General features: G+C 39.4%; 3 protein-coding genes and 1 pseudogene across 4 annotated transcripts in view; 2 read left to right on the top strand and 2 right to left on the bottom strand.

Moving 5' to 3' along the window:
* Positions 1–6,625: 6,625 nt before the first annotated feature.
* Positions 6,626–16,974, top strand: LOC306755304 (uncharacterized protein; the record flags this gene model as incomplete). Its single annotated transcript, XM_079239636.1, has 6 exons — positions 6,626–6,759; positions 10,167–10,224; positions 10,395–10,428; positions 11,207–11,754; positions 14,106–14,243; positions 16,447–16,974. 6 exons carry the CDS (start codon positions 6,626–6,628, stop codon positions 16,972–16,974), a joined length of 1,440 nt encoding a protein of 479 aa, XP_079095762.1.
* An 8,484-nt stretch (positions 16,975–25,458) lies between these two features.
* uckl1a (uridine-cytidine kinase 1-like 1a) lies at positions 25,459–38,682 on the bottom strand (the record flags this gene model as incomplete). Its single annotated transcript, XM_079239684.1, has 14 exons — positions 38,620–38,682; positions 31,731–31,918; positions 31,413–31,519; positions 30,851–31,021; positions 30,106–30,177; positions 29,815–30,004; positions 29,662–29,723; positions 29,463–29,479; positions 29,133–29,231; positions 28,964–29,057; positions 26,306–26,368; positions 26,100–26,222; positions 25,821–25,928; positions 25,459–25,623 (listed from the first exon to the last, which is right to left on the bottom strand). Exons 1-14 carry the CDS (start codon positions 38,661–38,663, stop codon positions 25,459–25,461), a joined length of 1,503 nt encoding a protein of 500 aa, XP_079095810.1. The 5' UTR covers positions 38,664–38,682.
* A 1,282-nt stretch (positions 38,683–39,964) lies between these two features.
* On the bottom strand, positions 39,965–58,319 carry LOC306754553 (sterile alpha motif domain-containing protein 10-like; annotated as a pseudogene). Its single transcript has 5 exons — positions 58,307–58,319; positions 57,060–57,184; positions 56,397–56,578; positions 40,361–40,529; positions 39,965–40,260 (listed from the first exon to the last, which is right to left on the bottom strand). The product of its transcript is annotated as a sterile alpha motif domain-containing protein 10-like (transcript).
* A 13,431-nt stretch (positions 58,320–71,750) lies between these two features.
* Positions 71,751–72,089, top strand: part of emilin3a (elastin microfibril interfacer 3a) — a gene marked incomplete at both ends in the record, with an annotated part of 3,720 nt that continues 3,381 nt past the window's right edge. The window contains 2 exons of the mRNA XM_079239721.1: positions 71,751–71,902; positions 72,023–72,089. The exon at positions 72,023–72,089 is cut by the window's right edge and continues 53 nt beyond it. Coding sequence (XP_079095847.1) covers positions 71,751–71,902; positions 72,023–72,089 — 219 coding nt within the window. The remainder of the gene's footprint in view (positions 71,903–72,022) is intronic.

Here is a 72,089-nt window from a genome sequence, read left to right as displayed (position 1 = left end):
TAAAATTTGTAACCATATGGTAGTCTGGCTTTAGAGTCAGTTGTTGGGTTTACACCATAGACCGTAAATGAAAGATGGACGGAGCCTCCCGTGGTTAAAAGTGAAGCCTATCCAGAAGTGCATAAAACCGCAGTTCCCCCTTCATCCACTAGGGGCTGCAAAACAGAGCAAATCCCCATAGACTCCCATGTTAAAAAGACCAACTTCTCAGCAGAAAGAAACATGTTTACAGCCTGGTTCAAAAATCCATTTTAGGTTTAATAGTTCAGGTTTACCTTCATGACAACTGTGGGGGGAGTGAATTATTTTCTAACTCGCCCGTTTACAAGTAATTTAATCACGAAATTCTGCATATTTATGTGTGTGTCCTTTTTTATTGACAGGTACCCGATGTCCTGCTTCAAGCAAGAAGAACGTAGAACAACCGCGGTTTTTAGCCAGTTTACAACGTGACTTAGCTTTAGGCTGCTTACCTCCGTTAGCAGGTTAGCTCCTGTCATCTCCTGTTATCTCCGGGTTAGTTCGGTTAGCTCTTAGCTGCAGGCAGCTCGGAGTTTGCTCGATGTCAATCATCCACCTTGACGCTCACAGCCCCGCTCTCAGTTCCACCTCTTTGCCCATATTTGTATTTTCTGGACGAGACGACATCCGTTCCCTTGCCAAGATGGCGATGGTAGGAACCGCTCACCAAGCTTTAATTCAGCTTTTCAGAAACCTACGGGTGACGTCCTGGAGGCTCCGTCCATCTCTTGTATACAGTCTATGGTTTACATGGTTTACACGGGAGTTTTAATTTCTGCTTAATTCCGAATAAAAGTTAATTCCGCTTTAAACTGAGGAAAAACGACCATGTAAACACATGTAAACCTAATGCAAATTCCTATTAGGAATTAAACTTAATTCCGATGTAAGTGGCTGGTTTATTCGTATTTTAATTCCTCTGTCATGTAAACCTTAATTCTGGTCATTCTGCACATGCTCGTTACCTTGTCCTGTCCCGATGACACGCGTTGTTTTACCTCCCGTGTTCGGTGGTCTATCTTTCTTCTCCTTCTCAGTTGCTGCAGAAAGTGAAGTAGTTTGCTCGTGTTGAGCTGCTACTTCAAATTTATAATAAAAATGGCGGCGAAACTGGTACTGATGTAGTTTTTGCAAATTACGACTGAAAAGACTAGAAGGAGGGAGCCAGCTTTATACGTCAATATTTCACGTGGATCCTCTGTCCAATCAGAACCCTTCCCAACCCGCCACTCAAAAAGAGGAATTAACTAAGGATGTGTTTCATGTAAACCTTAATTCTGAATTATTATTTTCATGTAAACTTGTAGGAGAATACGTTCATTCATTATTAATTCCGAATGAACAAACATCATTATGTAACGATAGTTTGGACTACCAGTTTAGTAAACCACATCGTTGGATGACGGCTGAACTGTGGCGGGTAATTTTAGCTGTTTTCACGTGCTTGGCAGTTTTAAGCAAAGCTCGAGTCCTACTTCTTCCGTCTTGTTTTTCCCCCACGTGCCTGAAGAGAAAACAATGCACAAAAAAATAAAGTGAAATCTGTCTCGGGAACTGATTTAAACCAGCCAAGATCCAAGCTTACCATTGGAGCTTTCAGCATCCTCATAGAGTTCCTATTTTATTACTTTTCTCAAGTGAGGCCGGAGCTTTTGAAGCTGATGCTTGCGATGCTCCAGTTTCTTTCCACAAACAGGTATGGCCTCGATGTAAGCAACACCTCACAAATCTGCACCTGCGGACGTTCAGGGGAGCACTTGGTAGTGTGTAATGAGCACACTGGGTGCCACAGGCAGGAGGGAGTGGGGTCTTTGTTTAGCAGAAAGGCAGCCAGTTGAAGGCTATTTCTTCCTCTTGCTTTATGCGTTTTTGTCCAATTGGTTGGATCAGACGAAGCAGCTCTCGGGCCAGAGATTACACTGCAGTGCTGAGGCGTCACTCTGAACACCGCAGGCAGAGGCAGGGGGATAGAGGGAAAGAGTAATGGCCAAGGAGGTGTGGACGTACTAATGGACACAGGAAAAGGATAAGAAAGGAAGGGATGGAAAGGAAATTAAGGACAAGAGGCATCTATAGGAAATGTGACAGCCGCTTCTTATCATCTTTCAGTGTCTTCAAACACCTGCCACATGACTCCCACGCATGTCTTCCTCCCTCCTCTCTCTTTTCTTTTCCTCCACACCTACACCTTTCCCCTTTCTTCTCTCTCAATACTCTCTCTGTCTCCAGCGCTCAGCTCTGTTGTCAAATGAACACAGATACAATTATCCTGACACTGCTGCAGCTGTGAATTGAATCATTGTCTCATAGATGCATATTGTGCTTTAAATCCAAGCTGATCTTTTAGACTGTTCACTCAGGAAGCGCTCCGGTTAAAGTGAAGAGCGGCCGGATGTTTTAGCGGCGTTTAAAGGCAGATTACAGATTGCGACTGCTGTTTAAACGGTTTTTGATTGACAGGCTGGGAAAACATGTTCGGTGTTGCAAAGGCTTTCCAGAAACATGCTCAAAGAAGCAATTATGTTGGACGTTCGCTGCTGAAAATAGATCAGACTAATAACAATCAAAGTGACTTGAATTAGAAAACAAAGCGTTTTAGGACACCTTTAACTTGGAGGAAAGATCTAAGGCGGCGTGCAAAGAATCGCTAACAGGCCTATGTATGAAATCGTAGTGCAAATTAGATTTCACGCTGAGAACAGTTGGGCTCATTTCTGGTTGTCTACTGAGAGAAATGCAAATTACCAAACGTCTGCAAAACTTCCAACGCACAAAGCATGAAAAAACTTCTGTCCTGCTTATGCTGTGTATGATTAAACCGAAAACTGCTGGTTTTTGTTGTATTTAATACAAATACACTGAAAAATTGATCTTAGAACGGAAGAAATGTTTATGATATGCATAAATAAATTCTCCTTTGAATCCTCAGACTAGATGTTTGGTCCTCTTTGTTGTTTTTGTACTCTGAGGTGACCATGTTTGGACAAGTGTGTAGAGCTGGATGGTGACGGTTGAAGCCCAGTCTAAAAGAAAGGAGAAATAGCATATGTCAGTCCAGTATCTACTTCTGTATTGGGACTGGTTTCTGAGGGACCACCCACACACACACCAAGAGGATGATTAACCTGAAGACCTCATGGCCTGAGGAGAAAATGTATTCGTTTCCTTGAGAGATCTTGATGTTTTTTGAGTGGGACTCTGTTGGAGACAGAAGAAGAAACAGATTAGAAACTGTGAAGTTTCTTCCTCGTTGGCTTTACTTAGAGTATGGACGGCTAAGTCCGTCTTTTATGTACCTTCTCAGCTCAAACACCCCAACGGGAGACTTATTCTGATTTCTGCATGGGCCACGTCTTCCCTTATGGGTATGTGTGTGTGTGTGTGTGTGTGTGTGTGTGTGTGTGTGTGTGTTTTAATGGTTTTAGACAGCTACTTGTAGGCAGCCCTTTGATTAGGTTTAGCTTTAGCCTCTACTGACTTCAGCTGCTCTTCAAATACAGATTAAACTAGAAAAGCACTGTGAGAGCGCAGACCTCCACCAGGCATCTCTTTTCCACCCATATTGTGATTTCCAGCCCATGTTCTACATTCTTTTTATATGGATGCACTATTAGATTTATTGATAATGAATCCACAGTGTCTTAGTGAGTTTGTTGCTTGCTTATATCTTAATTTGTTTTCGTGCAGAGATGCTGTAATTTTTCCTCTTCTGGATGGTAGTATCCAGAATTTTGTCTGGATCCTGATCTAACTTTGTGGTTTTGGATAAACCTGATGGGAATGTCTCCTGGACTTTTTAACCAAGCAACCTGACCATTTATTGTGGTGTTGTGTGCATATGTACTAGAAATGGCCCTATTTCCCTACAATAAAGACTCCTTCAAAAAATTCCTGCATACAGATGGTGACATAGATCACTCCCAAAATTGAATGGAATTTAAGTCACACCAGGACCTTTAATAATAATAATTAAAAAAAAATCCAATTGTTAGTTTTTGCATGAAATTGCTAACAGACAAACAAATAGACAGATAAACACCAGCAAAAACAACCTCTGCAGCTTCCTGGGTGAAGGTAATAAAATATCTTTCACTTGATGACACACCTGGAACCTTTTTCTGGTATTTGGGTGTTAATATAGTGATTAATGTAATATAACCTTCAAACAGGTAAAGAAAGGCACCTGCTACCCAGACACATACAAGAGCTTTTCAGTAACACAGTTTTTATTCCAAACATAACAAGTACAATCACATAGAAAGCAATTAAAAGCAAATTATACTTCCTCATCTGAATGTCACTTAATCTAACTGATTGCAGGTTTTTCTCAGTCCTTGCTGAAGCAGAGATATTAGCAGTAAAGCATTTACTTTATACATACAAAAGAGGTCTGGAAAAGTTATATAATCAAAGTAAATCAGTAGATTCTTCCTGCGTGTAAGCAGTGTTGCCACAGGCCTCTGTGGTGCATGGGTCTAAATTTAAATAATTCATATAATAATTCACATTTCTAAGAAGAAGTTAAACCCTCTCTTACAAAGGATTAGTTTAAGAATCAACTTAGTCTTTAATTAGGTCTAATCATCAGTCTTGCAACCGGTTTAAGTTAATCCAGAATAACCCAGAACTGGGACTCTGCTAGCAACTCGGCTACAGAGCCTTGTCTCCGAAACTGGCTTATTATCTGCTTAATCTCAGCAATTTTATCTTTGTTTTAGATTTTTATTTTTTGTATTTTTTTTCTAGAGCCTGTGATCAACGCAGTAAATACTGTTCAACAATAATGTCTCTTAAAGGCACGTTGCGTGTTCTGCAAACGTGTCACATTCTGTAAAATAAAAGCCAGATTAGTTTGGTCAGTTCCAATAATCTAGCTATTATTATGTGTTTATAAAGGCTGCCTCATATTTCGTGTTTGTTTTAAAGCCTCATTTGTAGTTCCTGATCGCAAGCTGCAATATGGAAGTAAGCTGTGGGGGCAGTGTAGGGAACAAAAACCAATGCTCTTGGTTTAGCCACCTTGCATTGCAAGTGGTATCTACAATACCACTGCTGTTGCTTTTTACTGCCATGATCTCAAAATGAACCAATTGCTAACCTCTTGTTTTGTTGATGCCGCAGAAATTTGTCGTCTCTCTAGTGTGCCCCCTAGTGGAATCCTCTGGTTATGCAGCGTAGTACTCAAAGACATATAACAACAATTAGCTTTATGATCGACTGCCTACACATAAAAGCAAAAATGATGTATTCTGCAAAGATGGATTATTATGTTAAAAAAGAACACCTGAACACATAAATGAAGCACATATGATTTGTAGCTATTTGCATAAACTTTGACTTCTGACTTCGGATCAATAGACACTCAGGTAACAGATAATAGAGGGTGAATTCTAACCAACTTTATCATTGTAGACTTTGGCCTAAATCAGGAAACCTTGGCAAGAATATAGTCAAAACAGAAAAGTGTCTTACACTTTGGCTGCTCTTAATTTTTTTTATTGTAGTTATTTTGGTTTGAGGTTAATTTGTAGCTATTTAGGTGCTTGAAGATTATATTATTCCTGTGACTAAAGTGTATTTAAGTAATCCACAAATAAAACATGCCCCTTAAAGAAGATGCACACACTAACGGAGAGATCATTAAATAGGAAGTCCATAAATAAATAAAAAAAGGAAAAACATGCAATGGCAGATCGCAAGTTTGTTGTCAGTGATGAAGAAGAAACAAGCAGACATGAACAGACATGAAAACACGTTGCCACAGTAGACAGATGGCGTGATTTGACAGAGATTAGACTTGTTTGTGTGGTCTTTCAGTGTTGCTCTGTATTTTTATTATTCATTTGAAACATATGACACTGCCAAATATGAATCTGTCTGACAAGCAGCAAGGAACACAGAGGAGAAAGGAGAAATATTTCTGCTGCTCACTCTGTTTTCACATTTGTCTCCGTCAGAGTTTCAGGTTCCTCAGCCTGCTGGCATGTTTCAGCTTCGCTCTGACTCATTGGAGCTCCTCAGTATGTTTGTTTGTTCTTGTCAGAACGGTTCAAATGTGGTAAATTTGCATGGACCCATATGCAGCCATTGTATCTGACAAAAAGATCAGAACTAGATTTTATTTATTTATTTGTTTAAAAAAAAAAAAAAAAAGGGTTATAATTTTTACTTATTTCACACAAATCAATATTTCTATGACTACATAGACACCTGAAAATCCAGTGCTGGTGAGCAGGTGTGCGGCTGATTTCTGTGTAACTGTGACACACAAAGCTCAGTAATCCCCCAAACAAGCTAAAGCAGAAAGCGCATGCCAAAGGCACAATGTCTGTTCACTTCACTGCTCCTGTGTTGGATGGGAATTCACAATGTCCCTCTTTTGGAACTGCTGCTTCCCTTCTGCTTTCTGCACAGTGACTATTTTTCTTCTGGTTCTGCTGCTTTATTAACCTCCTTAATGTTTCATAAAGGTTGGATAATTCTGTAATTAAGCTCTTCTCTGTGTCTGCAGATCCCAGTGAGACCGTGGCACTTCCCTGCGTGCATGAGTGTAAGGGTGTGAGTGTGTGTGTGTGAGAGAGCAAGTGAGCGCCAGCGCTCCCACATGGCCTCCATGCAGGACGGGCTGAACTTCACGGCTCCTCCCTACAGCAAGGTCCTGCTGCTGGGCGCTATCGCTGCTGCCTCAGCCTTTGTTGTTACGATTCTCATTGTGGTGCTCTGCGTGGGCTGCCAGAGGTAAGAGCAATACTGTGCGCACATATTTGACCGCACACACTCCGAGCTTAAGAATGTTTACACATGCATGCACCAGTGGTGAAAGAAGCACTCAGATTCTTTCCTCCAGCAACCGTAGCCATTCAGCAATCTAAACTACTTTGTAGTAATTATTCTAAGATATATTTAGACTCGTCTGTTGCTGCACTGGTCACATTTTACTTTGTATGGAGCTACATTTAAGTTTGGGTAGTTTAGTGCAGGCCCTGCACTCTCAAAAATAGAGGTACAAGATAAGGACATTTCTGTACCTGTAGGTACATTTTAAAGAAATGTTCTCTCAAAAGTACAATACTGGTCTTTAAGAGACCAGAAGCACACCTTCAGAGTACGAAAAAGGGTTCAAAGTGACATAAAGTACAAATTTGTACCATTTCGACCATAAGGGAACCTGCAGCATTGAAAAATGTAATGTTAATGGCTGTAATGTTACAAACTGGAGCAGAGTTGAGTGATGACAGTAGTACTACTTAACAGTCATTTACTACACCAGACAATGAAGGTCAGATGCTGCAAACTAAGTGTATGGCTGGTCAGTATTTTGAGTTTTTGAAGATTACTTGTTGATTAAAGGTAAGATAATTTTGCTAAGTGGAATGGACCAGGCCTAATGCTGTGGAAAACATAAAAAACATAACTTGAAAAGGTGAGGTTGAACTTGATAAGGTACAAAAATAGACCAGAACTGAAGGGTACAGAAATGTCTCTCAAAAGAGTACACCCCCAGCGACAAGCATTTGTACCTTTTTAGGTACAAGCTGGTACCTCTATTTTTGAGTGTGTGTGATGACTGGCGATCCGTTCAGAGTGTAGTCTTCCTCTCACCTGAAAGCCACGTGGATAAGCTCCAACTCCACTCTGACCCTGCTTTGGAATAAGCAGGTATCCTGTAGCTGATAGGAGATGGATGTAATAATAGTCCAGGGTCAGGCGCCTGCAGGTAATAGACAAGAAATATCTTTGGCGTCACCAATAGTGTTTGGTATGGGACTGTATGAACAAATTGTGATCGTTTCGGTTTGAGGACCTGCTTTTTTAAGCTACAATGCTGGATCTACCTGCACAATGGCCGTCTGCATTAATGGAAATAGCTAAAAATCTAGATATTTCTGTTTCTAAACATCTAAACTTCTACTTCTTTTTAGCATTCTGGTATCAAATATTAGCTAAGAAATTATGATCATGGACTGGATGATATTTAAATTATTCCTTAGTCTTAGCAGTGAGATGATTAAATACATCTGAGGATGGGTGACTGAATTGAAAAGGAGATCCTTTGGTTTCCTTAGCGAGGCTTATATATAATCACAGTCATTATGAAAAGGACTAATGAGGGTCATGTGATGAATTTGGTTTAACCTCTCAACAGCTAACCCAAACGTTAATGGGTACAAAAATGTAATTATTTTAAGCCTTTATTTGGCCCTTTACCAACATGTAATTATATATAAATAAAATCATGCTAATAATTTGCATATATGTACAGTTTATTACAGGGTGGCAAACTCCAGTCCTTGAGAGCCACAGTCCTGCAAGTGTTTGGAATTTCCCTGGTGCCACACAACTGACTGAAAATTGGATATTTAGCCGACTTGTGCAGAGTTTCATGTCAAGCTCTGCATAAACCTGTTCATTAAAGCCTGAGGTGTCAGGTGTGTTGCAGCAGGGAAACTTCCAACACTTGCAGGACTGCAGCTCTCGGGTAGTTGCCCAGCCCTGATTTATTACTTTGAGATATGTCAGGATTATTTTAATGCAAAACGTATCCATCAGGGGGTAGAAGACAAATAGATTGCATGCAAAAGGTTTTTGTTAGCAAAGTTTTTACCATAAAATAATGCAATAGGTCTCAGAAACAGATGATATCAAATATGATAAATTAGGTATTGATGGAATAATTTGATTATAATTGGACTGAACTGAATGATCTTCCCCGAACGCCGCTGGGATAGACTCCAGCTCCCCTGTGACCCTTAACTGGATCAAGCGTTTCAGAAAATGAATGAATGAATGAATTGAATGAACTTGGACTGCGTCTGTAAAAGTGTGTTGAGAAGAATTTAGACTTTTGTTAAGTTTTTTATGGTGGGTTACATCATGTGTGCATTGCTCCTCTGCACTTGCAGCTTTCCCCGCTAGCATTTCTGTTCGTATATGCCTCGTGTTCTTGTTCATGAGGTGTTTTAGCGCCCGTTTTGGCCTCTTGTTCAACAGCGTATTGAAGCACATGGACAACAACAGCAGACCTCTATGTTCTGTTTGCGCTGCTAAATCTTTTTATTATTGGTTTTTAGTCTTTTAAGGCAAAACCTGCTTCTTGAGCAGTATTTTCCTGTTAGCAAAAACAAATTGATACACGTACCAGATAATCAATACAAGCAGAGGGTTGCCAAAAGATGCCTCTTGTTGCGGCTTCCTTTTTCCGTAAGCTGCTGAGAGGTGTTGGGTCCTATAATATCCGTGACGCGCTTCTTCCTATAGGCTCACAGAGACGTTGGACCCAAGATGAGTTATTTTCACCATCAGCTATCAGCGTTGTGGCACAAAGCAAAAACAAAAAGCGAAACGCCGTCAACAAAATTCTTGGCTACCCAAGCTGCCTCTCCCAAACCATTTGCATAAGTGAAGGTGAATCTTTTAAAACTTTGCGCCACCCACATGCACTCACACCTAACCGCGCCCACACGCACACACTTTAACACCTGACCACACCCATGAACACACGCGTACAGAGCTCCACCGTCAACATGTCTTCTATACTTCTTCATAAAACCTGATTGAACAGGCCTGAAGAGGACGAGGATGTAGTGCACACATGGGGTGTGTCATTGCAAAGTTTCATAACCCACTACAGGTCTGGCATGCACAGTACATCCATTCCTATCCTGTTTGTTTTTTCCATCTGCACCGAGATCTTGTTGTTTGACTGTAATCTTTTGTTAACATGCAAAGGGAAAAGTTTGGGTTTTGTGTGGAAAGGATGTTTAAATAGGATCTTCATCATGAATTTGCACCATGCAAATAAAGATTAATTAAATTTAATTAACAGAGGAAAGAGAGAAAAAAAGTTTTTCTTTACAGGTAAAACTCCCTCAGCTTTCTTTTTGTTGTCAAGTAGCACTAAACGATTAAAATACAACCCAATTTGTAGAGGACTTCAAACTCCATTAAACTACTTGAGTAATTGTCCTTAGCTACTCTCCAACACTGGTATGCACACATGCAAATACACCACAACGTCTTTCTCATATGTACAGTCATAAGCTGACTCAGTGACACATGGACAATGATTCAGACACAAACTGCAACACACTCAGAAGTGAATCAGTGTTGGATCCTTTATGACAGAGTGCTTGTGTTTGTCACAGGAAGGGGAAGACACACAATGTCCCTGGCGAGGGTGGAAAACATCGTCTCATGGACATGGTAGGTACCAGGCAATATGCTTCTCAGTAGTGTTTGTACTGCAGCAGAGGTAGCCAAAGCCACTTCATTCACCAGGGAACGATATCATGCAGAGGACACCTCTTCAGTCTTAATTACTGCTTAACTGGCCCTATGTGTGTGTGTGTGTGTGTGTGTGTGTGTATACTCAGGGTATACTCAAGCAGTCGAAGCTGCGCTCCATCAGTAAATCAGACACTGAGATGAACAAGATGAACTGCAATGGGAAAAGTGAGTGCATCTTTCACATACCAATCCTGACATGCGTTCTTTTAAGTAAAGCTCATTTCTCACCAGAAAAGCCGGCATCACAAAGTCAACTTTTCAGAAGCTACAACGCTCTTTTTTTTTCTTTTTTGAGCTGCGATGCCAAGCCATTTCTGTGCTGGGGAGGTCGGGAACTTTCCTCAAAAACATCAGGAGCACGTGGTCAATGATTTTCTTTGAAAGCAGAACAGCTGCAGCCTCCACGCTGTAGACCATTTCTGTACTAATCAGTATGTGATCTGGCTGCAAATTCACTATAAATGTCCTCTATGATAAGATTTAAAGACATGTCAGAAGATAAATTTACCCTAAAACAGAATTCACATCGCATTTACAATTTATTTCACCAGAATGTTTGGCCCAGATTTATGAACATGCATTTCTCTCTCAAAGACATAAATCGGAGTGCCAAGACAAATCCTGGAGCTTCATCACTGACAGTCAACAGGGAACTGCTTTTTTGTGGGCACTGTGACAGTAGCCCAAGAGGTTTTGAAGAGACATAAACATATGTCCTGCTTCATACTTGTCCTGCTTCCACTGCAGTCGCATGAAGCCAATTTGGATGCATATTTCCAACATCTATGTCAGTTCCTCATTCACTGCCAGAAAGCAGAAGGTACTGGATGTGAGTTCTGTTTCATGGAGGGTATTTGGAGTACAGGCAGTATAACATCAGGCTGTATGGGCCTTGCAGAGGCATCCAAAAAGAAACGTCCAGCCAGCATGGACCATCTTCTGCTGCCCAGCCGGCGGTCTAACTCTGACCTTCGTTCTCAAGGCAGGCAGCTTCCCCAGATCCCCTCTGGGACTGGAGAGGAAAGCGAGCACACTTACTCTGAAGTGGGCCAACGTTCCTCTACCACACGTACTGACGATGCCCTCTACGCCATGGTAGGCAGGGCCGGGCAGACGGACACTCCAGCCCCTCCAGCCGTCCCCGCCAACACCCCAGCGCCCCCAGACCCAGACGGGGATGTGGAAGGAGGGTTGCCTGAACCTGAGGCTCAGGTCATGTCTCCCCCTCACCCTCCGGAGACGGCAGAGTACGCCTGCGTCAGGAAGCTGAGGAAGGCAGACAAGGCACCTCAGAAGAGAGACAGTGGGACAGATATGGTGGAACCCCCAGCACCGCCTCCACGACACGCCCCGCCTTCTCATTCAGCTCCTCCTCCGCCACACCCCCACAGCACAAAGTTGCCCCGCAGAAACGTTGAGGCCTTTAACGTCCCGTCATTCCCAAAGGTTGGTGCCATTACATGTCTTGCAGACTGTAGAAATTGCAACTATATTTTGATTGGGAATCTGTTTTGTTGCTGTTGTCAGATGTCTTAAAACTCTGCCCTTTTCATGCAGTTTAAAGTTTTCAGACCCTTTTCTTTAGCTACCTGTAGTCAGGTGCTGTTTGTTTTGGTAATTGCTGACATTTGCCAAGAACCAAATGACTACATAAAGGGGCATATCAGAAGAGTTAAGGGACTACAGTTCTCAAACTGACATGAAAGTAAACATGAGGGTTGTTTTCACCAGAAATCCAATATGCAACACAACTACATGTGTTTATGTGTCAGAACCAGAGTGGTAAAGGACAACTGTAGATCAGGTTTCTACCACATACATGTGCACATGCTAAGAAAGGTAAGCTTTTAGGTTAGCTTAGCAATAGACCTGAGCAGAGGGAATGTGATCAAAAGTAGCCCTCCATGAAGCAAAGTAGTTGTTTTCCCTTACAGTAGTTTACACAAAACTATTAGTCCCTTGTTAAGCTAAGCTAAGCCAAGCTAAGCTAAGCTAAGCTAAGCTAAGCTAAAATAAACTACCGGGAAGCAAAGATAAACTAAGCTAATTTTGACAAGAAAATAAGTCTAATTTCCCAAAATGTCAAAATCTACAGAACAGGGTTTTTAAATGTGTGTGTTTGTGCATGAGAGAAAGAGAGCATTTGTTTTTTATGTTTATTTCACGTGGTGCTAATTTACTTTTTCAAACAAGTGTATTTGTTCATATATTCCACATTTTTATCCTCCACAGGCTGGCATTTTAGTTTCAGAAGGGAAACAAGATTATGAAATGTATTTTCTTAAACAGACATGCCAGGCAAAGATGTGTATTTTTTAAAAAATACAGGAACACCAGTATTACCTGATCCCTGGTTATCATGTGCAAATGCCTTGGAGACTGTCAAATAAATAAATGAATGAATAAATAAATATATATATATTTCTTTCACACACATCCAAAATTGGATCTTGAATATGTTTAGGCTCGAGCTCCTCTCTGTCTTTTAGCCCACCACCAGCCATTGAGATGTGATTTGATAAAATGATAATTAATTCCTGTTTTCTTCCTCACATAGTAACTGGTACAAACTCTTAGATTAGACAGTTTCTGGCTGTTTCTTCTCCAGCAGGTCTGACCACTCTGAACACCTGTCCAGTAGAGAACAGGTCTTACATTTGTTTGCATCTCCAATCTTCTTTTCCTCCTTCAGATGTAGACATGAACGCACAAATTTGGTGTCTCAGCTTCACTACTTATGCAAATGTCATATTTCAGTAGCATAAATTCAACCAGTGATGAGACGAGTTTGATAACTTTCCAAATACAATATCTATGCATGCTTTTCAATAAACTGCAACAACACCACTTCCAGTTTGTTTTCCAAGCTGGGGAAAGTGATAACTGGAAAGTTGATGCTCTGTGCTCACCAGTCTCACAGACACATATTGAGACAGTGACCAGTACCAAAGACCTCCAGTTTAGGTAAATAAATGTCTTAGTGTGGAATTTATTTGCTTTTTTGTCCTCTGCCAGCCCCAGTACTACCCATTCAGTAAATATGCTGTTAGTGGTCGGGACGCAGAGATCAGGATCTGGAGAAGACTTTCCTGTAGCTGCTGCAGAGGACCTGTGCGGCTGTGTTTTGTGCCAGTGTTGCAGTTTCTTCTGCAGTCGGCTGCTTCATGCACGCTGTTCTGATATGCTGGCACTTCTGCAGAAATCTCTTTGAAGTCCAGGGCAGCGAGCGATTTTTATTTGTTGTGGAATTCTTGGTGAGTGTGGCGTATTTCTGCTCTCAGCAGTGTCACCTCCTCCATATGTTCGCAGCAGCAGGAGTGTAGGCAGGCAGGCCGCTTTTACCATAGATGTGAGGCTCTGTGTTCCCCTCCAGGTGACAGTGGGAAACCATTTGCTGCCCCTGTGTGAGGTCAGCGAGGTCAAGCTGTCTGCTGTGACCCCAGTTCAGTAACACGCACCATTCACAGGCTTACACGTGTAAGCACTTTGCTCACACATCTGCTTGCCGCCGATTTTCATGCGGATGATGCAACATGCTGAAATGGAGTCATCCACAGTGAAAGCACCTGCTTCCTCACAGGCTCCACCTTTCAGGGAAAATCTATTCAACACCGAATAAAATCCATCAAACGCGGCGGCTCTGCTGGAAAGTGGTTAATTTGTCCTCTGTGAGCCTTGTCATGTCACTGTTAAGAATGCAGTTTTTATTCTCACGGATGCCCTTTTTGCTCAGCGTAGCAGCATGCAGAACACGTGACCGACTCTGTCCCAAATGTTATTTGTTGCTCTGTTGATAGGAAGTGATGTTCATGGGCAATGGAGAGCAGTATATCTGGAAGCCTCCAGAGGACGATGACATGCTCATGCTCCAAAATAAAGCTCTGGGCCCTCTGGGTGCTCACACGGTGGAGAATATGCAACCGTCTGCTGCTGCGGTGAGTGAGGCGACCTCAGCATGCTCATCAAACTGTTTGTCATTCATTTATTATTTGTTAAAACCCTTTGATTTTATTGTTCTCTAAGATCACATCCAGTTTACCGGCATGCGTATCGACTGGTTTATCCAGTTCTTTATTTAAAATAACATTTTAAATTTGGTTTAGTCATTTCGAATCCAGGGAAGTTGTATAGTTTGGACATCATTACTAAGCTTAGCAGGGAAAAATGACCAAATTAAAAACCAAAACATAAAGTTAAAGATTAAAGCATGTCCTTACAGCGGCTCTATGATGCTATTTCCAGTTTTCTGAGCTTTCTACAGTGGTATAGTGTTAAATAATCATCAGACATATGAGCAGTGCCTTTTTTATGACCTAAACGCATATTTGAGTTTTCCAGCACTCCCCACGTTTGGTTTCCATGGTGACTGAAACGATTGGTTTTAGAGAGTTTTTTCTACTTCAAAATTTTAGTGATGTCTCAGGGGAGGGACTCAGTGATTGGTCATCTTCTCTAGGTTGTGCACGTTCACAAGAAGAAAGCCACGCCCACCTTCACTGCTCTGTATAACTACTCCTAGCAGCTGACCAATCAGACGCAGCCAGCAGGCAGGACAGAGGGCGGAGCTTTCTCTGTTCGCTTGTTCATGGCAGACGCTGATCTGACAGAATCGATACAAAGTAAATTAAGGGGTTTGTGGAAAAATGCTTTATTATTTCTTGCCCTTCTGGACTTGCATATTAAAATAAACTAGACTTAAATGTGAGCAATAGAGCCACTTTAACGCTTCTTATGAATCCACAGTCAGTTTCATCAGCCCTGTTTGCAGGATTTCTTTCATGAGATTTTGCACCTTTTTTCCCCTGCAAACATAAATTTTATGAGTCTACTGAACATCCATCAAGCTACTCAGATGCATTTGGTTATATCTTTTGTCAACACTGTGAGGTTTTTCCTTTTCTGATGAGGGACATATTTCTGCAGAAGTAACAGATGCTCATCACTACAGAGTCCTGTCAAGCTTCCTTCTGCAGCCACACAGCTGCATCGATTTGCCTTCCTAGCAATCGTACAACCAGTTCTCTCCATTTCTTCATTACATAATGAACCGAGGAAACAGGAACCTGAACATTTAGCCTTCTGATGCTTTGTGGGATTTAATGATTTTAATTTTCATTAGGGTAAGCAGCAGCACTGAGCAGCTGAAGATTGTTTGAGGAGTCAGAGGATCTGTAGAGCTTAGAAAGTTTGCATCAGGTTTGACTTTAAAGTGATGGTGACAACGGCAGCTCAAATTAGATAAAACAGCAGTTATATGTGCTAACTTTAAATGTAAAATGTGTTTCATCTCTAAAACCTCTACTTTATGGAGACCAGTTCACCTTCTACTCACTGAACTATTCACAGCAACACTAGTTTTTTAGGATGGGTGCCCAGACTTTTGCTTTTCCCCGTTTCCTTTATAGCCTTTTTGTCATCCATACTTTCAGAATGTGTGAAAGCTTTGACTACAGTGTAATCCTGATGACAGGCCCAAACTAAAGCTTATAGTATTATTTAAATGAAACTCACAGTGTTTTGTAGTGGTTGTAGGACTCAAAGTTAAAATATTCAGCATCTTATCTAGTTCAGTTTTACTAGGATTTCCATTTTCACTATTCTGTTTTCATGCTTTGGTTTCAAACATGTTTATTGGAGATATGTGAAGGTGTTGGAGGGATGATTTTCTACCGAACCATTTGACCATTTCCATCTCTTTTAATTCAATTCAATTCAATTCAGCTTTATTTGTATAGCGCCACTTCACAACAATGTTGTCACAGGGCACTTTACATACATGAATCAACATACACATCATTTCACGCCAATTCATACATATCCTGCAATAGAAACCAACTGATTGCATCGAATCATGACTTTGATCCAATCCCCCATCCTGAGCATGCATGCGGCGACAGTGGGAAGGAAAAAAAAAACTCCCTTTTAAAAACAGCTAAAAATCTATTTTAACTCACTTCTATTTGTTTTTGAGTTCACTGTTTTGTGTTTCATTGTGAAGCGTTTTGTGATTTTTATCTTGAAAAGTTCTAATTTAAACATTTACTTAGTGACTCCAAGCTATAGTATGAATGTGAGTCTAAATGTTGAACTATTCCTTTAACGTTTGCTTCTGCATCACAACGTTTGCTGTTATTGCAGGTGGCTGAAATGTACTCGAAAGTGTGCAAACCTGGGAAGAAGAAGAGAGCCGTGCCGGGGTCTCCCCCTGCCAACCTTGGCTTCCGGACCTTAGGTCGAGGCGACCGGGATGGGGGGTTTAGTGTCGTGGTCAAACCCCAGACGTGGGCCCCTCAGGAGGGCAAATTAGTCGGAGGACCCCTCGACGACCACTGCTACGAGTCCATCGGGACAGAGGAGTGCGATCCGGCCTACGAGAACGTGGAGGGTGGCGGCGGCTGGAAGCGAGAGCGGCCCCCCAACACATGTGCCACTTTGCGACCGAGGAGGAAGAAAGCCCAGCAGCCTTTGCAGCAGCAGCACCCCCCTCCGCCGCCACCGACGCAGCAGACCCCCAAGTTACAACATCTGCCTGCCAAAGCTCTGCTGCTGCCGGGGGAGAACCTGTACGAGAGCATCGGTGACCTGAAGCAGGGCTCCACCACCTCCAGCACCACCACCATCTTCACTTTCAACGATGGTATGGAGATGTACGTAACAGGGCTCTAAGGTGGCTGCTGCACTGTGACACCCCACCCTCTCCTTCCGACACAAGGAGCTGAGCTTACGCCACACGGAGTGACGGCTTGGCTCCTGTCATGCTCACCCACACATACTGTTTACATTCAAGTCATAACATCAAGCCTTTCACAGGCTCCAGAGGCCTTGGGGTAGTAATGTTGATCTGTTATGACCTGGACTGAATACAAAGTCCTATAATCTATAAACCTTCTAAGAAATCCAAAGGTAGTGAATAATAAAAGAGCACAAGACCATTGCAGAGCAATCTGCAGGTAACAGTAGCACTTCTGTTTCATTTACACATATGTGCAAAGCACAGCAAAGTTAAAAGGCTAAATTCTTCCTTGATTCTAGCAGGTAAAAAAATAGTCTTATATATGTCTGGTCCAAGCAGGACCTCTAATTGAGGAAAAGGCACAGCATTGTGTGAAATATTTTGGTAGCACTTAGTCTGTGGTGAACAGGCCTTCCCTGTGTTTGACATTATTCAGGATGGAATTTTAAAAGAAAACTAAGAATTAATTATTAATCAAGATACTTGAAAGCTCAGGGACCAGGAGAAACAATTATGAGAGTATTATAAGAAAAAAACCACAAATTGCACATTTTACATTCTTCCTGAAAGCTTCGACTGATTTCGACCATTTTCACGCGACAAAGCTGATCGGATACTTCCCTCCATCATGTTTGCTTTCACCATGACTCGGACTGAACACTGTCTCCACTGCCGTCTGTAAATGAAGTGTTTACTTTGTCGATCCTGTTTCTGCACTTTGCCTGCTACAAGTTGCATGCCTAGAAAACAAAATGAAAAAAAAAAAAAACACAAAAAACAAAACAAAAAAAAAAGTTACGCACTGTCATGTGGTACCTCTATATGAATGTTTTTATTTTAATATCGTTGTTGGTTGTTTATTTATTTCTTTATTTATTTTAGTGTGTTGCTTTATTTCTCTGTAGAGCTCAAAGCCAGTTAGATTAAGGACGTCTTTGGCTCGGTGGGACTCTGTGCAGCTGAGAGAAGGACTCACTTTCTCTCCTGCAAATGCAACACACACACAGTGCAGATGAAACAAAGAGAGAACTGCTCGAGTCCTAAAAGGTGGAGACAGTCCACTCAACCCCCTACCTTTCCTCGCACCTCGTCCGCTCAATCCTCACTCATGTCTGTGGTATGTTCATCTACATAGCCCCCCCTGCTTCCCTTCTCCTGCCTTGTGATCATGCAAATCTGCTTGGGTTTCATCATAGTGCAGCGTGGAAGGCTTACAGTAGAACTGATGTGTGTTTAGCAAACGCCATGTTTCACTATCACTCCATCGACGGACGCTCTCTCTGTTATCAGTGTTGAAAATATCGCAGAAATGACAAAAATGTGAAGCAAGCGGTTGCAGAGCATCTCCCGGAGGATAACGCAAACAAATGACATCCAAATCCTGGACAATGACAAGTTCACTCGACCAAATATCCCCAGCAAACAATGTGATTATACTGTATGTTGATGCAATGTGTATGTACATGACAAAAGAGAAAGAATAATAAATATATCATCAGTGTCAAGAATTCTATCTTTTTCTATTATGTTCAATTGTGTTTTGGAATGACTTCTATTGTGACACAAACTGCAAAACAGCTGCAATGTAAATTTCAGTGTATTCTGTTTGTTGTTTTTTCGAAGCCATGAAGCTACGGTGTGTTCTTGGAAAACCCTGCTAAGTTAAATGTGGCAGCTAATGTTGTGTGTTTGCTATTCAGACTACAGGGTCTTGTACTCAAAAAGCGTGTAATTAAGTGCTAAAGTGCAAAAGATTGTAATGTTTTATATCAAGATTACTATTCATGAAATGTCAGTCAAGTTTATACTTTTGTAATAAAGTGGCACTTTAAAAGAAATATGTTTTATCTCATAGTCTCGCTTATTAAAGGGGGACAGAAAGCAGAATTTGCTGAAGCTTTTTTTTTTTTTTTTTCCTGAGGAACAGCATTTCTTTTGATCTAAAAAAGCTGCCTGGAGATTTCACATCTTTAGTCCTGGAAAAAGGAGAGAAAACCCTTTCCATACCTTTGTAATTCTATCTAAGGGTGGAAATTGGTTTTTTTTTTTTTTTTAAAAAAGTGATATTTTCATGATTTTATTCCTGAGACTTCTTGTTTCCTTTGTTGCTTCTTTTCAACCCCGTTTTTACATGGAGCACAAGTGTGTTTGTGTGAGTAGCCTTCCCATGGTTTTTTGGGGGTTTTTTTTCTCCTTTCTTTCTCATCTGTGTGAATGTGCACATGTGCCAGAGTAGAGGGGTCTGCGTCTGAGTAGCTGTGGAGGGAGAAAAACTGGGGGGGGGGGAGAAAAAAAAATAGGTCACCCCTTAAAACAAAAAGCTTGCAGTCAACATCGCAACCATCTGCTGAATTTTCATTGGCGGGCCTGTCTCCATGGTAACAGGTTAACCTTGAGGCAGTAGTCACATGGGCGAGGGAGTCTTCTGCTGTCTTGGAGGATACAGCGTGCTCCGTGTGACATCCGTGATCACAGTGTCACCCGCCCGGCGAGGAGCTATCACAGCAAAACAGCCCAAAACAAACGTGTAGCAGCAGCAGATACTGTAGGTGTGAAGATGACACAACATTCACAGCTCATGTGATGTGCTAATCTCACTGTGAGCAGCATGAATGAGGCTGCGAGATTCCCAGAATGTGAATGACAAGAGGGGAAAAGACTCAGAGAGGAGAGATCACACCGAGCACGAGGTCGTAAACTGGCAGATTACAGGGGAGTCATGTCACCCCCCCCCCCCCCCCCCCCCCCCGATGTGGCTCTAGCAGCGGGGGGGACCCAAGGGTGTGAATACAACAGGGAGGACAAAACAGGAGGCTTGACATCTTTACTGATCCTTCTGCAGCCCTGATAAGGCGGGATGCTTCCACACAGGAATGAACATCAGATCAGGCAAACTGAGGAGATGCAAGTCGTGTCACTAAATGTCAGATTAGTTTTAACATGTGATTCAGGTGCATCCTGCAGGGGGGAGAACAGAAAGGGGGAGAAAACGCGGTGAGGGAGGCTTTGTGGGAGCTTTACTGACCCCTTCAGGACTTTAGGTGCATCACACAGGGGTTAAGCACCGCAGCCCGGGCATGAACCCTGACAGTCTGAGGAAAGTGTATAAAATATTCAGTCGCGAGCGTGTGACCGTCTGTGACCTCACAGCGGCTGTCTGTCCACACGCAAATTTCAGCCTCACTATGTCTCAGTAGCAAAAATCTTTCTTTAAACTCCTGGAATACATCCTGGAAAAGAAATGATCAGGGTTGGTATTTTTCTCCTGGATTTTTTTTTTCTTTTACATTCAAAACAAATAAAATCAGACTTGATGAACAGCTGTTCTACCTTAACTTATGTAAGTTTCATATGAATTTAAAGCACTATAAACCTAACTATGACTTCTAAACAACCGCTTCTCACCATATTCTGGCATCTTTTACTCTCTCGCTCCTTTAAACTGAGCAAGAAGAACATTTCTCATTGCTTGATAAGACCAGAATTCAAAACTCCCAAGTCATACAGAAGATACAGGAGATCATTCCTGCCAGCAGCCTCCAGAACAAGACCTCCTTTACTATCTGCTGCAATATTTAATTTCCCTTTGGGGATTAATAAAGTATTTTTCATTTCATTTCATTATACTGGTAAATATTGATGTAATTTTGTCATGTTCAAGATTCAAAGTAATCATTAATTATTAATCATCAGGCTTTCAAAAGAGTAGTCATTTCTGGAACCATCACAAAGATATTAGTTTAAAAGGTTTCTTTAATGCGTGACAAATCATGATGCTGCATTAAACGATTATTTCTGAGGTTAAGCTGCTGATTTTGGTTTCACTTAATAAACTGTTGCTTACCGTAGATTGGTGAAAAAAAGGTTCACCGCAGGATATCAAAGCCAAAAAAGGCCCCTTTAGACACGTCACAGGAGGCAAATTTTCACATTTTAAGGCTTTTTACTAATTAGTTATTTGAAAATGTACTTTAACTTTTTAAATCATGAACATATTTTCAGAAAACAATAATAAAAAAAAAAGACACAAAAAGGATGTCTGCTTGTTACAATGCCTGAATTGCAATAAAACAAGAGAAATAGGAAATTTATACTCTTCTCCCCATTTGACAGCAAACATCTGTGATGTCATGTTATTGATTATATGAAAAAAATTAAAATAACTAATAAAGATAAATTTTAGATAATAATGTTTGCACTAAAGTACACTTTCAGAGGCATTTTGTAAACATCGCGGTCTGAACTTTAGTTGAAAATAAACACAAATGTCATGTTTTATTCTATATTTATAGTAAGTGATTACATCTGTAATTATTTTAAGCTCTTATAGAGGCTGAATGGGCTTCATGGGTTCAGAAGTATGAAAAGATTTAGCTAAAGATGACACTAGTTTCCTGGTTTACTGAGGATTGTAGTTCAGTTCAGCTAAACCAGGGATCCCCAATCCTGGTCCTCGAGGACTGGTGTCCTGCAGGTTTTCCAAGTCTCCCAGCTGCAAGACACCTGATTCAAATCAGTGTGTATTTAGCAGACATGTGCAGAGCTTGTCCGAGTCTGAGTCAGGTGTGTTTCAGCCTGAACACATGGAAAACCTGCAGGACACTGGTCCTTGAGGACCAGGGTTTGGGATCCCTGAGCTAAACTACATTATGTAACCTGAGTGGACACATAAGTATCAGTAATTTGGGGGAAAAAAAACTAGAAATACAATGATGTTTAAAACAATGAAACGTTCAATTTATCTTTGTCAAAATGACCTAAAACGACAAAAAAAAAAGAATTTAAAAAAAACACAAAACAAAACAAAACACGAAAGAGTTTTAATTTGAAAACACATTTTTCATGTTGCACTTGCGTATAGAATAACCTGAAAGAAAACCAAGAAGAGAAGATTTTACTCCACCGGAACTTTTAGCCACTTGGTTAGTTCACATTTCTTTCTGCACCTTTGTCACAACCTGAATAATCTCCCCTTCATTTTAACCCATTCATCTTCCAGAAGATGAAATCTTTGCTGCACGGCCAAGGTGAAATGTGAGGTAGACGATTTTTTTTCTTTCTTTTTTTTTTGTTAAGGTTTAACAAAACCTACAAACTGGACTTCCTGAAACTTACTGGAGGGGTGTCGGTGTTAGTGCAGAGTTGGATTGATTAATACGGTGCACGGGCTTTGGCAGAGACTCACCAGCTGTTGCATGAATTCTACGTGGACACTGATGAATTTGAGCAACTTTGATCTTCCTCTAGGTTTTCCCAAATCCTCTATAAAAATGTCTGATTTATTAATAATAAAAATAATTTCAGCCACAGCTGTATTATTTATCTACTGCTAACATGCTCAGACATGTTAAAGATGACGTTACAGTGACTCCCTGTTTTCACTGTTGGGTGGGGCTGGGCGATAAGGCAAATTTCTGTATCGATCTGATACTAAGTAAATCCAGGACAAGTATCATAGATACGATACTGATACCGATACTTTTTGCTTGAACTTTCACAGTCATTTAATTATTTTTCTTTAATTATTGATTGTGACTATGATCATAATAAAACGAAAAGATTTTTGTTAAATAAAGCATTTTAATTAGCAATTTAAATTAGACCTGAGATATTTAAATTTGACATTTATTTTGTATGTAAATAATGTTACAAAATAACTGTTTTCCCTCTTTAATCATGTAAAGGTAAGAGTGCAAATTAGCTTAACAAAACCAAAACCTACTGTTGGGTGGTTCCCATTCACATTCTTTAGATTTTTAACTCTAAAGCCCGCTGCAAGAAAAAATTCGATATCATACCAATACTAGCCTTGGTATCGATAGTATCAATATTTGGATGAATCTGCTGAGCCCTGCTGTTGAGTTTCAGATTACTCTTCAAGACACTGTTCAGAGTAAAACCCCAAACAGTGCAACCAAAACCTACAATGAATTAGTTAAAAGACTTTTTTAATTGCAATATTGCACCTGTAAGGTAATGGCACTGTTTCACATCTATGACCCCCCCCCCCCCAGTAGGACGACATGAACAATGACTTGCACCAGAACAAAATGTCCCCTGGCACAAAACTTTACTTAGACTCATTGATTGGCTGCGTTTAAAGTATAAAATTTCCTCTGCTGAACACAAAAGGGAATCTAATCTCATTTTTGCTCGTCTGCGCCTGAAGAGGAGGATCCACAAACACCAGAGTTTTCAAGTAGTTGTGTGTTTTTTTTCTTTCACAGAGGCTCGCAGCTGTTTGAGTCAGAAGGACAGCTGCTCCTGGTCCTCATCGTCGCTCCAGCTGTCTGAACCGTCCGTCCCAAAGTACCGGTCTCCAAAGTCTCCTGAAAACACAGAAGAGCTGACTCTGGGATTTTCTAGAGAAATACTGATAAATGAACACACAAAGTAAAGGGATTTTCCATCATCTCACCTTAATTTCTGTTCAAAACGTCATTTATCTTCTAAAATTTGACTCTGTATTGTAACATTTTTCCCAACTTTTAAGCAAATTCTGAAAGAAATGTTTGGTCAGTGTGTGCTTTTACTACTAATAAACAACTGTGACTGGAGGTAACTCATAAGTAGAGCTGCATATTATGTTTTTCTTTGCCTTGCATGTGTTTTCCTATTAGTGTTAAGAGAAACACTCCTTTTAATGTTGTTGTATGTCTTTAGAAACATAGATAAGTGTTCAAGCTTTCCGCTTTTATGCTTTCACTATACTGCGTGTAAGATTTTAGTTTTGTACGTGATTAAGACACGCTCAGTCTGAAGTCACTGTCTTTGTAACACATAGCTGAAAGCTAATGTATGCTAAGGTAGCTTCTAGGTAAATCTGCATAAATCTCATCCCAAACAGCATCATCTTATCTCATCTTTTTGGATATTTAGCCAACACAGACGGATTTGAGTGCTGCCCTTTAAAACCATCAGAAAGACTGGAGCTTCAATCTGGGAACGACTTCATACACAAGTTGGCGATGTTCCAGCTACAAAGCAGAAAACAAGCAGACTTTGCTCACTTTTTAACCCACCGACCAGGGCGGCTATTGTAATCATTACAAGCCGATAACATTACACTCCACTCTGACAGATGCACACCGTGTGTGACTAGTTTCATAAAACATTTAATCAAGACCTTATTGTGGTCAGTTTTTATGCACAGAGCAGCCATGTTTCATTTCGACGTCAGGCCCAGGAGAATCCTGCAGCTTCTGGAGTCTTTCTAGTTGATTTTTTTAAAGCGCTTCACGATAAAGCTCCAGGTCAGATGCTGATTGGATGAAAATGTCCCAAACAAGTGCTAAAAACTTGTCAATAGAGGATGAAGAAACACGATGAAAAGTACAGACTAGAGATGAATTGGACAAATTTGTCTTTTCTTTAATACAAAGTAGATCTTTGTCCACGTCACCTTCTGTGTTTTCCACAGTGAAGCAACATTTACCTCAGAAGTGAAAAGGTCGGAGCTGGGAATGACGTCAACATCTAACCCAATATGATGGTGTTCCAGTTACAAGTCGACCAGCAGGATTTGTTTATCTGTGTGAAAACTGACCAGGCTATCTACTGTTCATTTATATCTATCTATACACATACATATTTATACACATATGTACATATATATCGCCTTTTTGTCTTTTTTTTTTTATCCATTTTCTGTGTCTGCTTTATGTTTTCATGAAGAAGTGGGACACACACAATTACCAATTTTCCTCCAGAGGAACATTTATCCCCATTGGCTCAATTTACAATCAGCATTTTACCTAATAAGTAATTCCTCAGACTGCGGGAGAAAACGGAAGCATTGAGGGAAAAACAGACTCAGAAAGAACAAGTGAACCTCCACATAGAAAGGCTGAGTTGGAGTTTGATCCCTCTGACTGTAAAGTACTACTACTACTACTACTACTACTACTACTACTACTACTACTACTACTACTACTACTACGTTCATTTTCAGCTGAGTTAGAACATGAGGAATGTTAAAATAAGGTTAAATAAGATTTAAATAATGATATCAAACCACAAGAAATCCCTCCTGCAGCTTTTTTTAATCAATATGAATAAATACAAACTCAATACCACTGCTATTGAGTGGATTAGCTACAGAAAATGTTGTTTCAATGTAGTATTGAGTTATCAGACAACAGAGAACAGATCGCTCCGTATGGTGTGGATATAAAGTGCAGACGGGGAGAAGCCATTGCCTAAAATCTAAAGTGACACAACCATATAATTAGGATTTGCTCGGACATGAAATGAAATCTGTCAACCTGGAACAAAAACACGTATTACATTTTATCTGTTGCAGCCATTTGCTGCACAAATCACTCATCCAAAACTGAGCTGAAAAAGACGCAAATTTCTGACACAAGATTCCAGTTTCAGCCTCATGTTGCAAACTTTACAAGGGTCAGTAAATACGTTTACTTACCGATACCAGGAATTACATGCAGGAAATCATCCAGGTTCTTGTCCACAGCAGTGGTGATGATTTTGACCTTTGGGAAGGCGTACGCCACGGAGTGCACCCCGAGTTCTGCCATCAGCAGCGACACCAACATGATCTTATCCTCCTGCACCTCGTGATCCTGCTCAGCCACACAAATCACAGCAACCACCATAAGAGGCTTCTTGAATATTACCAGAGCCCCAATTTGTGAAAATAAAGGATTGTTTTCTTTTAGTTCAACCTCTACCCCACAAGCACAGGGCTGTGTGTTGGATAAAGATGACAGACTAGCAGGAGAGGGGTCGAAATGTTGGACCTGATTCTGGCTGCACCCACCAACAGGACTCGCACCGCCATCATGGCAGCAGCGCCGGTGGAGACCGTGCTGTCCATTAGGATGACATGATCTTCACTGATGTCTTTAGGCAGACGCAGGTAATGCAGCTGGAGAGGCCAGAGAGAAGAAGACCAGTTACCATGGTTACAGGAACAGGACAGGTAGTTACCAGGGAGACAAGCATCATGTGGAAGAAAAAGAAACATTTATCCTTTGTTGGAGGCCATTTTCAAACACCATGTTGAAAACTAAAGACATAAATGAATCCTTTTCGCCACCTCTGGTTCGCCTGAGTCCAGGTTGGTTTGGATGAGGATCTTGCCGATGCGGACATCCTTGCACACGGCCCTCAGGGCGGGCTCCATTGTCTCTCCTGCCCGGAGGATGGACACACCGGTGATCTGCGGAGACAAGGATGCGGGGTAAGAGTGATGAAGGACGCCTGAGGAAGCACTCGACTGGAGGTTAACGAAAGATCGCTCACCCCTTTCCCGTTGTAACTGCGGCCCTCATACTCACAGCCCTGCGGAGTCTGAACCACACACGACTGCGAGACGATACAGGAGAGGGGTTAGTTCTGCTCGGAGACTTGACACAAACATCATGAAGCTGACACAGAAAACGGACTCCAAGGTTGTCTGTCATATTAGTTTGTCTTGTGAAGGAGCTTTATGTGACTTTTCTGTATCAGTATAGAAATTGTGCACAAAAATACATATTCTGAAACAAGAGTGTCCAGCTCTGGTCTGAGGGCCACAATCCTGCAGGCTTCCCATGTATCCCTGCTCCAACACACCTGACTCAAACTAATCTTTAATTATGGAAAACCTGATTGTCTGTTGGATCCATTTAATGGGAGCCGGGTGTGTTGGAACAGGTATGCATAGAAAACCTGCAGAACAGACTTTGGACACCCCGGCTCTCAGACTTTTTAAAAGGGAAAAGAGAGCCAATTCTTTCATCTTATTATCTAACATGGTTTTTATCCTAATGCATGTTTGCCTGCTGTTTCCTGTTGACATTAAAGTCTAAAGCGGGTTTTCATGCATTGTAGTCAAAAATAATAACAACTAGAACTGCTCAGAAGAACAGATTTGCAGGCTGAAACATAAAAAACTAATATTAGTTAAATAACATAAGTAACTCAGTAAAGTAGAACTGCTGAGTCTGGTTAAAAAAAATCATTGGTTTCTTCAACATTTTGTCACTTTTTAAGCATGCAGTAGCGCTTAAATGTTTATTTCCTTTTTTAGAAACTCATCTATACAAAAAAAAAAATATCATGAGAATTTCAAATCCAAAAATAGATACAAAGAAACTGATTCAACTAATTAGAAAACTTCATACAAGGTGTCCAAAAAGCATTTTTACCATTTAAAAAGATTATTTCCAAGGCAACTGATACATTAATCAGATTTTATCCATGTATTGAGTGGCTAATAACATTTTTTTTTTTTTTTTTAATCACATTTCTTCTTTTTTTTCTCACATGGTCATACAAAAGGTATAACAAGACTTTACAGTACAAAACAAAACAATACAGACCACCATGCTTGAAAAGGAGCAGGAGAAAGAAAAATTCTTGTAAAATGTGCCCCTTTAAAAAAAAATAAAAAAATTAAGCACTAATAAATGGTTATTTGATTTTCTTAAGTCAATGAAAAGAAAAATCATTATCATAGCAAAGCATGCCATATGTCTTAAGTCGTTCACTTTATAGATAATTTCCCACATTTTAACTGTTTGTGATAATTTCCACAAATTACATTAAATTAAATTTCTCATACATATAATTATGTACAGTCACATTTACATGTACATGGATGTGTATACATAAAATACAAATTGTGGAACAACTTAAGTGATAATATAGATGTAAATACATACATCCATGTACATGTATAAATATGCACACATGCAACACGTACATATACAGACAGCCATGCACATGCACATACATACATTATACATAAATCAAAGTAATTCTGTCCTGTATGTTTGTAATGTATGGTTTTGTAGGATATTTTTAAATTTGATAAAAGTAGAACATAACTTCTTACTATCACTTAAGTTGTTCCACAATTTAACTCCATTGGTTGTGATACAATGGCATTTTTTCACTTGAGCATTTGACACATCCTGTAAATGAAAGAGATTCTCTTGAATAAAACCATGAAGTAGCTCCTACTATAGAAAAGGCCCGATATGTACTGTCATTTCCAGGCTACAGAGCGCACCTGCATGTGAACTGCACCTTCACCGAACACGCTGCAGCTCTTTTTCTCTCTTCATCAGCCTCATCCATGGCCTTTAACTTGAATGCTGCATCATATTCTGTTCTTCACGTGTTATTCATCATGAGGGTGCGACATGAAGCGCAAAATGACCCGTTAGCCAGTGAAGTCCATAAGCTAGTAGCATCATTGTTTAAGCTGAAGGATTCCAGTGGTGTGAAAGAAGAAGCGGCTTACAGCCTGGAAATTACGGCTTTATTGAAACAAGATCTGGCATGCAGACTCAGTATGGAAGAAATCCACTGTCAGGTCCGTCAATTTGTGCACAAGAAATGTATGCAGACAGGGACAATGTTGGATAAATGTTGGATGACAGAGAAGCTCATTCTGTTATAGATGTCACAGATTTCTATATTTGTATGTTTTTGTGATAGATTTGTTAAAATGCAAAGAGACTTAAGGGACACCCTGTACAGAACAGCTTCAATATTAGGATGTTAGCGAGTTCCCTACATGAATGGCCACAATATTTCCATTAGCTCAAGTTCAAGACTCTTAAAATATTAATTTTTACTTTTGTGTAAAGCCTGGTTAACATCATCATTTGTACCAGTCTTTGAATCAACCATTTACATTCCAATGAAAGCAAAGCTTCAGTGCAGCTGACCCAAACGGTTGCATGAATGCTTCAGTTTGTGCACATGGGCTTATAAAGCCACCTTATCCTGGATTGCACTGTTGCAAAATTTGTCTGACAGTGGAGTGATGGAGTCAAACTCTTTAAAAGCATGATTGTAAATTTCCTCCACTCTTAATATTTTTGTCTTCAGACCTTTTAAATGTTTTGTACAGACTATTTTAAAGTGTTGATACAGTTAAAGTTAATCAGGAAAGGCACTTTAGCTCACCTGAGATGGTAGAAATGTTAGTGCATGCTCAATGAGGAGGCGCATTAATCTCTTTGAGTAGAAGATGAACTCATCCCGGCTGGTTTCTTTATTCCTGCAGAAGAGCGAAAGGAGGTTTTTCAGGGCTGTTGGTTCGCTGTGGAGGCTGAGTGTGAGCACGTGCTGCTACCTGATGATGGTGTGCAGACCTCTGACCTGAGGCGTGCTCTCCAGCACGCTGAGAGTCTGGGGTAGCGGCTGTGTCTGCTGTGCGGAGGCCAGGAGCGCCCTGAGGAAAAGGACAGGACGTTGAGATGAAAAGATTTGACTGTCTCTTCCTCCTATAGCTGCAAGAGATGAATAAATCAGCGAGACTTTGAGACAGAATCTCAGAAAGCCACATAATGTAGAAAGACAGCTGAGACGAGAGCGTGAAGGTCGGAGTGAACAAGGCGACGTGAAATCTGCAGTAAAGACGTGCTGACTAAAGCCAGAGGAGCCAAAATATGTATCAGCGTACCTGACACTGAGCTCACGCTGCATAAAGAGGAGAGAAAAGCAATGAAATGATAAAGAAGATCAAGATAAGAAGAAGACAAAAAGTTTTAGTGGATAAGGGCAGTATGCATCGTGTAAGGGGAACTGTGTGTTTGTGGAAGGAGAAGTGTCAGTCAGTGCAACTTCTGAACACATGGTGGCGCCAGCTTCAAATGTCTCACCTCCTCCAGCTGGCTGTGGACATGTTGGACTATCAGATCAATGGCCACCATGTTCCCTCCACCTTGGAGGGAAAATCAGAGGTTTTATACTTCACAGAAAATTAATCATGATGTCAAAACTGCCCAGTTCAAGTTGCTTCCGGTGCAAATTACCTCTCGGCACGACGATATCAGCCAGCCTCATGGTCGGCTCGATGTACTGCTCAAAGGCAGGCTTCACAAACTTGTTGTACTGCTTGATGACGCCTTCTATGTCCCGTCCACGCTCTGTGATGTCCCTGCGGAGCCGGCGGACGAGCCGGATGTCTGAGTCTGTGTCCACAAAGATTTTCATATCCAGAAGCTGCAGGTGGGAGAGAGCAAACAGCTCCGAACGGTTCAATCAGGCTCGCTTCAGCAAAGCAGCTGCACAACTGTTTCACTCACAAAGGCAGGGTGTCTTACCTGAAGAAGCTCTTTGTCAGCAAAAGACATAATTCCTTCAAATATGATAACGCTGGCCCCGTACACGTTTTTCTGCAAAAGGATGAAGAGAAAGCCTCAGAAGAAGAAAGCTGCTTCATGCATGGTTGTTTTAGCTTTTAGAAGATTAAAGCTGCACAGTGACTCTTTAAAAAACATGTTTAAAAGACAAATAACATTTTATTTATGCTTAATATGGTTTCAGCTTTGAAAGTTTTGGCTACAGATGAAACAGCTTCATTACTTCGGCTCTTCTCCTAAAACTACGAGATGCATTTTCTCTTTAGTTTTCTGTACTAACCAGTAGAGCTGTGACGATATGCTTTTGTCCCGATTCGATTCGATTCCGATTTTTTGGGTGCCTATTCGATTTAAATTGCGATTCTCACAATTCTCCAATATTGTTGATTTTTGTAGATTAAAAAAGAAAAGTATAATACTCTTTTTTGCTCATCATTTTTCTCCATTTCAATAAGAAAAAAAAACCATCATTCTGCTGCTATAATGCCCAGGAAAACAAGTATAAAGATCAAGAAAAACAATAAAAAGGACAAACATTTTAGAATGCATTAATTTTATTTATTTGGAAAAAAAAATCGATTTTTTTTTAACAAAAAGATCAATTTTAAAATTGTGAAGAAAAAAAATCCAGATTTCCAATTTTTCGATTCGATTTTCCCACTCCTAGTAACCAGGCTGATTGTAAAAGGATAAAAACCCAACGCACCCAGTCTTTCTGTCTCCCGTGTGAGGTGAAGTCGTACACTGGGATCTTCACACTCTTGCCCTGCTTCAGCTTTCGCAGAGTGGCAACCAAAAGCTCAAAGTCAAAAGCCCCAGGATGGTCAAAGTTGTAGTCATTGTTTGCTGCCAAAATCTGCTCTTCAGGGGATAAAACCTGAAAAACACAGATTGGAAGTGGAGTTTTCTGTGTGCACAACACGGCAGAGCTGGTACGGAGAATTAAAGATGTTAAATTCCTCGGCAGGTTCGGGATATCTCCAGAAACAAACAGTGTGGGAGTGTATGAAGGCTTGTTCGGCTGCATTTTGCTGGAGATTTTCAGGCTGCAATTTAAAGCGTCATTACAGCATCTCATTAAGTCAGAACAGAGACAACAGTGTGATGGTTACAGCAAGAAGCCGGGCTGAGAAACGCTCTTAATAAAAGATTTCCTCACAAAGATCTTTTCTTTTAGCAAGAAACCCGTAGATAATGAGCAAAAAACCAAAACAAAAAGGCAAAAAGCAACAACAACAAAAAAAGACTAACATGCATGACCCTCTCACCTTGTAGAAAGAATCCATTGACAACAGCACCACCCACGGCACATCCAGAGCCTCAATGATCTTATTGGCTACAGTGGTCTTCCCTGAGGCGCTGCCCCCACACAACCCTGCAGATCCACACAGCATTTCAAAGACCTTTTTATGCACATTTTTCAGAGTGTATCTAATGCAGTCTGGTGGTATGCATGTGTGATTGCACTTAAGTGTTTCTGAGCATAAAAAGAGACGAAAGGAAAGGTTCTGAAGCTCAAAGAGATGACTTGGCAGGAAGGTGGAGAGAGAAATGAAACAGAAAATCATCACCAGCGAGTGTTTTACCGATGACAAAGGCCTCCTTTGATTGAGCCCCATGCTCATCATACCAGGGAGGGCGGCCGGCGGTGTAGATGGTGCGTGTGCCTGTGCGGAGCAGAGGAGGCTCTGTTTTACTGAGGGAGGTAGTGCTTTTTCTGCGTGGGGCCCCGGCGGGCGGCAGGAGCCGGTCCAACGAGTCCTCCGCGTTCCCACTGCAACGGAGCAAACAGCAGGGCAGGTTACAGCCTGAACACGAGATGCACAGGAGTACTGGGACGGAAAACTCTCGCATGAGCTCGTCCATCACGTACGACTACAGATTTACATCTATAACCAATAACATGAAGCACGGCTGTGTTACAGGCTGCAGTTTAACCATTTTATAACAATCATACAACTAAGTTAAGCTCCCATCAGACACAGCTTTCAACCGGTTCCACTCAGCTGGCTGAGTCAGAGGTCTGGGAGCAGTATATAACTAAACCTGCTCATACTGGTCTTCATATGAGACTTTGTTCTCACACCTTCTACCGAACAAGACGCCAGCAGAGACATCTAATCTCTGAGCCTCTCTTCATACAAACCACTGACAGATGAAAAGAGAAATGGCAACCTCCCACCTTCCCACATACCATCACCAGATTGTCTCAGAACAAAATAACCGTGACGTTTAGACAAATGATGACTGCAAGTCTGAGCTTTCAGCTAAGTGTGATGACAGCTAACAATAATGTTTTCAATTTTGCAAACCGATCAACATGAGAAAGTGACGAGCTGATTCATCCATCCTGAATATCAGAGTTTAGAAGGACGTCTTATTAAATACTCACTGGCTGCTTTATTGTGTATCTGAGCAAGGTCAGAGGTCAGAAGAGAAGGTGTAGAAAAAGTCAGAGATTATAGAAACGTCACAGGAGCTGAAAATAACCATTGGTTCCAACCAAAGTACGCAAAATATACCACCTCTGACCACAAAAAACATGTCCAGCTTGAAGCAGATGGTCTCCAGCAGCAGAAGACCACATCGGGTTCCCTCCTGTCAGTAAGAACAGGACCCTGAGGCTACAATTCACACACACTCACCAGAACTGGACAATAGAAGATGGAGAAACGTTCACTGCAAAAACTGAAATCTAAGTAAGATTAAAAATCTTAAATTGAGCACACATATACTTTTTTTTTTTTTTTTTTTTAAAGGTAAGATAATTCTTAGTTTTTAAGCCAGAGAACATTTACCTAATTTTTGTATGCTTTTTTCTTGTTTTTTAAGGCTGAGTTTTTGCAGTGTTGCTGGTCTGATGAGTTTCCATTTCAGCTCCACATTCACGTGGTAGGATCAGAATTCGATGGAAATTATGGATCCATCCTGCCTTGTATCAGTGGTTCTGGTCTGTTATCAGTTCCCAGTGTCAGAACGAGACACGGAAAAGCTGCATTCAGCTTCTATGCTCCACATGTCTGGAGCAAACTCCCAGAAAGCCTCAGATCAGATGAAATATATATATATCCATATATATATAAAGCCAGGTTAAAAACCCGCCTGTTCTCAGCTGCATTTCAGAAGTTTAATATGAAATCTGCATGTTTCTTTTAAACAGGAATTGATCATAATTTTAATAACTTTTATTTAGTGTTCTTTCCTTTTTATTTCTTCTTTTAATCTTAAATTATGGGTCTTATTTTCTAATGTTTTAATGTCTCTGTAAAGCACTACGAACCCCCCTGTTGCTGAACTGTGCTATAAAAATAAAGCTGCCCTGCTAAACCGTCTTGGCTTCAGACTTGCAGCGTTGTAATGGTGTCTGGGTTATTTCCCTGGCCCATTTCGGGCCCTCCAGTACTCACATGGCACGGTTTATAACCACAGTGTAGAATATTCTGACGGCTACTTCCATCTAGATAATAAATCATGTCACAAAGTTGAAACCATCTCCAACTGGTTTTCTTGAACATGACAATGACATGACAGTACTCCAGTGGCCTCCACAGTCACCAGTTTTCAGTCCAATAAAGCCCCTTTGGGAAGTGGTGGAACCATACACTGTATATAAAGAGATGGACAGAGTCTCCATGACATCACCCGTAGCTTTCTGAAGAGCTGAACTGAAGCTCGGTGGGCGGTTCCTACCGTTGCCATATTGGCAGCGTCATGTGTTTCGTCTCGCCCGGAAAATACAAATATGGGCAAAGAGGTGGAGCTGAGAGGGCAGCCGTGAGCGCCATGGCGGATGATTGACATCGAGCGAACTCCGAGCTTTCTGTAGCTAAAAGCTAACCGAGCTAACCCCAAGATAACGGGAGCTAACCAGCCGACGGAGGTAAGCGGGCTAAAGCTAAGTCACGTTGTTAACCGGCTAAAAACCGCGGTTGTTCTACGTTCTTCTTACTTCAGGCCAGACATTGGTACCTGTCAATCAAAAGGACACGCCCCTAAATTTGCCAAACTTCGAGATTAAATTACTTTAAAACAGGCGAGTTAGAAAAATATTCACTCCCCCAAAAGTTGTCCTGTAGGTAAACCTGACCTATAAACCGAAAATGGATTTTTGAACCAGGCTGTAAACATGTTTATTTCTGCCGTGAAGTCGGTCTTTTTAACATGGGAGTCTATGGGGATTTGCTCCGTTTTGCAGCCCCTAGTGAATGAAGGGGGAACTGCAGTTTTATGCACTTCCGCATCAGCTTCACTTTTAACCGCCGGAGGTTTTCGCTTGGGTGTAACTGGAGATTCTCATCAATGACATTGATGCTATCATGTCAAAATGGAAGAATGATTTAAATGCCTTGTTGAGTCTATTCCACTGAGAATGAAGAAAGCTCTGAAGGCAAGGGTTAGCATCCCAAACCTACGTAATAACGTGGTTATTGTGTGTATAGACACTCCTGCTTTGCCTTTATTTTACTTCCAAATGTTCAGATACATTCTTACTGAAAACTTCTAGTTTTAAAAGATTTTTTTTCAACACATAATGACAAGTTTACTTATGCCATACAACACTTCCCCCATTACATCACAGCTTAGATCACAGTGATTAAGATTAGACTCAAAGCACTATTTACAATGGAACATACAAACGTCCGCTTAGCTTTTACCTCAGATTCTCAGAAGACACTTTTAGGAATTCTGCATTCCCATCGGCTATAATTAGAAACTAAATGATCATTCTGCTTGCTTTAAATGTGAAGCACAACTACACACAGTCTGTGCACACAAAATGGGACAAATCCTGAATGGAAATGAGGACTAATGAGTGTTTTGCATCTCCAACTGCTGCAGTTTCAAAGTTTAGTAATGACACAGAGCGGCAACTCAAATCCTGCACATCCTCTGACCTCTCAGTAAACCCTGTTTAGAGACTACTTATAGTACACACACATGAACCCAAAGTGCATGAAAGCCTCATGAGGCATCCCACCTGAACCAAAAGACAACAACGGGAGTCAGTCAGAGCTTACCTGCGGTCAGACCTCAGCGACCAACACCCAGAGATTCTGGCTCCGTCACAGTCCAGCAGACTTGTATCTGCTTCAGATAACAACCTGCTACCCTCCAGCTCGCCTGTCACCGTGGTAACCTCCACCAAAAAAAAAAAAAAGCTGTAAACAGCCCTAAGCCGAGACTGAGGAGGCAAAGATGTGGAAATTGCAGTCCTGTTTCTGGTCTGCTTTCACTTCATCTGTGTGATCTGCAAATCTGCTCATTGCTCCATGTTTCCACCAGTGTGTCCTCCTTCCTGTGAGTGTGTGTGTGTGAGACACTAAGAGGATCACTGAAACATTGACAGCAAAGTGCTGCTTGGCTGGTATTAATAGAGGCACCTGTAGACGGATTTCTGCTGTTCATCCGTCCTGCAATGCCAATGACCTGACCCAGCAATATATATATATATATATATATATATATATATATATATATATATATATATATATATATATATATATATATATATATATATGTATATATATATATATATATATATATATATATATATATATATGTATATATATATATATATATATATATATATATATATATATATATATATATGTATATATATATATATATATATATATATATATATATATATATATATGCACAGTTGTGCTCATATTTATTCAAACCCTTTCATTAGAAAAGGAAAAAAAACAGCTGCCTGTAAAATGAGTTGAAATTGACTAAAGTAAAAATAGACAAAAATTTTATGAAAATCATGACATTATTTTCTAATTCTGGTTCAATAGAAATATTTTTTTAAAAAGCAAACAAATTAGATAACTTATTACATATAACATCACTCATAAACTGATATTTTGTTGAACAATTCTTTAATGTTTCCGCTACAGTCAGGTGTTTTCTGTTCCTCTCAGTCAGACTTCTGCACCTGTTGACAGGTATTTTGTCCCACTGTTTGATAGAAAAATGCTCTTATTTGTCCAGGACCAATTTGTTTATTTTGTTTTTCTTCTTTCTTCAACTCAATTAAATGAAAAAACAGTGTCTTATATTACTAAAGAATATTCTTGCAAATTTTTAGTTATTGTTCCGTTTTTAAGTCTCCAGTTATTTGAGTGACTGTTGTAAATTCAGCCTTTTCTTTAATGAAAGGGGATGAATACATATGAGCACAACTGTGTATATACATCTATATATATCTCTATCTATCTATCTATCTATCTATCTATCTATCTATCTATATATATAGATAGATAGATAGATAGATAGATAGATAGACAGACAGACAGACAGACAGACAGACAGATAGATAGATAGATAGATAGATATATCCAGATCAGACTGCTAGTTGTCATGTGTGTAAAAGTAGAAATAACAACAGAAAACATTCAGCCTGATCAAATATCAAAAGCATTATAAGTTTGCACTGCTCTCAAATAATTTTCTTAATGTTTTAATAAAACATAAATATTTAACTATCGACATACTGTTTCTAATGCTTTGTTTTCTGTTTGTATTGTTTCCCTTAAAAAAAATCCATTGTGTCTCATAACTTTTTTCTGTGACTGCACAATACATTTAGTCTGACATTATGAGTGCTGTATGAAGGGGGAGGCGGATCATCATACTTCACCCACATCATGCTTCCAAACAACTGATCACACCCCTGTAATAAAAACCAGTAAAATTGGATTAAAGCAGAGTTTGGTTATTGAATTGCAAGCTGCAGCTGTATACATGCTTAGCACAAAATGTACAGAAAGTTTGGTTAGGTTGATTCTTTCACCCATGTGATAATATCAATCGTGTTACATTAGACACCATTGGTACACCTGATTAGTCACCTTTCCAACAACGGATGGGTTGTAAAGATTGTGCCTCTGAGGAGTGAACATCACCTCTAAATGTGTGAGTAATGCTGGCCAAAAATGTGCAAAAATCCCCTAAAATATACTTGAGTCATTACTGACTGTTTTTGAGTTTGAAGCACTGACAGGTGTGCGCCACTCACAGGTTTATGACTGATACCTGACTGGCACCTACTTGATAGACAGGTGTAAAAAAATGATAGAGTCAGCGGTGATCCCACATTGCCTGAATCTACGACCGAACTCCATCCTCCTGGATGATAGTGCTCTCCATGCAGAGCTGGGATCATCACAAAATACCTCCAGAATTCAGGAGTGGAGAGGAAGGAATGCAATTGTACAAATGACTGAACAGACTTTCCAGCAATGTAACACAACACTAATAGATATTAAGCTAAGAAATAATAACCAAATACAAAGTTTCTTGCTTTTTTGTCTAATTTAGACTAATTTGTTTCTTTTATGTGAAAATCAGTGAGAAGTAATTTAATATTCTGTAGTGCAACACTACTTTAATTTTTGTTCAATAATTGATTTCAGCTCTGCTTATATGGACCTACATTTATTGTTTTTAAGCATTTACTTGCAGTGAAAAGGTGAAAAAAAGAATTATATTGAAATAATTTAATGTTTTTAGCAAATGATATTTTGCAGACCAGTTCAACCAACACGGCTTGCAGAAGCTGTCATGATGGTCACTGTGAACTCACTCTGAGCACTGCAGTTTCAGTAAATGAGCATTTATTTCAGGTGGAGCTCGGAGACTTTCTCCAGCAGGGATGCTCAAGTCAGGTGTTACATCAGTTTGGCATACCCATCAAAATAGCATACCTTTGATTAATGCGCATGCGTACTATCGAACGTAGTGAAACTAAGCACATAAAACGTAAGGCAGCTTACTTACATTTAAGTCTTTTGTAATGTTTTTTGGGGGGTTTAGGGTTAGAGAAACAGCTTGGGTTATGTTTAATTTGTATTTAGTTTCGACAAAGAAATTAAAACCGAGACATAAATCAATAAATGTGAACTTGTATGCTATTTCAACGAGGTATCCCAAACCGACATAACACCGGACGTGGCGATCTACTATCCGGCAGCTTTTATATGTATCTTACATGGCTAAAACTCCTTATTCAGCTATGCAGAGGCCGGGAAACAAGACGTCAAATTGATTCAGGTGTGTTGGAGAAGGATTGTATCAATAACGTTGGGATGGTAGGTCTCGGGAGACTGGATTTGGACACCCCTGTTCTAGAGGTTTCCCATCCGAGTCTGTGACGCATGATTTGACGTCAAACTGCTCATCTACTTTTGAACTCCGTGTCATTATTTAATGCCTTAAAATTCACAACTATCCATAATGCTCTGTTAATAAAGGCACAGTAAGAGAGATGTCTGAATGAATATAAATCTGCGAGCACAGATCTGTGAAACGAACATGACTGTTGTGTTTACAGGAGCAGGAGTGACAACAGAGGTGTCGGAGTGGTTAGCGTTACATCAGGACCACATGCAAATGAAAAACAGCAAGATTTTAATTTGGAACAACCAGTTTTAAAACAGCTTAAAAAAATCTTATAGTATCATGTACCTGTCCGAGCGGGACGATATTAATCTCAATCTCTCTGCATCCATCGGGATCCGTAGCCGGCGTCGGCTGCTTGAGCCATTGACGGATTCCTCCTTAAGCGTGCTGAGGGATTGTGGGTAATGGAGTTTATCTTCATCTGTTTCTACACAGTCAAGTCTACAGTAATGCAGTCTCACTTCTCACGTTTGCTTAAACATAAAAAAAAAAACCCTGCACAGATATTTAGATGTTATTATTTATTTATTTATTTATTTTACTTACATTTAAAAAATGAAAAAGTGAAAAGACAAAGACAGTAACTGTGATGATTAAAGACGGAATAGAGCAGTAAATTCACCAGATTGTCATGAAGCTTTTTTTTTTTTTTTTTTTTTTTTAAATCACACCTCACAGTCTTTGAGATAATGTTTATTATACAGAATGAAAAGCTGCCGACGTCAAGTTATATCAAACAGGATATCACTGCTGGTTGGATGATTTTATCCCACAGATCTGAGTCAAGTTGGAGTTTTTATTATTATATATTATACAATGCCATCTTGTTCACTTTTCCCAGCTATGAAATCTTTCCAAAAGAACCTGAAAGAAACAACGATTTGTAATGTTATGCTTGTATATACACACTATATCTATAGATAGACGTGTATATATATATATATATATATATATATATATATATATATATATATATATATATATATATATATATATATATATATATATATGTGTGTGTATATATATATATATATATATGTGTGTGTATATATATATATATATATGTGTGTATATATATATATATATATGTATATATATATATATATATATATATATATATATATATGTGTGTATATATATATATATGTATATATATATATATATATATATATATATATATATATATATATATATATGTATGTATATATATATGTATATATATATATATATATATATATATGTATGTATATATATGTATATATGTATGTATATACATATATATGTATATATGTATATATATATGTATATATGTATATATATATATATGTATATATATATATATATATATATATATATATATATATATATATATATATATATATATATATATATATATATATATATAGTTTGTATTACCTCAACACACTATAGGAATTAGTCTGTGATGCTTTAATATTAACTTCTATATTTATATTTATGGATATACAAGTTAATGTTAAAGCAAATAAATAGATAATAAAGCATTAATGCAATGTGAAAATTTAATCAAACAAGCTTTCAGTCATAAACCTTAATCATTTTGATTAAAGTTTCACGTTGAATTGATAGGAGTGTACATATTTTTTCATTCTCATTTATTGTCCAAGTCCTGCACCTCTATGACCGGTTGAGCAAAATTCAGGAGCTGAGTGAAATATCTCCACAAGAAGTGCTGAGATATTTCGTCCAGCATCCACACGTGTAAAATAGCTAAGGTGTGAGAAACAACCCCCTCCCCCCCCTCACCTCTGCTGAGCAGCTGCAGGTTGCGTCCCTCCTCCTGCACCTGGAGCTGGAGCACCTGCTGCAGCAGCTCTTGCCGAAGCGTCTCTTGCACTAAACCCATCCTTTCCAGCTTCTCCCCATTCAGACGCAGCAAAGCACGACCTGTACCATGAAAGCAGAAATTGGAGGTCTACAAAAACCCTGCTTTACTTTCAAACCTCTCTAATCTGCCTTTCAGTCATCTACTCATATGTTTGCAAACCTGTGATGGCATGCTGGGAGAATGCCTCCACGTAGGTCAGGTAGTTGTGAGGACAGTGTTTCTTCAGCCATTTACAAACATCTTGCTGGGACCAGAGCACAACTGGCCGGATCAGGCTGGGCTGTGTCGGGCTTGTGTGATATATCCCATAGTTGTCACTGGAGCGGTACTGCAGAACAACAGACAAACAGGAGAAATACAGGTAAAAACTGAGAAGGTAAAAAGGCAGTAATGGGAGAGTTTGGAACTTTACATTGTTAATCCTTCTGTTGTGAGTTGACATTTATTATTTAACAATTTTTAAGTTAAGGCCAACAAACAAATATCCTATGTAACTACGGGAAGAAGCTTTCTAACCTCAGTTCAGAGGCAACACAACTATAAAAGGGAAAAATCTTTGAAATTGTTGGGCATGTGTGAAGGACATCTCTTGGTCTGGTTTACTTCTGAAGTCACATTCATACAATCTTCGTCCTCTCATGATTAAAAATGTGAAAACTGAAATGTGAAAACACATTTTTTGATAGGCTGTGCATGAGTATAGTTCTCTTATAAAAATAATTGTGGAAATGGGCATAGGTGGGATGTAAGCATGAGCATAATTTTCACTTTCATTTTTAGTCATGAATAGGACAACAAACAGCTTTAATTTTTCATCTGAATCTAAACATCACCTTCACCACAAATAGCATTAACAATGGCAGTGACTGCAAATAGAGGTGTGGCTTTAGTGAAAGAGAGAGCCGCTGCAGATCAGCAAGGTTCATAGAATTAAACCTGTTTTATTTGGTGACCTGTGGGAGCACAAACTAGACAAAACTGCTCCACAATGCAGGCGGTCAAATCAAGGTTCAGAGGGGATCGATTTAAAAGAGTCCACTTTCACTTTGTGCTAGAAAAAGCAGAGCAAAGCATTCATTCTTGTCTGAAAGTCACGTATAAAAGGTTTTCCAACAACATCACACAAGGCTTCCTTACACATGACCGTGACACATGGATCCGAGTATGTTGAGCACACAAATGGATATGAAAGCTAATAAGGGCGTAATCACAGCAGTCTCATTGAGCTTCTTTGAGTCTGTTTGCTCAGAAAGTCAGCTGTAAGTTCACAAAGGAACTTTGATTTAGATCAAAGAAGAAGACTCGGTCTGGCTACAAATGCAGGTTTCAGTCTGCTTCTAATACAGGAAGTGAGCTACAAAGCAAAGTGCATTGTTTGGCTCAGCACAAGGCATTGTGGGTGAACACCAACAAAGTAGAAGCACATGTAGGGCAATAAGCAGACAAGTGGACAAATGAAATGGCTCCATGTCCACTGCAAGCTCCCCAGAGGTCCCAGAGTTATCACAGGGGGGAGCGGCAAGGCTAAATAAAACTTGGGAATTTGGCACTGGACAAATTTGTGAAAGTACCTATAGGAAATTATGATAAATCAACAAGAGAGGCTTCAAGTAATAAAATAAAAGAACAGTGATGGAACATATCAGTCCTCGCTTGACGAGTAATAGTAATAATCAATGGTGGGTAATAATGAGAACGCAGTCTTTTATATGTACCAAAATATTATCTAAAATAATTAAATATGAAGCCAAACAATTTACAACACCAGTTGGGTTTTTCCTGAACAAAAAGAAAAGCCTCCAGGTTACTTTAGAAATAAACTATCCAACTATCATATATAGCAAAGTTGTTTTACTAAAGCAGCATCGTTTCATAGAAAACTCCCCTCACCTAAAGTAGTTTGCAGAGATTCCTGGTTTAACCTTCTGGGGACCATGGGTATTTTAGAGAAATAAACCTCGCCTGACTTTTTTTTTAGTTTAAATGCTAATAAACACCACCTTTCCATGCCCCATAATGTCCTATACCTTGTTTTTTTTTATTATTTTAAATTGAAATATCATAAACTGCTATGTAAATGAGGCTCCTTTGCTTGAAATAAAGAATATTATAATTTCGAAACATGACTAAAGGTACTGAAGGGAACTGAAGCACTGCTGCTTTCCAAAATCACTGTCAGCTGCACACACTGTATCTGTTACCAAGTCATACATCTGTTACGACGCCGTTGTGTCGTTTATGTTGAAATGAACTATTGGCTAATGCAAATGTTTGTTTGAGCAATTACGCATGGTATGCGTGCGTAAAAGCTGTTGTTTTCATAATTTATCTGCCTTGTAAATACAGAAAGCAGCTATCCGATTGCTAATGACGCCGATGCATAGTGATTGACACTGTTTGGAGGCGTTTCCTGAGGCATCATCGGCTCTGATTGGACAAACACATGTCATGCGCCAAAGACAAAGGCTCTGATTGGAACATCTATTCTGACACAACACTGTATCACCTATGAATGGGCTACAGTGATGCCGGAACTACCGTCTGAAAGCCTGGAGTCTCCCGATTAAGAGGGGAAAAAAGTAAGTTTCTATCTTTTATGGTTCGAAAGCTATGCTGACGATGTTAAAATGTTTCACACTGAAGCAGAAGAATGGATAATAATACTGACATGGTTTTAATTAGTTACCTACAACATGGGCACTAAAACTAAAGACGTATTTCTTAGTATGTTTCTTTGGTTCATGCGATAGGAGGGGGGCTCGACATTATTGTTGTCGATGAAAAGGGGGCCTTGCAGAACAAGTTTGGAAACCACTGGCGTAAAGGTAACAATTTCTGTTAGAAAGACTGCTGGACTCTCAAGTGATTGATTCTTCTTAGGTTTTTTAAACTATTAGACAAAAAGTTGCTGCTTGGGGTCAATATAAGCTTCTGTTCTGCCTGACCTGATCATTTTGTTAAAAATAGAAATGTGCAGAAGATTCTTCATCATTCATTCTCTGTTGATTCTTGGCTTCCCAGCATTTAAAAATAGCTTGGGCCATGCCAAGCAAGAGTGACTTGTATTCTTTACTACACTATTTTAATTTCATTGCACTTATCCAACTAAAAATAATTATATAAGATTGTTCAAATTCAATCAATTTCTTGGATGTATCCAATCTGGCTGGTAGTTATTTCTCCGAGTGATCTTTTGGTTAAAACAACCAATCAATATGGTAATGTTGTCCGCCAGTCTGTATTGGTAAATGAGAAATTTATATTCTAATACTAATACATTAGTTGTTTGTTCGTTCGTTCAAATACATTTTTTATTCTTGATAAGGAGACTTGACAAAACGCCATGTGCATGTACATCAAAGTTTCTTAGGACCTGAGTCGAGAGCCAATCTTCCGCTTTGGTCCAGTATAATTGCAGAGCCAAAAGCAAAAATTTTTATGCAGGATTTGCATGTTGTACATGTATATATGTAATTTTTCCATATCTATGACACATTACACTTGACTATAGCCAAATAGTTGGGCTAATGAACTTCTGTCAGTTACCATTTTCACTGGTTGTTGGCTAACCGATTAAATTGGGTGTCCTAAAACCAATGGGTCAGTTTCTGAATATTGGTTAACCAATATTTGTTCAACCAACTAGATTGATTGTTTTTCCAGTCAATCCATTCTTAGAGTGTACAATACATGTGTGTTTCTCTTTATTTATTTATTAAGTGAAATATGCAAAGCTAACGGCCTGTCTATCTGCCTGATCTTCATAGTTTTTGTACAAATGAGAGATGTAGCTTTATAATCTAAGTGTTAGTTTTGTTTAAAACTTGACAAAAACAAATGATTAATGATGGAACAAAATGATGAAAGAAAAATAATGTTTGTTTTGCTGCGTGTGCTGTGTGAAAGAAGAAGTTTGGTCCAGCTGATATGAGATGTTGATGTGAGGAAACCAGCTTAGTTGATGCTAATTTAGAGGAAAGGGCTGTTGTACACGGCCAATCAGCAGTTATTGGAAATATTCAGATCCACATCCTGAGAGCAAAAGCTATTTTACTTCTCTGTTCACAGACCTGTTTGTATTATTCACAGTTGCAATATTTATTTTAAGTAAAAATCTGACAAATTGATATCATGTTTATACAAAAATGGCAAAATCCTGAGATGTTCAACAACCTTTAAGCATTACTGTAGCTCACATAAATGAGCAAAGCAGCAGTTATAGTATAAAACCCTGAAATTAAAGGTACAGTGTGTAAGTATTACAGATGCTTGTGAATATAGAGTGGGTTCTCTGGCTTCCTCCTACAGTTCAAAGACATGCATGTTAGGTTAACTAGTCATCATAAATTCTCTGTAGGAGTAAGCATTTGTCCCTTGCAACCTGTCCATGGTGTGCCTTGCCCCTCGCCTGCTAATTGCCAGGATACAAAGATGGAGTAAAGTGATTAAATATGAATAGAAACATGTTTCATAATGATATATTTTGTGTCACTGACCTTTAAAGGGGTGCTATATGGTATTTGGAGTTTTCTGAGCTTTCTACAGTGTTACAGTGTTGAATCCTCATCAGACATGTGAACGGCACTGTTTTTTATCACCTAAACACATGTTTGAGTTTGAGTTCCAGCACGCTCTCCGTTCTGTTTCCATGGCAACGAAAAACGCGTCGTTTTAGAGAGTTTTTTCTACTTCGAAGTCCTTGTGACGTCCCGGGGGATAAGGTTCGGTGATTGGTTACCTTCTACTGGTTAACAAGGGCATGTACAAATACATCAGGCGGGTGGAAAACGTGGGATAAAGTTATTTCCAACGATGGCTGGTGAGTTTACCAAAGAGAGACATCCTGCTGCATTCGTTGCTGTGGGTTGCTGTTTTCCACTTTGTTTTCAGGGTCGGATTCAGGATCCAACATGTAGGGCTGTATGCTATGTGTTGACGTTGTATTTTGTTTGTTTTTTTGTTTTTTTTATTGAGTTCATATTAGCCTAATCCTTCTGTTTATGAGATGTTACAATGATGGCGAAAGCAGGTGCGGTGCGCGCTCCCGATGTAGTGCGGCGGCGGGAGGCGTGGCTTAATGCGGAAGAGTCTCAATCCACTCGTTTTGCCCACAGGCTGATCTGACAGCCTACGGAGAGGGTCGGTCTGAAGTAAATAAAGCGATTTGTGACAATAACTCGATCAGTCCCAGCCCTTCTGGGCTCAGATATAAAAATAAATTAGCCTGAAATGCACATAATAGTTCCACTTTAATTGTGTTACACGCTGCACTTTTAAATTGAAGCACTACTGAAAATATGACAAGTGGAGTCACACACTACACAGATCCAACTAAACTAAACTAAACTACTCATAAAGTTTATCCTCTTTTTTTCTCATTGAAGTCTGACATCAGATGATTTTACATCTGAAGTAACATATGTTCAGAGTAACGGATGTTCACGATGCACCATTTCTGCAGGAACTGCAGATTATTCAAAACATCTGCTGGGAGGATCATAAGCTGAATCAAACACACACACACACACACACACACCCACACACACACACACACACACCACAGGTGAACATTTTGTAGATAAGCCAAATGTGCATAAAGAATTGAAAAGATTAGTCCTATATGAAAGTTAGAACAGATTCCTGACTCATTAAACACCACGTGGGTGCACATGACCATATGTGCAAACAGATGACATGCTGCGTATATTTGAGTTTCCAAGTTGTGAGGAAGATCAGCTGCATCTCCTGTAACAGCATTACAGTCCAGTTTGATCCTAAGGTCCAACTTTTTCATCTTAAAGACACGGAAATGTGAAACTGCAGAGAAGGGATCAAATTTTGTCTGTTTTTATAAGAATTAAATGAGCTCAACGTTTTTCCAAACATACTTTTTTATGTATTATAAAAAAAATGCAAACTTGTTCTCAAAAGTATGGCAAGAGTTATTGGGGGAGAAGCTGCTACAATATGTTTGATAGGTTTCCACCAAAGTATAAAAATCTAAACTAGTCAAAAATAGTAAGGAAATTAGTTTTTGGTCAATTATTTCTTAATAATATTGGTGTTGTATTATACATTGTTGGAAACCCTGAATAGTTACATTTACAATGAGGCTTAGGCTTCTGTGGAATGAGCAAACATCTAAATGTTTGGGTTGTGCCCCTAAAGCATGTGTCAAAGTGTCCCACGATAGTCTTTTGTTAACAAGTTTTGAAAAAAGCAGTGTAAAGTGTGTGTGAATGTGTTATTTTCTTGCCTCCTAATAAAGTGGCAAACTCCGGCGCTAAAAAGTGAAGCCTATGCGGAAGTGCATAAAACTGCAGTTCCTCCTTCATCCACTAGGGGCTGCAAAACAGAACGAATCCCCATAGACTCCCATGTTAAAAGACCGACTTCACAGCAAAAATAAACATGTTTACATCCTGGTTCAAAAATCCATGTTCAGTTTAATAGGTCAGGTTTACCTTCATGACAACTGTGGGGGGAGTGAATTTTTTTCTAACTCACCCGTTTAAAAGTAATTTAATCTTTATTTAATTTTTATTTAGGGGCGTGTCCTTTTGATTGACAGGTACCCAATCTCCCGCTTCAAGTAAGAAGAATGTAGAACAACTGCGGTTTTTACCCGGTTAACAACGTGACTTAGCTTTAGCACGACTACCTCCGTTAGCTGGTTAGCTCCTGTTATCTCCGGGTTAGCTCTTAGCTACAGGCAGATCAGAGTTCGCTCGATGTCAATCATCCATCATGACGCTCAGAGTGCCCCTGTCAGCTCTAACTCTATTTGTATCTTCCGGGATGACGACACGCATGCCCCTGCCAAGATGGCGATGGTAGGAACCGCCCACTGAGCTTCAATTCAGCTCTTCAGAAACCAATGAGTGACGTCACAGAGGCTACGTCCACCTCTTTATACAGTCTATGCTCCAAACTGACTTCTAATCCACCACTTTTGATTTTCCTCTATCTGGATTTAGTTGTCTTATTCATTTAGGTAAACTTTCAGCTCAGTGCACTCATGCCATTTGTCTGGTCAACAGCATTTCTCACTTTACAATATCTTTTTTAAAAACTTTAATGGCTGACTGTATAAAAATGATACTGGGTTAAGTTTAAAAATGATTGATATATGACGTATATATGAAATAAATATGATAATTAATACTCTGATACAATAAATCCTTTATAAACAATAACTAAACTTTAGCAAATTATTGAGGAGACACCCCCTGACAACGGGTATTTCGCCATCTATCTGGCATCCTATCTCTACTCTGAGCTCTCTCCTCTCAGTAAAAGTCTGTCTGATGTTTACACTTATCTCTTGTTCTGTAATTTTTGCTCTATCTTTTCCTTTTTTCCTCTAATGATGTCCTATTCTTGCCACAGTGTATATTCAAACCAGCCAGTGTCTTGATATCTGTTTGCTAGCATGTGGCACAATGCATAAAGTGAAACTTAGCTTTAAAAGTTACGCATTGTGCTGGAAGGAAAGGTTGTGAACAACTGCAGTTTCTTAACCTTAAGATGCAAGGAAACAAGGAATGTGTAAAATAGTTGTTTCTGTGCCGTTAAAGTGAGTCAAAGTCATGATGCAACTTTAATGTTTTAATTATTTGTGTTTTCTTTATCATAAACTATTTAGAGTAGAAAGTGATTGTTTGATGTTATTTAAGAATATTCAGTTCATCATAACTATTCAAGAAAAAATGTAGGCCAAAGTCATAATTCAACTACCAGGAAAGGAGAATGCACTGCACTGATTAACAGCTTCTGTGATGGACTGGTGAGCTGTCCAGGATGTACCCTGCCTGTCGCCCAAAGCCAGCTGGGATAGGCTCCAGCTTCCCCGCGACCCTGAATTGGATTAAGCGGTTTAGAAAATGAATGAATGCATGAATGATTAACAGATTGTTAAGAGTTGTAAAGTACTTTCCGGTCAGGAATAATCAAGCTGCTTCGTGTCTACAGTGGTGCAACAGGAGTAAATAGGAGAAGCAGGGAAGAGCTGAACTGGAGGAACAGTAAATACAGATTAAGTTCATGTTCTTTGAGACAAAAATAAACCAAGGGCTAAATTATGTGTATCAAAAAGGACTGAAGCAAGTAAACAAAGCATTGCATACAGCTCTGTTATCAGTCCAGCCCAGTTCTATGTTTGCTGCTTTAGCTTCAGTTTGTTAAAGAGCCTTTCATGGGCAGAAGACAAAGGCATGATGAGCTTCCTGACTTGTAACCGAGGGCTTTAAATGAGGCCAGAATACAGCATCAATCGACTGCCTCTGTTGACAACACTAACAGTGGGACCAGACAATGCTGCATCAGATAACAAGAAAGTTTCATTTAAACTGGGACAGAATGGCTAATGGACACAGATAAGACAAATGTTTCACACAGAAAGATAAAAATGAAAACGTCTGACTGGTTATTATCCCACAACAGCAATGATGGTCTGGATACTATCAGCCTTTCCGTATCAAAATAAATCATTTCATCATTTCTGTTCCTAGTAAACAGACACAGTGGTGTTGCAGCCTAGTGTGAGCATTGGAAGACTGATGCTATTTAAAGTAAAGCTAAAAGGCTGTTAGTGCCCACAGACCCGCTGGGCAGACAGATACTCCCATTCTCTGTTAACAAAGTGCCGATTTGCAACAAAAGATGATGACCAGCAGCTTTTGCCAGACTGATTTTTTTCTGACAGACTTTTCTACACAAAATATCAAAAAGAAGAGTTGCTGAACACCAACGCCAGATCAGATCCCAGTGAGGGCTCTGATAATTTGCACTGTTTGTTTGTTTTTGCTCTTCTTCTTCTTTTAAGCAGCTGCTGGCCAAAATAAACATGAAGGAATTCGTCAATCTAAAATTTGTTTACCATCAAAAAATCTTCCTCAATAAACTATTTTTTCATGGTTGCAGTTCTGTTATGAATCTTAAAAAGGGAGTAGGCAGAATCAGAAAATAAGGAAATGTCTGTACACTTACTCCATGCTGCCAAGACAGATGCTCATTTTAAGCCAACTTTGATCTAAATCGGTTGAACAGTTTGAACCATTGAACATGTGTCCATATTTACCCCTCTGCACTGAATAAACATGCTCTGTGTGGAGCTAAGTTCAAAATGCAAAGTGCAAAATCCGAAATCACCAAGGATATTTTACTCTCGCAAGATTAACTGAAGCAGTGCAAAAATAGATAGACAGATGGTAAAAGTATGATGCGCTATCATTTCAACAAAATTATTTTTTTTGTTAACAGTCATCTGGAGTTACTTTACAGATATAATCCATAAAAGGTAATAAGACAGTGAAAAATAATGTCCTTATGAAGGAATATGGCAGTCAACCAGTTGCAAAGAATGAAAAACATCCCATTTACATTCAAAACCACCAAATGAATGTTAAAATAAAGAAAAGGAAATTATATTACCTTCCTGTTTGATTATACTCTTCATTAAGACCCTTAAGGTTTTAGATGTAAAACCTGAATAAATGCTCAACTTTCTCTTTCAAATAAAAGATTTCTGCAAATCTCCTCTTCTGGACTATGTCAATGTCCATTTTATTTATAGCACATTTAAACAGCCACAATATCTAAAATACTTTACATAATTGATAACGATAAAGAAAGTAAAAAATAACTATGAAACATTAAAAACACTAAAACACAGGGATAACACACAAACACACATAAAGGGTCCAAGTCTGTAGCCACAAGCAGCCAAAGGCCGAAGCAAACTAATGTGTTTTCAGCCTCGATTTAAAATTGAACAAACTACCGGTAGACTGTACAGTTAAAGGCGACGCGTTTTTACAGTTTGGGAGCTACAACCTCTTTGTCTGCTGTTGTTTTCAAGTTTGAACGTGGAGCCTTCAAGACCATCCGACCATCCAAAGGGCTCTAGAGCAGGAATCCCCAATCTCCAGGACTGGTGTTCTGCAAGTTTTCCAAGTTTTCCTGCTGGAACACACTTGACTCAGACTCTGACAATCTCTGCACATGTCTGCTAAATACACATTGATTTGAATCAGGTGTGGTGGAGCGGGCACACTTGGAAAACCTGCGGGATACCGGTCCACAAGGACCAGGTTTGGGGATCCATGCTCTCGAGGGCCAGTGTTCTTCAATAAGATCAGACAGAAACTCTGGGGTTAGCTCTGTCAGACAAAACAAAAAGAATCTCAAAATCAATCCTGTAATTGACTGGAAGCCAGAGAAGTGAAGAGAGCACCGGAGTAATGTGCTCAGGTTTCTTTGTACCAGTGCAAAGTCGGGCTGCTGGTTTCTGAACGGGCTGCAGGCGCTGAAGTTCTGACTGTTCGATTCTCACATACAGAGAGTTGCAGTAGTCTAAGTGAGAGGAGACAAAGGCATATATGACTCTTTCGATGTGTCTTTTGCTTAGATAACTTAACCTTACTGATAAGTCTTAGCTGGAAAAATGCTAGACTTGACCACCATCCTGATCTGCTTGTTCATCTTAAGAGCACCATCTATAATTACACCTAGTAGTAATTAACTAGTAACTAGTTAAATCACTAGTAACAGGCTCCAGGCCACGGTACAGAGTAGACAGTTGGACAGTTTCATTCCCCAAAGTGCACATCTGCTGGGTTGCACAGATCTTAACATGCAGTTTCTACACTCTGCTACTCTGATTTTCAATGCTTTGGGTTTTTGCCAGACGGCATGCTTATTCTACGAGACGCATGAAACTTCATGTGGAATAAGCACCGGGACACTGTGATTCTTATAACGTTTCCCTACTGGATTTGGAAATGGGCTGTATTGATATGAAATTGCATTGAGTGATTGAGACATGTTGATACTTTCCAAGTGGGCAATTTAAATCTAAAATTAAATGAAATTTTAAATCTAGGATCTAAGGTGACCAACACTGATTACATCTATAAGAAAGGTCAGAGCAGACTCTACTTCTTAAGGAAGCTTAGATCATTTAACGTCTGCACCAAGATGTTGCATATCTTCTATAAGTCTGTTGTGGAGAGTGCAGTCAGCTTTGCAGCATCTGCTTGGGGTAGTAGCATCAGAACCAGAGACTTGAAGAGAATCAACAAACTGATCCAGAAAGCTGCTTCTGTGCTTGGAGTAACTCTGGAGCCGCTGGAGCTGATTGTCCAAAGAAGAATGCTGCACAAGCTGATGAAGATAGAGGATTCTTCACACCCTCTCCACAACACAGTGATGAAACAACAAAGTGTGTTCAGTGAGAGGCTTCTTCAGGTCCGATGCAAGACTGAAAAATACAGAAGATCATTCCTGCCAGCAGCCATCAGCCTCTGGAACAAGACCTCCTCAAATCAATTATTATCGACTACAATATTGAATTTCCCTTTGATGATAATAATAAAGTATTTTTCATTAACCTTTTAACACGTGACCCCTAAAATAATAGACAGAATAATGTCATTTTTCAAAGTCTTGGTTTTGTCCTTTAACAAATATTATATGCATAAATGTGCAATTTATTGCTGTGCAATGTCAGAATGATTGTAATGCAAAACATATCCAACAGGGGGCAGAACAAACGTATCATTCCTTCATTCATTCATTTTCTGAAACCGCTTATTCTGATTAAGGGTAGGGAGGGAGCTGGAGCCTGTCCCAGCAGCCTTCGGGGGAGAGGCAGAGTACACCCTGGACAGGTCGCCAGTCCCTCACAGCAAAGGTATCACATAAAGTGTTTATTTAAACCAGGGGTGCCTAAAATCGGTCCTCGAGGACCACAGTCCTACAGGTTTTCCATGTATCCTTGTTCCAATACACCAGGCTTCCATTAAATAAATCCAGCAGCCAATGAAGTTCTGCACAATGAGTGATTCGTTTGAGTCTGGTGTGTTGGAAGAGCTATACATGTGGCCCTTAAGGATTGGAGCTGGGCCCCCCTGATTAAACTCTATGTTGTATAACACATACAGAGACTTCTGTCAGCCAATACTTTTGAATTTCATCCGAGTCTGTTTTCAGACAGTTTGTGGTAGGGCTTGGCAATAAAAACCCCCCAAAAAAACTGGAAACCGACATTCAGAAACAATAATCAATGTAATCCTTCTCATGTCAATTATTTAAAGTTTTTGGAAATTTAAAATGAACTTGAATAAGTGGAAAAATACTAATTAAATGATATATTTAAACTGTGCATGTTAGAATTTACTTATTTCACAATACATTAACCAAAAATTTCCATTAACTACGAGCAACAAAAATTAAATTATACCAAAACTGCTAATTAATTGTAATGAAGGGAACATGTTTATTTAATTGTGGTATTTATTTCAGGCCATATCACCCAACCCTAGCTTGCAGATGCGTTCCTAGACACAGAAAAGGGAGTAGAATAACTTAAAACCATGTAGTTAATAGCTTGTGTGCTTCCAGCAAAAGAAACCAAAGCGAAGAAAAAGTCTGTGACAACTTGTCTGTTTCTGAGAGCATTACCTCTCACTATCATCTCATTATCTCCTCCACCACCACGTTTGATGACTGGCGTCTGAATTCGGAAGAAAACGCTGAACTCTACACTGCCCCCTAGTGGATATACTGCCAACAACAATGACAATGTCCAGTTGATGGAACAGCACAGCACCCAGCCTCACATTTAACTTGCTAGTGAAGCCATTTTTCGTTGGTGAAACAGTTTTCTCTGTCGTCTTGACTGCAAACCAGCATGTGGTTTGTTATGTTGCCCATTGCTCTCGCACAGTAAAATGTTGTCGGTCAATGATGAAAGCTAATATGATTAGTTATTATTTTAGTATTGCAACCCACTACTACACACATGTTGATCTATGATCTCCTTTTTCAGACTGTGACCGGGTGGAGAAGCGGGGCGGGAGCTTGCGGCGCCTCCTTGTGGGCTTATGACATGACAGTCAGGTTCTGCCTGAGCTCGCCTTTTGTGACCTGCCGTTGGTTCACATGATCATTCAAAAATACTCGAAAAAGCCATTTTGATCAAATTTTTCACAAGATATGTCCTTTAGAGTCAGATAAATGTTACATCGACTTTTGAACAACACGAAAAGCAGGATTTTCACTGGACTGGGTCTGTAAAGACACATGAGAGTGTGAGCAGTAATGTTTGCCAACATCAAACATAAAGGGAGCATAAATGAGGCTTAACACTTGGATTAGATTGGATTGTTTTATTCTATACTGGCTCTGTTTTGGGGTTTTCTTTCAGTTACAAAGTTTATGTTGGTGTTTAGGTTCACACAGCAACCCCTAGCCCCTGGAGTTAAAATAAAAAAAGGAGTTAGCACAGCTGATTTCCAGTTTTCCTGGCAGAGAACTGGTCAAAACAGAGAGAAATGGAATTGCACTGTTTCCAGCCCAGAACTGAAATTGCTTTGGTGGAAAATGGGCTGCTTTCTGCTCAGAGGCTGTGTGTTTCTGTCTGAAACAGATGCAACGAATGTAGATCACGCAAGTCACCAGGGGTGTTAAACGAGTCACTGATTTAAGAAATCTTTCCAGCTAAAGCAGATGACTAATTGCCTTATTTGACAATGTCTAATTAACTTTAGCTGGATATCTCCAAAAATATATGAGACAAAATCAAAGCTTGTATTTGCATCTGACCGGCTTCAGATTTTTGTGTTTGCTGCTGTCTCATGGAGGGAAAAGAGCCTCTACATGTGGGTGAGAGCAGAGGCAGCTGCGCTGTGGAAACTGGAGGAAAATTACAGAGCTGGAAAGCAAAACCTATATTTCTCAAAACAAACAATGCTACGAGTTGGTGACCATAACTAAACATAACAAAAGGTTGATCCTCAGCTTGTGAAGCTTCTACAGACCGCATATGGAGGACTTGGATGCAATGTAAATACAACCCCAATTCCAAACAAGTTTAGATGCTGCAAAATGTAAATAACAACAGAATGAAATGATTTACAAACCTTTTTCCTCTACAGTGGATCATAAACATGTCAGATGTTGAAACTTTGACCATCTCATGGAAAATATGAGCTAATTTTGAATTTGGTGGCAGTGACACATCTCTAAAATGTTTTAACCGGGGCAGAAGGCTGGAAGAGTAATAAACAGCTGGAGGAGCATTAGACAACTTATGTAGTTAACTGGGAACAGACCAGTAACCATCCTGAAAACCATCTCGAAAAGCTGGAACATAGTGAAGTTTACCATCTTCTCTTCTTTTAACAACTGTCTGTAAACATCTGGGAAGTGAGGAAACCATGTTGTTGGTTCTTTGGGAAGTAGAATATTGTTCCTGTTCTACGTAAAAAGGTACGCCGCTCATGTGGCAGCTGCCTCAGTCTGACTGGTCTTGTTTATGTTTGTCTGGATGTTGTTTGTCTACTTTTGGACAGGTTATACAGGAAGTAATTTGGTTGTGCCGGGACATTGGTTCTCTGACTATAAAAGCTTCTGATTTTGATTCATTTGAGTCTGATGAAGGACTCTAGCAGCTCTAAAGTCCTAAACCATTAATGCTGGATTCTTAATTTCATGACGCACCACATGTTTTGTATTGGTGAGAGGTCTGGTCTGAAGGCAGGCCAGTTCAGCACCCACTCCTCTCCTGAAAAGTCATGCTGTTGTGATGGATGCAGTATGTGATTTAGCATTGTCTTGCTGAAATATGCAATGTCTTCCCTGAAATACCTGTCTGGACAGGAGCAGATGTTGCACTAAAACCTTATTGTACTTTTCAGCATTGAAGAAGCTTCACAGACGTGGAAACTGCTTACATCATGTGCACCGATTCAACCTCATAGAAATGCATAAACTCTCCACTAACAACAAGCTGCATGGTCTCTCTATTCTTTAGTCTGCAGGACACGACATCCATGGTTTCCAAAATGATTTTTTTTTATTTTATTCATCTCAGCAGAGAACAGTTTCTCACTTTGCCTGAAACCAGTTTCAATGAGTTTTGGTTGAGAAAAGATGGCGATGTTTCTGGATCCTGCTCACATGTGGCTTCTTCTTTGCATGATGGAGCTTGAACCTGGATTTCATGGTGACATCTGTGTTCATTCTGAGTTTATGCAGTGATATCCAGTATAGAATCAGGCCTGTCTTAATACAAAGCCACCCGAAGCTCCGGGGACCTCAGACATCCAGTTTTATTAATCATCCCAGAGATTCCTTGATTCTCTGATTCTTTGGATGATGTTAAACTCTGTAGATGGGAGTCGTCTTCAAAGTCTTCACCATGTTTTCTTGATGAACATTTTTTTCTGAAAATGTTCCATAAGTTTAAATACAGTTTATAGCAGGCTGGGGATCCTCTGCTCCTCTTTACATCTGACAGAGTGTCTTTCTGTGGAACGCTCCTCCTTTACACACTCATATGGCGCCAGTTTACCTAATCAGTTGTCAAATACTTCTCCAGTCATTTATTTCTGCCAGTTACTTTTTGTCGCTCCTCTTCCCAGTTGTTTTCACAGATATGTTGCTGCCATCAAATTACTTTTTATATAATATTTCCATTAAAATTGTAAAATATTTCAGTTTAAACCCCTGAAATGTTTAGTTCAAGTTCAAGTTTATTTATATAGCACATTTCTACAGCAGCATCTGCCTAAAGTGCTGAACAGTAAAGCAACAAACAACAAGACTTTGTTTACTGGGAATAAAATATGAGTTATTGAGATTTTCAAATCATTGCGATTTGTTTATCTATATATTTTCATAGTATCCTATAAGGAATTAGGGTTTTACATCTGGGACTTAAAGACCATCATGCTTGCACTGATCACAATAACTGGAATAAAACCTGCCAAACAGGAGAAGGAATCCCAGTTTTCTCCTGGAGAAGAACCAGAAGAATGCTGCAGACTGTGGAGTGGAGGTCATTTTCTTTGCTTAAATCCATCTATATTTTCCATCATGCGTGGAAACTCTGACTATTCTAGCTCAGCTGAGTCAGGAATGGCCATTAAAATAAAATAAAATGCCATATTTAAATAGGCCCCAGCACCAACAATTCATGCAACCAGTTCCTCTGCACTGAAAGGGATAAAGCAACTCAGACTGGAACAAGACTTAACTTGTTCACATTTTGTTCAATATCATCACGCTTAATGAAGCAGAAACGATACCGCTCACATTTTATAGCTGGAGAGGGAAGAAACCCCAAGAGAGCTGCCCCACAATGAGCCATGTGTGTTGTTTGACATGTTGATTTTATGTAGGTGCTCATTACCTGCAGGGTTTCTGTGCCCGGCTGCTGCAGAAGCTTCACCGTTCTGCCTCCCGCTGTTTTCTGTCCGCGCCCGTCATGCCAGGTCAGATTCCCACCTGTCCGTCGACTCAGCTGGTGCTTAAAGTCCTCAGGCAAAGCCCTGTATTCCACTGCTGGCCTGCAGAAACTGAAACTGGATGCAGCTGGAGAGGCAAAATGCAGTTTTACAATCAGACAGCTAGACCCTCAGGTTTAAAAAGAAAGAAAGAAAAAAAAACTGCACTGTGCACTAAATTCTCTTTGAAACCGCATGATGGAAAAAAACACAAGTCTGAGTTGAATTAGTCTAGACGTGTTAGTCAGGGTTGACGCCATTATGAAAAACCTACTCTGACCTGCTCCATTAACACTGAGCAGACCTCGAAAACCAGTATTCAGGTGCTACAATTAGCTCATGAAAAGCATGCAGGCAAATGTCAAAGCTGTGAGACAAGCCACTTTCTCATCATTACAAGGAGGCCTGCAGGCAGACATCCAAGCCCCCTCTCAGCAGCAGGTGGCTTTCCAACATCCAGTAATTAAAGAGTGCAGAACTACAGTAAACACGCTGTTACTGGCACAGATTCTGGCAGCAAGCCACTGGTCATTACCGATTCATGAGCCAGATTGGAAGGATTTTCTTGCTGCGTTTGAAATATATGTGTGCAGCTGTGTTTGTGTGTGCGTTCCTGTGCATTTTGAACATCTTAAGTTGACTAAGAGAATTTAAAAAGAGGACAGAGGAGCAAGATTGTCAGGAGGGGGGTGCGCTTTTGAGAGAATGTCATGATTTTTCCATCTTTGTGCCTCTCCTCGATGTCATTCAGCATCTCCCACTGAGAAGTGGCACCAGTCATTAAAGCCTACCAACATCATCAGCTTTATCACAAAGAAAACTCTGCCACTCTGGTTCTTTATGTGCATTTGGACTCTTCACATGGCTTCTCAGCAAGACTTCTGCTATAAACACTAATGTGCCCCTTTCACCGACTTAAAATACATAATTAGAACCATTTATAGGTCTTTTTTTTCTTTTGATTTCCTCTTGTTTTTCTTTTAAAGGCAGGAAACATGTTCTTGTTAACTAACTCCTGGCACTGGGAAAGGAAAACACTTTCCTGAAGCAACGATAATTTAACTGTGGAGCTTGTCTTAAGTGTGTTTAATACGGTATTCTGGTTGAATTCTGTTTTATTGAAGCTCTGTTTGAGGTTCTGGTTTAAGCAGATAAAATGCCTGCAAGAGGCTTTAAATAGATGGGAAATAAGAGTACACAAAACTGACCACAGCACATTCACAGTGTGACAGTGCTGTTGTTGGTTTGTTCTGATGCAACGTGGGTTTCAGCACCTTGTCACTGTCCATCAGCTGTGTCCTCCTTTCGTTTCCCAACATTTAGACTTGTATAAAAGCTCGACTTTAAACTTGTCCTGTCAAGCTGTTGAGTAGGCCATTTATTTTCAGGGCTGTCTCCACTCCTCTAGGGCTGGTATCTGGCAGGTTTTTGTTGTTTCCCTCTTCCAACACATCTGATTATGATCAAATGGATCCAACAGCTTCTTCTCAACCTATTTATGAATTTCGGTCAGGTGTGTTGGAGCATGGAGACAACGAAAAACCTACAGGAAACCGGACCTCGAGGACTGGAGTATGTGATTTAAATGTATCCTAGTTTATAGTCAACTACTAACCAAAAGTATGTCACTCATTTTCTGCACCTAACCACAATATAAATGGTAGAACAGCGGGCGTTTTCCAACAGACTGGATTAACTGGTTTAACTGGTGCACTGTTGCGTTTTAGTAGCAAAGTCCTGCGTGCTTTAAGAACAAACTAAATGTAAGATGATTAAAAATGGACTATTTTTGTAACTAAAACGCAAAGCTTCTTACCGTCCACAGCCATAATGTTTCCGTGTGTCTAATCAAAGTCTGCCATCATTCCGGGTCCTGTTTCCTCACCGAGTCTCCTTCATCGATTAAAAAGTTTCACTGAGGTCCGACAGGAGCAGAGACACTCCTCATCCTCTCATGTGCTGCTGGTTTAACTGGGAATAAAAATACAAATACAAAGTAATGCTAAAAACCGCCCTGAAAAGCAGCTCGCGTCCTCCGCTGCGTGCGCGTGCGACCCCGAGCAGCGTCGCGGAGCGGCTTCGCTGGCTCCGGCGGGCGCGAGCGCTCTGCGCGTGCGCAGCGCGTGTGTTTTGTGTATAGGTTGTTATATTTGTGTCGTGAGAATCAGACGCGCTTCTTTTTCTCAAGAGCATGCACGAGCGCAGTGAGCTCAAAGTGCAGCTCCGGGGCCTGTAATTAACGCAGCTCGAGACTGGAAAAAAAAAAAAGAGAAGAGCCGGATAAAAAGGCTTCTCATCACTGCAGCATCCACCATAAGGAATTCCCCCTGTGCCTTTTCTTAAAGAAAGGGAGCTCTGTGTGCGCCCGAGGGCACGCGCCCCCTCTGTGATGGACCTTCTTTGTGAGGTTAATGCAGAGTAGCTGCAGGACAGAAATCACAGAGTTCTGCACTCACCTGGCCTTTCTTCACCACATCTGGCCTTAACCACATGTTCCAGGTGACCTGTTGTCAGGTTTTATTATCATCATCATCATTATCATCATTATTATTATTAGTTGGTAGGATTGCTGCAAAGTGCACTAGACCAGATTTTTTTTTTTTTACTCTTTTTTAAAGGGGAAAATAATCACAGTCAAGTCAATCAAATAAATAATCCAGGATTTAATTCAATTAAAGACAAATCCCATTATTGTGTCTTTAGGCCCACAGTGACAAGGTTAAAAATAATGGCATAGCTGTCATCTCGGGTTAAGATCAGAATTTGCCTTATCACATCAAGAATCAAGACTTTTATCTCGAGTTAGGAAAATCAGTTCATGCACTCATCTGCAGCAGACTGGTTTATTGTTGCAGCTTTTTATCTGCTGCAAATATGGCTGATTCTGAACATTTTGATTGAAAGTCAATTATTGCACCTCAGTTCTGAGATCTTGTCATAATGTGTGTTTTGTATCTTTAGTTCTGGTTTCCTGTTGTAGTTTGTAGTCTTCCCTGTTGTGGACTAAATTCCCTTCGAGTTGCCTTGATCTTGGTTTCTCACCTCCTCTTCCATGGTGCCTCCTTCTTGCCCTTGATGTTATGTCGGCCAAGCTTCTCCAGGATCACTGTTGCTGTAATGTGTATATCAGCTCATTGGTTTCAGTGATGGTCGTGGTAGTGATTGTACTTATTGCTGCTTTCACCTCAGTTAGAAGGAATGTCACTAATTCAGTGGGTACTGGGGGTGGCACAATCTCATCTTAGCTATGATGCTGTCTCTGAGGCTGATCCATATATGCCCCACAGCCTCTTCATATAGCCCCGCTCACTAGGGTTACTTGCATAGCAACATTTGAACACTTATATTTCTCTTGTGTCACATGTCGTATATATGTATATGTAATATATATTACATATACATATATAAAAGAATGGGCCTAAAAATAAAATGTAATAAAATTACTAACTAAAATTGTATCAAATACATTAAGATCAAATTGAGCTAAAAGCCAAACTAAAAACGTACATACATCAACAGTCTCTGCAGCCCTGAGATTTACAATGTCAGCATTTAAGTCAAAGGACTTATTCAAAAGTTTTCATGACTGGAACACACCCATTTAGACTTTATACTGAAAAATAGATTTTTACACTCACCCCATGTTCATGTTGTTTTATCAAAAACCACAAATCTCACTGCATTGAGTACTCCATGAACTTACATGATTTAATTAACACGTAAAATGAAACCATAAAATGACATGAAAGTCATATTTAAAATAGAACAGAATTATCAGATACATGCTGAAGCATCAGCACCATGTTGCTGTTCCAGCTGCTGAGGTTGGAGCTGGTTTGAGCCAGTTGACTCTGCGGGGGGGGTCACTGAGATCATTACCACAAATATGTCTCCTCTTTTTGAGCAGACTAGACCTGTTTAGGCAGTTTATGGGGGGTTGGGGGCTACTCTGTAATCATCTGAAAAGGTGACCCACTTTACTTTTTGTGTGCAAGTTACAAACACCTGGTTTGAACACTGTGTTGTAATTTAAAAGGTTTATTGTGTGTATTTAATCTTTGGGGTGGATCAGAAAAAGACTTTTCATTCAAATATTCTACTACGTCTATGTGGGTTTTTCCTTTCACAATCAAAAACATGTATGTTACCACATATTAATTGGTGATTCTGAATTGATTATACAGTATAACAGGTGATCATGGTTGTCATGCTGTATCTTGCTTCTCGCTGTATGGCAGCCGTGACAAGCAGTATAAAGAACAGATGGATGGACAGTACTAGAATATTTCTTCTGAAGTATGGTATCGATAGAAGTATAAAGTACCGTAAAGCGCTTTGTTGATCTCGGCTCACAGATATAAGTAAACATAAAGGAAAGAAGACAAGAGAGACAAGATACAAAAGAATAAAAATCCATAGAATATTTACCAGGACTGCACTTCTCGCTGAGGAGATCCATTCATTGTAATCAGAAGTGTTGGAGCAGGGAAACATCTAAATCCTGCAGGATGGTGGCCCCTAAAGACCATTGTTGGACATCCCTGGTTTATTTGAACAGGCTACACCTCAGCAGAGGGCAGCACACTTCTGCCAAACACAAAGCTTGTTGTGTCAGTCTGCCAGAGCCCGTCAGTCACAGACAGGTGTTTTTAAATAAGAAACATCTAAAACCTGCAGGACAGCACCGCTTAAAGACTTCAGATCTCTGAAATAAACAATGCGTAACTATTAATTCTACCTGTCTTTGATAGACCTATGAGATAAAGTGTATCTTCACAGCTACAAGTGCTAAATGCACAATCATGGTTTAGAAAAAAAGCTGAGTCATGCGAGATTAATAAAGAAGTGTCAGAATCAAGATGTGTGTTTTTGTCAGAGTAAATTAACCTGGAACACAGATTAAAATGTCAATGTTTCAGATCTTTTGAAAGAAAAACACATTATATAGTGAAAACCACAGGACACATGAGTCTTACGGTGCCTGGTGGGGTAGAAGGGCTGCTGGTCAGGGTCCCCTGGATCCTACACCCTCTGGTGGTGGGGGTACTACCTCCTGGGCCACTGTGTCTGCCCTGCGATGGTGGTCTGGGCTCGCTTTGTGTTGGCTGCTGGCTGTCCGGGACTTTGGACCCTCTGGATCTGTCCCTGGTCCTCAGACAGGGCACGGTTGTATATCTTAGAATATGCTAGAAAACTCAGTTTCTTTACAAGTTTAAAGCATATTAAGTTTGTCTATTGAGGATGTATTGCAGCTGCTTGTTTGCTGCTTTTTGTTCTTCTCCCCTCTTTTCTCAGTTTTTCTTTTTTTTTTTTCCATCTCTTCTTTCCACTATTTCTTTCTTTCCAGTCAGGTCCAGCAGTTCAAAGCAGTAAAGGCAACAACATATGATAATAAACAATGTAATAAAAAGAAAATAAATGAAACTTAAAGGGGGTTGGGGAGGGGCTCATATCCACAAGGATCCTCTTGGCAGGGTACAGTTATGCTCATATGTATTCATCCCCTTTCATTAAAGAAGGAAAAAAAAAAAACAGCTGCCTGTAAAATAAGCTGAAATTGACCAAAGTAATAATAAATGAAAATTTTATGAAAATCATGACATTATTTTCTAATTCTGGTTCAATAGAAATATATTTTTTAAATCAAATAAATAAGATAATTTATTACATATTACATAACTCATAAACTAATATTTTGTTGAACAATCCTTTAATGTTTCTGCTCCAGTCAGGTGTTTTCTGTTCCTCTCAGTCAGACTTCTGCACCTGTTGACAGGTATTTTGTCCCACTGTTCAACAGAAAAGTGCTCTAATTTGTCCAGGACCAATTTGTTTGTTTGTTTTTCTTTCTTTCTTCAACTCAATTAAAGAAAAAAAAAGTGTCTTATATTACTAAATTATAATTTTACAAAATTTTGGTCATTGTTTCTTTTATTAGTCTCCAGTAATTTGAGTGACTCTTGTAAATTCAGCCTTTTCTTTAATAAAAGAGGATGAATACATATGAGCACAACTGTAAATGTGTTCAATAAATTTTGTTTGAATCAGGTGTGTTGGAGCAGGGACACGTTTAAAACCTGCAGGACAGGTAGTCGTGATCCCTGAGAGTCTTTTAGGTGAGTTTCTCCTCATCATGCTGGTGGGCTACATGGTAGGATTGGTGCTTTCTAAAATGTGCAAAGCTTGGTTAAAGCTGACCAGCATGTAACAGTGAATATTATTCCATCTCTTTAGAAAACAGCAAAGATAAATGCATCCTTTAAATGTCATTTAAGAAAACTTTCTGGTAGTTTTAGGACAACGGAGAAGTTGAAGTAAAGTAGCAAATGCTCTTCAGCAAATGCAGTTTTTGTTTCTCGCATCACAAACACTGAGGCGATTTGTTATTAAAAGTGTTCTGTAATTTGACATTCTCAGCCTGAGTTTACCAGAAATGATCCAAGAACAACTTCCAGCTGCTTTTGGATATTTCATCATGTGGTAAATGTTTACCTGACATGATTACACGACGACCCTCTAGCTGACAGCATCTACCAGATATGTTTCCACCATGAATTGCTCGACATACCAGAGTCGATGTAACAGCTAATGACTGCTCAAAGCTGAATTCACTGAAACATATTGCAAGTTATCTCAATTACACCAGTTGCTGCTCATGAGACAGTAAACACGGCTGACTGGTTGGGGTTTAATTGGCGAGATATGAACATGAGAAGCATCCACAGAGGCTTCTGATGAAACTGCAGCATCAGGGTGCCTCTTAAACTTTAAGCACGGCCACATTTGGCCTGGTTAGAGTGCGGAAAGATGAAAGGGACCCCTTGAATGAATAGTTTCCACAGGAGAGAACATCAAAGAGCTTAAAATATTAATAGTACACATCTGAGGATCACACTGAGAAACTGCTTTTTGTTTTAATCTTTAACTAAGGAATGTTTTTTGTCAGGAAATATTTTCATGGTCATTTCTAACATGATCCAGAAAGAGTGGGGCGGTGTGTGTTCATCGCACTGTGGGCATAATGGTTTATCATGGTTTATTATGGTTTCATATTAAACAGGTTATTTATTGTTAGAAGCAGACAATTAGAACGAAGTCAACAGAAAAAGGCAGAGGGAGAGACTTCGTGGGTAGTTCATGAGGGTTAGTTACCACACGGGGGCAGCCTGACTTTCTGAGCACACTGTCCTGGATTCTTGGTTTTTAGAGAATCTGATGTTCCACAATAAAACCTTCAGCATTAAAATCAAAATGTTAACCAAATACTCATCAAAACCAAAGTTAACTGAAGAATAAAACATAATAAATAGTTATGTAAGTACATTTCTACCGACAATGATAGCCATGTGCCATAAAAACTTAAAAGATATGTATTATTCATGTTTTTAATCATTTTAAACTAAACCAACAATTATCAACAAATGATCACTCTTGTGTAACTTACTGCTGGTGTTTGTTTGTACCCAGCACTGCTGATTATACCTCGGCATACAAGTTAGTTTCTTTATTCTTTCATTAATTTACATGTTTCTGACAGCCCAATAAAGCATATTGATGCATCATTCATCACAAACTTTGATTAAAAAGAGACTTAAATGTGATTTTATTGTCTAAATACAACATAAATTCCACATAACCGAAGACACTGTGTGAAATGTTAATGAGGACAGAATGCAATAACCAGAAAATCTTATTAACTAATCATTTATTCACAATGAACATAAAAAACGTGCAAATTATTGAGAGTTAAATGTGCTACTTTTTGTAAAAGAAAATGAAAATAACTCATCTGGAATTTGGCAGTGGCAACACATCTCAAGAAAGTTGGGAGTGGAGAGTAATGACCATTAACATGCTGCAATGAATTATGGGAGGCTAAAAATCTTGATTGGACATAAAAAGAGCACCTTTTAGAGGAAAAGTCTCTCAGAAGTGAGAAATGGGCTGTTCAGCTACCTACAAGTTGTTGCACAACATTCATCAATGTGAAACGACAAAGACTCCAACGATCATGACACTCTGGAGACGTCTGTGTTCAATGGAAACCGACTAATATCTCATTGGATGCCCACGATCTTTAGATCCCCAGGTGGCACCGGATTAAAAACCAGGAATGATTCATGGGAATCCCTGCAGACGCTTCAGGAAGGAACATTTCAGGAAAACCTTGTCTATGAACACAATCTATCATGCATCCACCAATGTCAAGGAAGTAGCAACGTGTCAACATGATTAAAAAATTCTGCCATTACTGGATCATCTGACAAATGCAGATTTTATTATTATTATTATTATTATTATTTATTTATATCTATATATATTTATTAGGGATAGGAAAATCGAATCGAAAATTGGGATTTTTTTTGCTTCACAATTTTAAAATCGATTTTTTTTTCAAATAAATAAATATAATCCATTCTAAAAAATTTTTGTCATTTCTATCATTTTTATTGATCCTTTAACTCGTCATCTTGGACATTATAGCAGCAGAACGATGGTCTGGCTACTTGAAATCAAGAAAAATGACGAGCAAAAAATAAAGTTTTATACATTTATTTTGCTTTTAATATACAAAAATTTGCAATATCGAAGAATTGTGAGAATCACACTTTACATCGAATCGGCATCACATAAAATCAGAATCGAATTGGGACAAAAGCATATCGTCACAGCCCTAATACTTATATTCATTTATAGACACTTTGCCCTCTGGAACAAAGTGGAGAAAAAAGCCTGAATAAAGAATTTTATTGTATTAGTAAGAAAAAAAAGTACTGCTAAACAAGTTCAGTACAAGCAGGCCTCGATTTGCTTTACTTCATAGCAGCATGTTCCTGCTATTCATGTTAAATGGTTGCAGGTCAGTAAGTTATTTGGATTTATAAAACAGGACCTGAGAAAAACAGAGCCTTTCAGAGGAGAGGGTTTTCACCCTGTGTGGGTTGGGTGTGAGTGTGTGCTGACTGTCTCCAGATGTGTACACACTGCCAAGCGTCTGGCAACAACAAACACACTTAACCTTTTAGTAACATGCGAAGTGTGCCATGACCCTCGGCTCGCCGTGCGGCCACAGACGAGGTTTCCTCAGGCCAGCATTTCTCTAATGTAATGACCACATTCTAGATGTGATGCCTCTGAATGAGTGAGCAACAATGTTGTCACGTTCTTCTAAAATAGCCTGATGAAGTGAGACGGAATAAAATGAGAAGGGTCAACCCGGAAGAGGAAACAAGCATGAAGTTTGTGATGTTTATCTTTTTCACTTTGCTGTGAACATACAAAGGGCCACTCTAAAGCAAACAATTCTCTAAGGCAGATATGACTTTAAAGAGTCTTTTTTTTTTTTTTTTTTACTCTGCATCTATAAAAATTTCCTCTTAACTCCCCAAAAGGAATCATTGTGAACTAGAAAAGCACTCGGAGAGCGCAAAAGTTTAGCAAGGGCAGCAGTTGTAAAAATTTCCTGGATCCAAACGGTGATCCGGATCACCATCAATATTAAATTTATTTATTTTTTTTGTTTTTTTTATTTCTCACATGGTCATACAAAAGGTAAAACAAGACTTTACAGTACAAAAACAAAACAGACCACCATGCTTGAAAAGGAGCAGGAAAAAGAACATTTCTTGTTATGTCTGCCCCTTTTTTAAAAGACACATAACGCACCAATAAATGGTTATTGATTTTAACATTTCCAACAACTCCTGAAGATTTAATGAAAATCTGTCCATAACTTTTTGAGTTATCTTGAAGACAAACAAACAAACAAACAGATAAATGCTGGTGAAAACATAACCTCCTTGGCAGAGGTGATAAAACCTGGATGGATGGATTCAATGTCTGTTCATTAACACATTACACGGTGATGAATCAGCTAATACTGATCAGAAATGTCTATTATAATATAAAAGTAAAGGCATTTTTCTTTTCTACGTTTGGGACAAAACACCGAAGACTGAACCAGGTCCTTTAGGAAAGTCTTGCAAACCTTTTTGACTTCGCTGAAAACCAACAACAAGACAGAGAGATTTACAAGCTGGTTCAGAATTCAGACACTTGGTGTTAAAATCAAACAGACACAGAGAAACAGAGAACAAAAATGTTGTTCTCCATCTGCTGCACAGACTTCTCTTCACTGTTCCACAGGCGTGCATACGAACTGGACCTCACCCTGTTCATAAAGTAACAAGTAAAAACTTCCACGAACAGCCACACTCTGACGTAAGCATGATGACGGGCAGGTGAGTGGAAGCTAAAACAGTTGAAACTGTGTGAAGCTTTTGAAGGGAAATCCAGGGTGGAGCCGCCTCCATTCTGCAGAATAAAGCTGCACTTGTTTCATAGCACCAGAACTGCAGCCTGAGCCTGACTGTGTGTCCTGCTGCATTTTTCACATGACACAATGACGGCTTTTTTTTTTTTTTTTTTTTAGAAGTCAAGGGGTCTAAAGAGCTTTTAGAGAATGTGTACTAAACACACGTTATTGTGCATCTGGACTGATCAGCGTGTTTTCAGGTGAGCGAGGTGTGATCTGGCACCAACAGGATGTAGGAAGTGGTCCGGCCTCTAAATAAGGTCAAAGAAACGAAGCAGAACCGCATAGCAACAAAGACAGATTATGTTTTTATTAAAAGAATGTTGAGGTTTATTTTAGTCACTCTATGCACAAATATTATTACGTGCATTTAGGAATTAAATTAAATCTGTCAGGTATTTTATACATTTCTATAATATTAAGCAGAACTATAAGACATCTGGTAAAGGTGCATGTGGTAAAAAAAAAAAAAAAAAAAAGAAATAAAAAAAATTATATTTTATTTATAAGTTGTTTTTTTTTTTGTTTTTTTTTTTTATTTACAAAGAACCCCTCTCCCCTGCATTTCCCCCAAACAAGCAGACAACAACAAAAAAAGAAAGAAAACAAACTCCAGTTACCATATCTCTTTGACGTTAAACATAGTACACAAACGCATACTAAGGCCTGTTATATGTATACATATATCTATATATATATAGATATATGTATGTATATGTATATATACATACATATATTTTTTATTGCTTGTTGTAATTAAGGGTAGCAGGAAGCCAATTTAAAAAAAAAAAAAAAAAGCCATGTGTCAAAAGCTTGAAAAGAGCCTTACTGGGCAGTCCTCATTATTAAAAAAAAACTGTTTCACTACTACAGCATTCAGAGGGGATTTTTCTGAGATATCCTCCAACTGGCAGCTAAACCTGACAACATGTAAATGAGCATTTGTGAAGCCCAAATGTGGAGAGCATATCTGCCCGTCCAGGGTTTACAAACTCCCTTCCTTAATACTCAGCGGCTCCATCGCTGGTTTCACTTTGACTATAAAACAGTCTTGACATCACCATATATGACACCCCTCCTGCTCCTTGCCCCCACTACATATTATCCTAGGCCATGTGAATGTATCAAGTTCTTCATTCCCAACACGGCTGCTGGCAAATTATTTTATTTTACAGCAGCTGATGAATAAAACGATTGAGAAAATTTCCTCCCACTCACAGCTTTGACATCTTTTATCAAATCAAATCAAACTTTATTTATGAAGCACTTTTCCAACATAAAATATGTAACTCAAACTTTACAGTTTAAAATCAGAAATAAAGGAAACACACAAACAGACACATTATATAAAAAGATCCCTCCAACCCCCCTTTTTAGATACATCAGAATGAGAGAGGTAAGTCCTGGAAACCCCATCCGAGGAGCCGTTTGCACCGGGGCAGCACAATGGCAGGCACCAGCAGCACTGCACCCTATCCACCACCGCCACCCCGGTTACAGACAGCTCCCACAAAGGAGTCGCTTCAAAGTTCAAACTGCAACAGATAATTACTGATAACTGCTCCTGGAAATCATCGCAGATCACACTGACATGCATGCAGACAAACATACACACACTTTCTTTTTGATATAAATATATTCATGCATACAAAATAGGCCTACATACACATTTTCTTCTTTCTCTAGCTATTTTTCTTTTTATTACTTTACATGCTTGTTTTTAAGAAGATCCATGTTTTTACTGTCTGTTATGCGCAAATGTTTTCTCTCTGCTGAAGTCTCTTATCTAAGTCACATTTGCAATGAGAATGATCACTAAACATTTTCCCAGGAAAAATAATTACATAAAATAATACCAAAACAACAAAACAACAACAACAACAACAATAATAATAATAATAATAATAATAATAATAATAATAATAATAATAAACATGCAATATTTAACATCAATGTTAAATATTAAGATGACAGAATGAAATACAATTGATAAAAAGTTAACTCAGTAAATTGAGTTAAGTTCATGACTGGAAGATGGATTGTTTCCATCTATGTGCACTCTGCACCGAGGTAGATTTCAGTTCCTTCCAATGCAGTTCCTTCGTCTGCATGTCTGTTTCCTTGTCTCCAACCTTGCTTGGCGACAACTAGACTGCATCTCCAGCAGAAAGCTTCCTGCTATGATGAACTTGTGTGAGCAGCAACTGCTGAAAGAGACCAGACCAAACTGCCTGAACTTTCTGATGTCTGCATGACTGAAACTGGCTTATGAGAATAATTTATATATAAATCCAACAGAGTCAAAACTCATGTGAGCTTTATGTGTTGCTGCATTTATTAATCAGTATTAGAAGTTGATATTTAGCTCCGTCAGGTGGTTAATATTAGGCTGGTTAGAAGATTCGAAGATTCCCAAAGAAAATTCAGTGAGTTTTAACAACATCTTCATTCTCATGTCACCACACCAGAGCACCTCTAGAACATTTCAGGGCTCTATCGCATGGAGAGGATCGTCTCCGTTCTGAGTCATTGTGTGTGAGATATTAATAGTTTCTATTCATTTTGCAGTTGTTGGATCCAGTTTCTTTCACCTGAGGTCAGCTTGCCAAAATAAAGCACTTTTTAGCATCACATGAGCACTCTGAAGCAGTGATCCACCCCTTTGCAACCACCTGGCTGGATTACTCTTCCTCTCTGTCTCGACTGCAGCTCGTACAAAATGCAGCTTCACGGCTTTAACATGCAAACTACACATATGAGCACATCGCGCAAGTTTTGTCTTCTCTTCACCGCCTGCCTGTGCACTTTATGATCCATTTTAAATTTATTTTTAAATTATTTGCCTGAAAGTGTTTGAATAGTGAACTTGGTTTTTCAGGTCAGCTGACCAACTCCTCCTGAAAATGTGGAATGAGCTCTCTTTATACGTTAGACATATGTCTGTTTTTAAAATCCATCTGTTCACTTTGCCTCACAGGATATGGTCACGTATTTATCTGGGTTTAGTTGATTTTAATTATTTTATTTTACATGTTTAATGTACTTTATGTGCATTACTTTAATGTTATGCTGAAGTTGTGTCACTTTGACAAACTTCTCAGGTGTAAAGACAACATCTGTCCAGATGAGGTGCTATGAGGATGAATATCCATAAAACACAAAATATATTTTTGGTCAACTTGCGTATCCCCACTTTTAAATCTGTGTTATCTGCATAATTCTGTCCCGCACACTGTCTGTAGTGCCCCAGACTGACATCCATAAAACTGAATTATTTTTATCTCCATGTTTTAAAATTCAATATATCAGAAAATATCTACAGTCATTTGATTATGATCACCATCCACTAAAATGTGGCTCCATCTAAATGGTCTTTAAGTGGAAAGGGGCCCAACTGTGGAACAATCCGGCTGCCAGTCGTCTTTCTGTACCCGGGGCGGTGAAGTTACTAAACTTACACAAAGACTTGACTTGTGAATGAATGCACGGGTTTGTGGGGCAAAGCACTCAGGCATGGGTGTGTACTGTCACGGCCTTTAACACGGGGCATTTGTTTTTGTTTGCCCCCCGTTTCTGGAGGTTTGCTGTTAAGTCGGGCTTCAGACTGTGTTGGTGTGCATATGTGAAGTTAAAAGGATGTTTCACAGATTTCACCTCACAGTTTGCCAAGTCTACAAGAACTCTATCAGTCTAACATGAAAGATGTGCAACCTCCAATAAATGGTTCAGACAATATACTGCAGACTCTGCTAAATGACACCAGAGATGAATGTTTGAGCACAAAACATCTTTTGGTTTAGCCTTTACAAAAGCTGTTTTCCAGCATTTGTTTGGAAATATCTTAAGATTTTGTTGGCTGTCTTTGTAAAAGCCTTTTAATTTTATGTCGCTTCCATTCTGGAGGCTACTTTTAACATAAATATACGGTTATTCTTGGGAAAATTTTGTGAAACTGAGAGCTGGAAGATGCAACTATGCATAGACGTTACTAAAAATAGAAACCAGTCTCGTGTACATTAAGTCATATTATTAGATGTTGGGACCTAAATGTCATAAAAGCACAAATGTTATTTATAGAAATGTGACATTAAGACATAAAACAGTGAATCAGCATGATGTAAAATGCCCTGCTGGGACTCAACAATCATTAATTCCATCACTGTGTGAAATTTTCTCATGTGGGGGAAAAGCAGCTTTAAAGTTTGAGGTTATAAACTGCAATACGTAAGTTTTCCTCTGAAAAGCAAATATATATGTCAAATACATCCTACATTCATTATTTGACACAAGGTCTGCTGTTGCACTCTCTGAAGGTGATGTGTCATTTTCCCCTTGTTTTGCCAAGGACGTCATAATGGGGTGGAAAAAAAACTCTTGGGATGTTAGTCTTACCTCTGATTGGAAGATAGTCGCCACATTACCCTCCACATTGTGCATTATATTAATTATGACATAAAATATGTCAATTTTGATGTAATACCACAAGCATGGCTGTTATACCTGAGCGAAGATGAGGGGTGTCTCCTCTGCTGCAGTGTCGCTCTGTTGTTAATTTGACAGAGTGGGAGGAGATATGTAGATGGTGCCAGTGGGGCCCTATTAGTGGCGTCTGAAGTCCTTCAAGCTCACAGTGGACTTTTGTCACTTGAACAGAGTCCACCACACCCAGCAGGCTCAGCATTTACAGGGCAGCATTCTGCTCCACAGCACGGCCAAATAAACTTGCACTGAAGAGACTTGAGCCTTTTGTTTTCTGGATGCAACTTTTACCAAATTTTATATCTTTTAAATTGTCATTTAGTCATTCGCAAACTTTATTAATTTAAACGAACAAAGTGGAATATCTAGGACATTGTTGGTCTGGCTGAAGGAGTACGCTTTGTCTTCTGTGAGCTTTCAACAATTCTTCGGATTTAACACTCTTCAGTCATTTGCAACTCCAAGGATGCATTTTTCCAGAGTTTTAAGTCTTTTTCTGTTCACGAATTTGTTTTTTTCATTGGTTGAAACCAAGTTCTACAGACCATTTCAGTTCCACCAGTACAAAACTGGGCTCAGTCCACATTACGAGCAAGGGAAACCCACCAGCAGACACAAGTAAGTGCTGTTCCTCTGTAATGTGCTACAACACACAAAATCTTACTTAACATTTTATCTTTCTATGGAAAACTGTAAACTTTATTTCTAATTTGTTATATTTTATCTCCACTCTGAAAGGAACCACTGTGCTTACATCACAGAGAGAGATGTGACTTTCACTGTGCAGGATGGGGCTGCCCCGTTT

The sequence above is a fragment of the Telmatherina bonti genome (genome assembly GCF_933228915.1).
Source record: "Telmatherina bonti genome assembly, chromosome: 4".
NCBI classification, from domain to species: domain Eukaryota; kingdom Metazoa; phylum Chordata; class Actinopteri; order Atheriniformes; family Telmatherinidae; genus Telmatherina; species Telmatherina bonti.
The sequence above is the reverse complement of the archived record's forward strand: the minus strand, read 5'-3'. Positions and strand labels throughout refer to the sequence as shown.